Source organism: Calliphora vicina, chromosome 5 (assembly GCF_958450345.1).
Source record: "Calliphora vicina chromosome 5, idCalVici1.1, whole genome shotgun sequence".
NCBI lineage: Eukaryota > Metazoa > Arthropoda > Insecta > Diptera > Calliphoridae > Calliphora > Calliphora vicina.
Window position 1 is genome coordinate 46,575,635 of NC_088784.1, and position 72,089 is coordinate 46,647,723.

A 72,089-nucleotide genomic window follows, 5' to 3' on the forward strand; every position below is an offset into this window, starting at 1 on the left:
CACAAGCAATTTTGTTTTTGGTTTAAGGTCTGAGCTGTCAAAATTGCCTGTTGTTGTTTTTGCTTTTGGGCTTGTTGTATTTTTCGCCACAACAACCACAAGTGAATTGACAGTTCAGACCAAAGTAAAAAAAATAGTCACCTGTTCTACTGAGTCTACTTTATTAATTTACTTTGATACAAGGCGTATCTAATAAGGTGACGTCGAAAAGCCAGCTGACTATTTTTTGCTCGATTTGTTTTTTCACTTCTAGCTGTCAAAGTTTGTTTACATTTCTTTATAAATTTAAATTAACGTTTTTGTTTCTTATAATAAAAAATATAAAATAGTAGAAAAGTGAATAATTGATAATATAAAAGTGAATGGAGTACTTATTGAAAGTAAATTTCACGTATTTATTTATTTTCACCCCTGTTTTTGATTCTGGCAGTCTGCTGTTGTTTAGCTGTTTGACAGCTAGCACATAATTTTACAAAAACAAAGTATATGTTGTTTTTGGTAAAGTTGTATTTGTTGTAGAATTGGGTATACCTGTAAATAAATTTGCCTTGGTTTGATATTCCTCCGGCAGTGAACAACATGAGTTTCACAAGTTAGTTTGATTGGCATTTTTGTCATTTACTTTTAACCTGCAACGCCATATGATAATAAAATGTGTTAACATTGTGGAAGAAGATCCACACATTCTAATATACCCACTCCGGAATTAAAACTGTGTTTCCACATAGAAATTCATTAACTTTTGTTAAAATTTAACAAAATGTCAATAACAATAAATTAATAAAACAAATTATAAAACAGTGATGTTTATTTTATCACAGAATATTCGTCATTCGAATACTTTTAATAATAATTGAAATAAACTATATAAAAAAAAGCTTGTACATTAATACATTTTAGCTTAATATAAATTTACTTGAAACAGATGTACATTTTTTATCTAAAAATTAGTTGTTATCTTCAAAAATGTATTATTACTAAAAACAATCAGTGAAAAAAAGAAAATTAACGAATATTTATCCTAATTGAAAGCAACACTGACAACAAAAAAGGGGAAATAAATGAGAAGCATTGCCAGCTTAGACAAAAATCAGTACATTAGTTATTGTGCCTTTAACAAACGTTTATGAATACAATACTTTTATAAATGATTTTTAAAGCTAAAATGTTCGTTAACAAAATTATGTTTTAAATCTACAATAAGGTTTTTTTATGCATATAGCCGTATAAATATATAAAGATGTTGCACTGCCATACATTGTACTGCCAGTGCCAGTACGGCAGTGTTGCCAAAACTTTAAGACCATATCCCACCAGATTGCATTTAAAATAACGCCAGAAACCACTAAATCTTTAAATAAAACCACTGATTAAAACCGCTAAATTTTTATTAAACGAGTTATCAAGCAAAACTGTTTTAAAACAAAAATATTTAAATATTAAACTAAAATGTGTGCCAAAAAAGTTATATACTAAAATTAATTAAGATTATATTTCTGAGGTACCAACCAAATTTAAAAACTTACATGAGACTTCGTAATTGTAGCAGCGACGAAGGCTATTTTTAATAAAAATTAATTTGATTAAATTAAAATACATATACTAAAATTCCATTAACCATCTGAGATTGCAAAGTTTGATTTTACAATATTAAGCTGACTAAAAACTCGGTCCACTTTCGCATTTGACCATGGCATACAAATAATTTGCAAAGTAAACTCAGCTATTTCATTGAAAATATTATTTTCTGATGAATCCTGAATGTTGACTTAACGTAACACTTTAGTGCAATTATAGAACATTAAAAACGTGTCATATGTTTTTGACATAAACAAACAAATTTAAACAGCTGTTTGAAAGTGTTATCAACACATTTAAATACTGTTCAAGCGATTTTATAATTTTTTTCTGCGATTTTAAAAAAAAAATTATTAAACTTTTTTGGTAATAGTATTAAAAAACCGTATGTTTTTACACATAATGTATTCATCATCATTGTGAAGTGCTTCGAAGTGACTTCATATATGGTTATATTAACCCATTAGGAGACAATAATAAATATTATTATTTATAAATTCACTGATATTTATTGTTGTGGGATATGCTAGTTCCTTTGTCTAAAGATATTATACAAATCAAACTATAGAGTGAATGAGAATTACAGACACTCAAGCTTTATTTGTAAAAATATCAAAGCTTAAACAAAACATCAACAATAAACAGTGAGTTTATCTTTTCTTACATTTTGTTTTTTATTTATGTATTTATATCATGGAAATATTTAAAACATTGAAAATATTGTTAAGCGTTCTGAGCATAAGTATTTTTTATACAAGACTTTTAAAATCAACAAGTTGGCAACACCGTTAGTAAATGTCACGTAGAAACGTAAAGATATTCTGTTTTTAACAGGTTCAGACGTTACAGTTAAGTTACATTTTGTCACTATAACTGCTTTAACTAGTTTACACACAATAGAAAGGATCAGCTGTTCCGTTCCGTTAAGGTTACATTACATTACAGTCGGCTAATCCACCCTTTATTGTACTCAGAGAACTTATTATACTCAGAGAACGTATTATTCCCATCTCTCAGCAATTTATTCTTATATGCGTGTATCAGCGTTGCCGTTTTGGGCTTTTCCTACCAAATTTGGTAGAATTTTTTTCGTTTGGTAGGAAGGTAGTTTAAATTGATTTTTGGTAGGTTGGATCAAAAAGTATTTATTTACAAGATAGATTTATCGCATTATTAGAGATCACTAAGGCAGATGCAGTTTCAATTTTCCAACTTATAACAGATTTTTTTTCGGCACATAACGTTCCTTTAAAAAACTTGATCGGATTGGCAACAGACGGTTCTAACGTTATGGCTGGTGACGTTACTTACTAATGAAACTGACTTGTTTTACATTAAGTGCATATGCCACTCACTCCAACTCTGCTCTAGTTATGCATGTAACTTGTTGCCAAAACATATTGAGCTTCTTTGTGGTAATATATATACTTTTTTCTCTCATATTTTCAGGAATTTCAGGAATACTGTTCTGTGAAATCTCAAAATATTAGGTGTTTGCCAAACAAGATGGTTATCTTTAGAAGGTGTTATTGCAAGAATTATAGAACAATGGGACAGTTTAAAATTGTATTTTATATCACGTTTTTAAGACGTAAATGGTATAAGAGCAGCAGAACTGACCGAAAGTATGTCTAATAAAGTCAAAACTTATTTTTTATTCTTGACATACATATATGTATGTATACATATATATTGCCTATTATTAATAATCTCAATAAAGAATTTCATTCTGAAAGTTCACGTTTGCCATATTTATATACCAGTATAAAACTAACTTTTTACTAATTTTAAGTAATTTTATAAAAAAAGAACTGATTAACAATAATATTGAAATTTATTTCAAAAATAAAAATAATCATATTGAAGTTCAAAAAATTTGTATAGGCATACATAAAAGCAGAAATGTATGTATGTATATTGAAAACAATCTTAGCTCGAATGAAATATTTGAAGTTAATCATAATCATAATTAAAATTTAAACGAATCGAAATGTGTGCATATCTGTAGTTCTAATGAGATATAAAGGACAAAAACTGGTTACAAATTTTAGAGACAAGCCATTAACGTGTTTCAGGCCATTAGAACTAGAAATGTAGGAACAGAATTAACATATTCTGAGAAATATTAAAATAAAAGATATTTTTACTTAAAAGATATCCATATTTACTTTTATTTGAATTTTTGTCTTCGTACGATACCGTTATCCTATTCGCAGGTATGACCCACAAAATTTAATTTTTTTTAACGGCAGTGTCAAATCTCCATTTCAAATTTAAAAAAAACTTTGGTAAGAATTTAGCTGAATTCCCAATTATTGATAAATTCATAATATTTATTGTTGGGGATAAGCTAGTTCCTATGCGCACTTCACTGGTTGCTTAGGCCAGATCAGTGATGTTAACCGTACGGTAATTACCGTATTGTACGGTAATTTAGACCTCCGTACGGTAGGCAGGTAATTTCTACATTTGTACGGTAATTTTAAAAAGTTTAAATTTTTAAAAATTATATCCCAAACGTTATATTTCCATAATGTGTCTATATATAATGTACATATTTATCATTAAAATAATCATAAAACTTTGAGGATGATGATAACCAACTACCACTAGACAAAATATATCTACACGGGAAAGTAATCGCAAGTCTTTCAAGTATTGATATTTCAACATACAAATTAGTATTAAAAACTGATCGTAATAAATCCCCAATTGTTCGATACCAATATTTCTATAATTCCTTTAGTTTTGTATTTCCCAGAAGCTGTTGAAATGGCTGAATTTAAATAAATAGATATGGAATTTATATTATAAGGCAAATAAATGATGTTGATAAAAATGGCATTCTGCTGTTTTACAAACATGGTCCTATATTCAAAACCCACTATCTTTGATATTCACGAAAATTACTTTTAGATAGAAAAAGGTTCAGTAAAACAGCCCTCATCTATGGTGTGATTTTCTTACAACCTATTGTCTTTTGCAGTTTTATTTGTATTTTTGTTATTTCTCTATGTTAAACAATTATTTTTTTCCGAATGCAAAAGCCTCTATCTTTTCAAATAATTTTCAAATATTTTTTTGGAATAATTTCTTCTTGCAATTCATGTTTTCCTACTAATTTTTGAATGCTGAACATGAATTTTACATTTTTCAATCATTTAAAAAAATGAATTATCATGAAATATTTTGTTTTTGGAAAATATATATATTCATCTTATACAAAAGTAATATTTCAATTGATCTTTTGAATCACTTTGTGGAAGTAGAATTTCACCAAATTTTGACCATATATAGAATCAGTTGTGTAGATTCGTATTATGCAATAAAAATAATGCTGTATATCAGTATACACTATTGTTTTATTGAGGGGACGATATGAAATACTTTTTAAATAAAAAAATCATAATTTTCTCCAAAAAAAAAATATGTAGTATATGATTTTAAAAAAATGGTAGGTTTAAAACGGTAGTTTTTTGACAAAAATTTGGTAGGAATAAAATTTGTTCAGTGGCAACGATGGCGTGTATACGTGTGTGCATGTATGTGTATACAGATGTATATTGCCGAAACAAAAACAAACAAACTAAAAGAGGTATTGTTTTCACAAAATTTATGTGCACCTGTGGAAAGATAATGTTACCGTTTGTGTTATTGTAGGGTAAGAATACGTGTTTTATTGTTGTAGAAATAAAACTATATCTATTCGCACCGAATTATAATGTTATTTTTTAGACCATTCAATTATGTATACATATACTTATGTACTTACCATATGTAATTTTATATTTTTGTATAGAATGAAGATGTCGAGCCCTTAGCCCCAAATTATCGTAAGCGACAAAACACACATTTTACAGGAGAAGGTTTTTTCGATTATTTTGAAATTTATACATAGAATTAAAAATGTTATGATGCGATATAATATAATTTCGTTCAAGCTATTCGTCTATTTTTCAAAAATATTTATAACTTTTGACAATTAAAAATTCATGGAATACTTTATTGAAAAATATGACAAAAAATGTTTTTTATTGAATTTTTGTATAGACACAAATTTTTCGAATTGAAATAAAATTGTTATTTATGGATAGTTTTTAATGAAATTTCACAGTTATGTAAAATTTAAACGAATTTTGAAATTTATTACCAGCAATCCCGCAATTCCCAAAAAAGTGTTGAAAAATCCCAAAAATGGAAATTTTTAGTTTTTTGGCTATAATATCCATACCAGGGTCGGAGTTATCGGAACCCTTTACAAAATAATTAAAAGCATATTGGGCCATCTAAAATCGGTTACTATATTTTGATGTCGAATATGCGATTTGAGAATTTTTGCCCTAAAATTTTATTTTACATAAAAAATATATGTTTTTTGAATGGACCTGGTCCCTTCGGTAACAAAAATTTTGATTTTTTTTTCATTCAGAATATTTTATGAAAACTCCTCTTAGAAATTTTTGATGATAATTTAAAAAGAAAAACCGTTCTTTTTTTCCGAAAAAATCGGCTTTTTAAAATTTTTTAAATTCAAATGCATATAACTTTTGAACATTTTAAAGAAATAAAGAGTTGTTACAATTTTCAAACTACTAAATGGCTTTTATTTGCAATCAAAAGTATCCGGTTTATTTAAAGGAAATAAACCAGCGTTTTGAAAAGGTTAAAACGTAACAATTGGTGTCAGAAGTGGAATTGCAAATTAATAAGCATGAAGTTTGAGGAACTAAAAGTTGAACAACTCAAGAAAGAATTGAGTAAGTTGGAGCTACCAACAGCAGCTAACAAGGCAGAATTGCAGAAGAGGCTGATAGACGAATTCAAGCGGTGTGATATTGACATCGGTGCTTACGAATTCGAGTATAAGGAAGAAATGGAAGTTTCTACACTTTCAACAACAAGCAGCATGGATTTAAGCACAATGTTTGCTGCTATAATGGAAAAGTTGAAGGAAGTTGAATTCTAGAGAAGTTCAAGAAACATCTAGAGTCAACAATGAGAAACTTCTTGCCGACAACGAGAAACTTCGTGCTGAGGTTAAAGCTGATGTCAAGGAAACTATCAAACACTTAGCTGAAATGGAAGCGAAACTTCAAGAATCCTCTAGAGCAGGGGTGCCCACAAGTTCCTTATGGAAGTGTAAACACCAATACATTTAAAGAAAATCTACTTTTTATTAAATATTTGTTGTTGCTAAAACCAATTCATACAAAGAAAAAAGAAAAAAAACTCACTTTCAACACACACATTTTTAAATTATCATACGATAAACAAAAACAAAATCTACATGGATGATCGCAGCCGTCAATGTTTACCAGCAAAGCATACGAAAGTGTTGTTGCTTTCAACATGCGTGTATTCAGTGAAGAACGACAAAAAAAATAATAAGACAAAGTTGTTTGTGTATTTTGTATTGCTAGTGCTGAGTATACAAAACACACAGTCTATAGCTAAGAGCAGTTACAAAAACAAAAGAGTACCAAGAGTATAGGGCTTGGGCATGACTGCTCTAGAGCTACAGATGAAAAAATTCAGGAAATGTCTGAGGTCATTAACAGCAGAGTGGATGTCGTTGACAAAAAGGTGTCCGAATTAGAGAGCGGCCTAGAAAAACAATCCCAAGATGTTGATAATAAATTTCTCGATCTGGAAATGAAAATTAATAATCTTCAATGCCAAGACGGACCGGTGCGAATTATTTCAGAAACATCGAGTAGAATAAAGGCTTCTAGTTTTGATGGCAGCACACCATTTAATGTTTTCAAGTTCCAGTTTGATACAGTTGCCAAGAGAAATGTATGGAGTAATGAAGAAAGAGCTATAGAATTGATTTTGGCCTTGAAAGGGAACGCAGCAATAGTTCTTGAAAGCGTACCAGTAAGTAACAGAAATAGCTATGATGACATAATGGATGCTCTACAACGCAAGTATGTTGGAGAACACATGAAAGAAATATACCGAATGGAATTGCGTGGTAGAGTACAAAAACCTAATGAGACGCTACAAGACTTTGCGGCAGAAATCGAACGTTTGATGGACCATTTCAAGATTGAGGCATTTGTGAATGGGCTTCGTGACCCTGATGTAAAACATGCGGTTTATGCCACACGGAAGTCAACATTTGCGGAAACCGTTTCATTCGCGTTGGCACAAGAAACAGCTAAATTAATGTCTAAGCCGCAAATATGCAAGGTACGGAATATCAAGGTTATAGCTGAAAATGAGAGAAATATAGTCAGTGAAATAAAAGAGGCAGTTTTAGAGGCTTTAAATGAGAAGCAAGGTAAAGCTAAAATCAAATGCTATAACTGCGGAAAAACTGGTCATATTCAGCGAAACTGCAAAGCATAGAAAAAACGAGCCAGATCTGTTTCGCCGAGAAACGAGCAGCAGGCGAATCGTAGTTCATCACAAGAGTCACCTTTAAACTAAAATGAGCTAGCGCTATGGGGCAAGAACTACCTCCCACATCTGAGGGCCCCTCAATCTCCATATCCGTAATTCAGCAGAAAAATAGCAACCTTACTGCTTGTGGGTACATAAACGGTCAGAAGCACGTTTTTACTATAGACACTGGGGCATCACAGTCTATCGTCAAGCCCGATTTAGTCAAAAACACAATTGAACGCTTATGTGGGGTAAGTCTGCGCACAGCTACTGGGGAGCCAGCCACTGTCTATGGTAAAGTAAATGTGAAAGTAACCATTGCCAATGTTAGCGTCAATCATGTATTTGTTGTTGCCGATATTGTGGACGAAGTAATCATTGGTGCTGATTTCATGATTAGTCATGGCATTACTTTGGATATGGGACAAAAGGTTATGATTTGGCGAAATGTGGAAATACCCCTTGACGTCGGATATGAAAATAGGACTCAAGTAAGAAAGCTAGTTACCGTCGAGCATCTGAGACTACCACCACAGTCAGAAACTTTTGTATGGGCATGTATGGAGGGAGATTGTGAGGACAACAGTTTATGGATGGTAGAAACAGCAGAAATAAAAAGTGATCATATAACAGCAAAAGCCCTTGTAAAACCCTGCAACAACAAAATAGTTTCTGTAAGAGTGCTTAACCTGTCCAGCTCTGAAAAAGTCGTTAAAGCTGGCCACACACGGATGATTTGTGAGTCCGATTTGTTCGTGTTCGACTTGTTAATGGGGCTGTGCGCGAACAAAATCACAAGTAATTGAAAATTTTCAATCACAAATCAGGCGAACAAATCATTCCGTGTGTGGCCAGCTTAAGCCAAATTCCGAAATAGGTCGATGCACTTCAGCAGAGGCAGTAATCAATTGCGAGAAAAACCCGGAACATGACAATAAATCCACCAAGGAACACGAGCTACTAGCGGAATATGTGGGGAAATGGGTAGGAGGATTAGCGCTGCCCGATAGAAGTAAGGCCAAACAGCTTCTGAAGAAACATACATCGGTCTTCGCCTTAAAAAGTCAAAGCCAAGGTCGAACGGCAATTGTAAAGCATCAAATAAATATAGGCGAAGCGAGGCCCATAAAGCAGGCGCCCAGAAGTATTCCTCTAGCAAAACGAAGTGAGGTGAAGGAGTTGGTTAACGAAATGGAGCGGGATGGAGTAATCGAACCATCTTCAAGTCCTTGGAGCTCGCCTGTAGTGTTAGTTAAAAAGAAAGACGGCAGCACTAGATTTTGCGTCGATTATAGAAAGCTGAACGACGTTACCAAAAAAGACAGCTACCCGCTACCAAGAATTGACGACACCCTGGACACATTAGCTGGAACAAAATAGTTCTCCACATTGGACTTGCAAAGTGGTTATTGGCAGGTAGAGATTGCAGAAAAAGACAAAGAGAAAACTGTGTTTAGTGCCAGTGATGGATTATGGCAGTTTAATGTGATGCCCTTTGGACTCTGCAATGCTCCAGCCACATTCGAGCGTTTAATGGAACATGTGTTGAAAGGACTTCACTGGAAGACATGCTTGGTGTACCTCGATGACATAATTGTCATGGGGAAGTCTTTCGATGAACACTTGAAAAACCTTGAAGAAGTCCTTAAACGAATAGCAGCGGCTGGACTAAAACTTAGCGTAAAGAAATGTGCATTGTTCCAGAAAGAAGTTAAGTATTTAGGGCATCGCGGAACAGCAGACGGCATATCAACAGATGAGGATAAAATAAGAGCCGTAAAGGACTGGCCTCGCCCGAGAAATCTTCACGAATTGCGCAGTTTTCTAGGCCTTTGCACGTACTACCGACGATTTGTACCGAATTTTGCCAGTGTTGCCTCAAGCCTACATGAGCTAATGCAGAATTCGCGAGCGTTCCTGTGGAGTGAATCTCAAGAACAGGCATTCCTTCAGTTAAAGGAATGGTTGTGTACAGCACCAATTTTGGCATATCCCATCCCAGGGGCGAAGTTTGTGCTAGACAGCGATGCGAGTGGATACGGAATAGGCGGTGTGCTTTCGCAGGTGATCAACGGGACGGAAAAGGTCATAGGCTACTACAGCCGAATACTTTCCAAGCCTGAGAGAAATTACTGCGTAACGCGACGTGAACTCTTGGCAGTATTAGAGTGTGTGAAGCATTTCCACAAGTATTTGTATGGTCAGCAATTCCAACTGAGAACCGATCATTCTGCCCTCAGGTGGTTGTTGCAATTTAAACAACCTGAAGGGCAACTGGCTCGTTGGATTGAGCGGCTTCAGAGCTATGACTTTAGCATCGAGCACCGGAAGGGTTTGAAACACGGCAATGCGGACGCGCTCTCAAGACGGCCTTGCAACATGGAATGCAAGCATTGCGCAAAAGCCGAGAGAAATGAATGTGTCATTGACGTTCGACTAATGCATATAGAGTCCAGTGCAGATTGGTCTGTATCGCAGAGAAATGACCCCATACTGTCTAAAATAATATCGGCAAAAGAAGAAGGCAGAAGGCCAGCCCGCAATGATATATCGGCCGAAAGTCTACTGATGAAATCATATTGGGCCCTATGGAATAGTCTACAATTGTTAAATGGCTGCTTATACCACATATGGGAAAGTGCTGACGGTAAAACAGTGACAAATCTAATTGTTGTACCATCCTCTAAAATAAACGAAGTAATGAAAGAGTTTCATGACGGTACCAGTGGTGGTCATCTTGGTGTGACAAAAACCTTAGAGAAGCTAAAACATTGTTTTTATTGGGTGGGTTGTCAGCAAGCAGTAGCCGATTGGGTAGCCAATTGTCCACAATGCATAGCAGCGAAGGGCCCAGTAAGAAGAAGTCGTGGACAACATCAGCAGTATAACTCAGGTGCGCCATTCGAGCGGATTGCGATGGATGTAGCAGGCCCTTTCCCTGTCAGTGATGCTGGAAACCGTTACGTTCTAGTGGTTGTGGATTATTTCAGCAAATGGCCAGAGGTATATGCAATACCCAATCAGGAAGCTAAAACGGTTATAAGCGTATTTGTGAACAACTGGGTGTGTCGCTATGGTGTTCCACTGGAGTTGCACTCGGATCAATGTAGAAATTTTGAATCCGCCGTATTCAAGGAAATGTGCGATTTATACGGAATAAGAAAAACCAGAACAACGCCACTGCATCCTCAATCTGATGGCATGGTCGAAAGATTCAATCGCACCCTGGAGGAATATTTAAGAAAAGTGGTCAGTGCACACCAGAAGGACTGGGATGAACACATACCAAAATTTCTATTGTCATACAGGTCAGCTGTTCATGACTCGACCTCTCGAACCCCTGCAAAAATTGTCTTCGGGACATAACTCAAGTTGCCTGGTGATTTAGAATTCGGTATTAAGCCCTCATCAAATAATGAAAACACTTCCCAAGAGCAAGATGACCTTAACGAACTTCACGAATTCGTACGCAGACGAATAAAAATGACCAGCGACAAAATGAAAGCCAGATACGATCGAGCAGCGAATTCTGAGGGATTTAATGAAGGCCAACTTGTACTGCTGTATAACCCACAACGCAAGAAAGGACTGTCTCCCAAACTACAAACCCATTGGGATGGACCATACAAGGTGATTAAGAAATTAAACGATGTGGTGTACAGAATACAGAAAGAAAAGAGCCCGAGATCTAAAATGAAGGTCGTACATCTAGAACGACCAGCCGCCTATGGGAGAAGTGAATCTATGCCTATTCGGGACGAACAGGCTTAAGCGGGGGGCAGTGTTACGAAATTGTACTTGAATTCAAATATAACGATTTTAACGGCTGATTTAAAAGTAGCATAATGCTTTCAAATAACAGTGCCGTAAAACTGTAACATATCTGTGGGCATTATTAAATAAAAGCTTTCAGTTGATTTGATCGTAAGTTGGCAACGCTGTATTCGATTTCGAATATTCAGTTAAAGAACATTGTAGAAAGTACACCACAGATGGCGTATGTATTAGAAACCTCTAGACAGTTAAAGAGAAATCTAGAGTGCAGATGGCAGTGTTATAAATAGTAGCAGAGGTTGCAGTCGTTAGTGAGTTTATCAGAGAAGCTTTTCGAATAAACATCAACTAAGTGCCTTAACCCTTTGACGACAATGGGAAACATTTATCCCATATATTTAATTAGTAATTAAAACATGTTTTAAATAATTGGCATACATTTTTTTGCTTTAATAATGTAAAATAAAGTAGATTTTTATTATGTAAGATGTTAAAGTTGAAAATGTTGAATAAATTAAGTGCCAAATCATTGACGGGAAATCCCAAAATTTTTTTGCGCTGAGTGCTTTATTGTTTTCGTTAATTGTATTGCTATTTTATTATTTTTTTCTGATTTTGGCGGTTGATACATATTATTTGGTGAGTATAGAAGTGTAGAAAGGCATTAGAAAATTTTAAAAGTTAAAAATATACTTTGGAATTGCCAATGAATACCATGGGAAATATTTTTCCCTATTGACCACAAGTGAAATTTTTAGTGTTACTATTACTTTTTAGATGATGAGAAGATGAACTACTTTTGGATGAAGAGGATCAACAATTCATTGAAGAGGATATTGAAAACGATGCCGATGTGGTGGAAATCGACAATAATCATCAAAAAATTGAAAATAATGTACCTTTGGATACACGTCAGGACGCTACTATTCAATGAAAGCGAATATGAAGTCGGTCGCATAAACACTTTTTGTGACCGTCGTGATTTGTTGATCCCAATGGAGATATTTTTGGATGTTGGAAGCTGGATATGCTAATAAGTGATAAGTAATACCAGAGCAGGTACGCGGAGCAGCACGGAAGTTCTTTTATTATTGAACACAATGAAATGAAAGCGTTTTTAGGAATGAATTTTGCAATGAGTTTCCAATCAGGGTCTGCTCAAAAAATAAACGTGACATGTCCTGAAATGTTAATAAAGTATTATAATAAGGGCCGGCGTTGACCTTATGGATCAGCGAAAAGTATTTTATGAGTTCGAGTCACTAGGTATTCTATCATGTCATAATGTTCTAATATCTCAGAATGGTTTGAAAATTTTGTTATTGCTAAGAGCAAGGTCTACTGTAAAGGAAGGGGTCAAAAGGAAAATTGGAATGAAACGCAATTTGCCAGCACAAAACATGCACAGGCCGCTACAATGAAGATATGTGTAAAATGCGTATAAAGAACTGAACACACAACTTTTGTGCAACGTGCATCTCTGCTTCACAAGGAAGATAAACTGTTTTCGGTACGTTGAAATAGCTCCCAAATGAAATAACTTTCAATGAAATAACTCCCAATGAAATAACTCCCATCAAAAATGAAATAATTCCCAAACCTGAAAAATAAAATAACTACCAAAGGGTAAAATGAAATTACTCCCAATAATCGGCGGTTTCATAATTTTAAATATATTAGTCCCAAAAAAGCGAAATAACTCCCAATGAAATAAATTCCAATAGAAATTAAATAATTACCAATCCGAAGCAATTTATTTATGTATGTAATCTAACCCAATGAAATAAAGAACTACAAAAGTGAAATTATTCTTCGCTTACCAAACATTTTTTGGATTGCGGGCCTATGGCGTATCGCATAGTTTTCCTGCTCTGGGGTGTATCAAAAACTGGCTTCGCTCAGATTTCTTTCATTGCAGAAAGGTTTTATAATATTTCAGCAAGCCTGTTAAAAACTCATTAAAAATTCAATAAATATTAGCCATTTATTCAAAACCGTTAGTATTACTTTTATTACCTTTATGGTCCATAGGGAAAAATATTTCCCATAAAATTCCAAAAAATCTGTGATTTTGGATTTTTTTTTAATTTTTCTTTATTTTAATCTAAAATCATTTAAAAAACCCCACTGAATACTAATATTTTCTCATAGTTTCGTTATGGTCGTGAAAGGGTTAAAGTGTGTTGTGTTTTTCAAGTAAATTCGTGTACAGGCAAATCCCGGTATAACGAACGATATGTTGTCAGGCCCATTCGTTAAATTGAAAAATTCTTTATATCGAGATGTTTTTTTTTTTAATTTTGGACAACTTTTTCTGTATTGGAATTTAACTAAACGTTTTGATCAATAGGTTGGATGAGCGGTGTGACATTAGGAGACACGAATAGCGTCCGAATTTGTATGTCTTTAGTAGTTTTTACTAATTGGAGGATGGCTTGGTGCAGTATCCACGATTAATAAAGCCTTCACTGTAAGGGATTTCGATTCTGAAAATGATTCAACCTGTAGAAAATTAAACTCAAGAACAGACATTTAAAAAAAGAGATTTTGAAGATTCCAGATTCCACTTAATTTGTGTGAAGATAATTTACAGGAAACGCTTAGTCACGATAAAATTTTTATGTTTATTTTCTTCAAAATACATGTTGAGAATTTTGTTATTCCATATTTCATTCATTCATCTAAATTTTTTAGTTTTTCTTTTTATGAAATTCTTCTACGATTTCCCATATTAAATTCACGTGAACACTTGCAAACTTATAGCCTGTTTCACAATATCGAATGAAAGATTTCATTCGCATTCTAAGCGAAAGAAAGCAGATTTTGGATTCCCTAACTTCATGTTTATGTGAACGAATTAGTTTATTTTCGCTTAGAATGCGAACGAAATCTTTCATTCGATATTGTGAAAAAAAACTATTAAAACCAATATAGAAAAAACAAGTAAAAGTGCTATATTCGGCTATGCCGAATCTTATATACCCTTCACCTTTGTTGTGGATGCATTATTATTTTTTATAATTAGTATATGTATGTACATTGCCCACTTTCAGCGTACAGCATCCTAAATTTATCAAGAACACAAAAAACAACAACAACGCCAAACGAAACAAAACACCAAAAGAAAAAACAAAATACACAAGCCAATGAAACCAACACACATCCAAACATACGTTTAATTGTATAAAAAACAACAACGCCAAAAGAAACAAAACACAAAAGAAAAACAAAATACGCATCGCATGCACATCCAAACATACGATTTGTTGCTTTTTTGTAAAAAAAACCAACACACAACCAAACCAACGTTTAGTTGTATAAAAAACAACAACAACGCCAAAAGAAGCAAAACACAAAAAAAAAAACAAAATACACAAAACTTGCACATCCAAACATACGTTTTGTTGTTTTTTTGTCAAAGCATGCAATACATTGTGTTTTTTGATGAAATTTTCAGAGGTTGTCTCGGATTTTTGCTCATATCTCCGTTATTTATGGACGGATTTTGCTGATTTTAAATAGCAAAATTCTCGAAAGTATGTCTGACAGAATTGTTGAAGATTTGGATCCCGGAGATATCTGGGGCCTTCAGAAAATTGATTTCAACAGACAGACAGACAGACAGACGGACAGACAGACAGACGGACATGGCTTAATCGACTCCGCTATCTATAAGGATCCAGAATATATATACTTTATAGGGTCGGAAATGAAAAATGTAGAAATTACAAACGGAATGACAAACTTATATATACCCTTCTCACGAAGCTGAAGGGTATAATTACAGCAACTATTATTATCGGGATTTGCCTGTACATTATAAATTGTGTCTGTATTTCTGAGAATTTATAAACGTGTATAAAAAACATTGAGTGGCTATTTAATTCTGTTGTTGTTGTACATTTTAAAGAAATAGAGAGTTGTTACAATTTTCAAACTACTAAACGGCTTTGCAATCAAAAGTATCCGGTTTATTTAAAGGAAATAAACCAGCGTTTTGAAAAGGTTAAAACGTAACAATATGTTGTTAGTCCAATGAAGGAAAACTGGAGAAAATGAAAAAAATATTTGGATAGGGTGTTATCAAAAAACTGAAGTTGGGTAAAAATGTTGAAAATTTAATTTTCAAATGCGAATATCTCCTAAGCTATAAGAGGTAATTGATAGCTACGACTAGCGCTCGGTGAAAGGATATATGTGTAATTTTTTTGAAATCCGAACACAAACGAAGAAACAGGATCGTTTTAAAAATGTAATATACCCGAGGTGTCCTACTTTGAGGACCTTTGGTCGCGCCCCTGGTGGGCCCATGGGGTCCACATTCAGAACTTAAACTCGACAGCACTTCTTCTTTGCGCATGTGAAATTTCATTCAAACCAATCAAACCATTTAGAAGTTACAGATTTATTTCCTTCTTTTTTATCTATACCACTATGTGTCGCTTACGATAAAATTCGTTTACTGTAAAATGTAAACATTGACTTACGATAAAATCTTACCCCCTATAATTTTGAAGTTATTAACAAATTTGATATTCTGAGAACGCTAAAACATCAGTCGGTCCATAAAATTTAAATTTTTGCAATAAAAAAAATTAGAAAATGTCGCTTACGATAATTTGGCGCTAGGGGCTCGATGTGATAACACGATTTTTGTTTGCTTAGTATTTATTAAATTTATTTAGCAGTTTAATGTTTCAAAATTTTAACTTTTTCTGTACTGGATAATTTGTATTTGTATGTTTCCCATGTGGAATGCTTCCGTAGTAAAATAAGAACTAGTAAATTAAGCATCTCCATTCTGTGTTTATAACATTCGTTATTCTCATCAAACCAAAAGGAATAAATTGGATTTTTTGGAGCAACTTACGCATTGCTCAACAACAAATGTTTTTATGTTTTTTATAGATTTATTTTTTAAAAATATTTTTTCGAAGACTTTTATATGAATTTTACAAACTTCAAAAAATAAGTCAGAAGGAGCGCACAAACTTCCAAAGTCGGAATCTTTTGTATAATTTTTTGCATGAACAAACATTTCTGAAGGATATGACAAAATTTGCGCTGGTTTAATTATATCAACACGACATTTAACGCAACATATCCGTTGAGCTATGTAACCAACAAAATATCGACTTGATGTTAATTCTATTGACACATTGTTGGAGGTAAAACAATCGGTGCGAATCGATATATACTACGTTTATACGCACGGCTTATTCGCAAATAAAAATTTTGCAATAAGAAAAATTTGCCGCATAAACAGTGAATTAATTTTTTATTTGCGAATAGCTAACTTACGAAAACAATTCCTGATTAACGACACTATTTGCAAATAAGATATTAAGCATTGCCATATGTTTTAACGCTTTTAGTTTATTAAGACGTTTTTTAAATATTTCATTGCGTTTTTGAATTAATTGGATTGCAAGACAAATATGAATTTTAGATTCTATAATTTTTACATTTAAAAAAATAAATGTATCATATTTTATTCAATAAAAGAGCTACCAAATAATTACATTTTACCATCCGGCATCTCATAAAAACAAGAATTTTCCGTAACTAATGTGAAATATAAACAGTGAGTTAGTTAATTGCAAATAATTTTTATTTGCTAAGTGGTTTATCTAGCTGCAAAATATTTTCAGTTGGTGGTTTTTAGCTCTTTTTATATCTTGTATTTACTAAAGCTAAACTAAAATAATAAAATTTTACAAAATTTTTTTAAGTGTATGCCGATTTTTCTTTGTGTTGTTTTTATGGTTTATCGATAAATAGTTTTTTTGACTTAACAGAAAGACGGTTCCAAATCGAATTTTTTTGAAAATTACATTAACCCCCAGTAACACGAAGGCTGATTATGTGTTAACTAATAGTTACACTGACAGTTTTCATACAAAAATAATTTTAACCGACAGTATAACTATTACTTAAAGCATAACCCGGCTTCGTGTTAATGGGGGTAAGCCTAATAGTTCTTTAGGTTATCAGTTTGAAACTGAAATACGAAAATACAAATGCAATGGAAATATGTCTGAAAAGGTATCAAAAATAAGACAACGATGGGTTGTACATTTTTGAATATCGCTGTTGAATCAATTGATTCTAAGGTATTTTTTTTTTACTTTTAGCTTCTAAAAACCAAGAAATTTTTCAGTAACATCTACATTATTAGTCGGACGAATCTTTCAAATAACACATCGTTTTGGTTTAAGCTTTTGAAGTATCAGGATTCCTCAGAAAATAATATTTTCAATGAACTAGCTGATTTTACTTTGCAAATTATTTGTATGCCATGGTCAAATGCGAAAGTGGACCGAGTTTTTAGTCAGCTTAATATTGTAAAATCAAACTTTGCAATCTCAGATGGTTAATGGAATTTTAGTATATGTATTTTAATTTAATCAAATTAATTTTTATTAAAAATAGCCTTCGTCGCTGCTACAATTACGAAGTCTCATGTAAGTTTTTAAATTTGGTTGGTACCTCAGAAATATACTCAAAATGATGATTTCTAATGGATTGATCTTAATTAATTTTAGTATATAACTTTTTTGGCACACATTTTAGTTTAATATTTAAATATTTTTGTTTTAAAACAGTTTTGCTTGATAACTCGTTTAATAAAAATTTAGCGGTTTTAATCAGTGGTTTTATTTAAAGATTTAGTGGTTTCTGGCGTTATTTTAAATGCAATCTGGTGGGATATGGTCTTAAAGTTTTGGCAGCACTGCCGTACTGGCACTGGCAGTACAATGTATGGCAGTGCAACATCTTTATATATTTATACGGCTATATGCATAAAAAAACCTTATTGTAGATTTAAAACACAATTTTGTTAACGAACACTTTAGCTTTAAAAATCATTTATAAAAGTATTGTATTCATAAACGTTTGTTAAAGGCACAATAACTAATGTACTGATTTTTGTCTAAGCTGGCAATGCTTCTCATTTATTTCCCCTTTTTTGTTGTTAGTGTTGCTTTCAATTAGGATAAAATATTCGTTAATTTTCTTTTTTTCACTGATTGTTTTTAGTAATAATACATTTTTGAAGATAACAACTTATTTTTAGATAAAAAATGTACATCTGTTTCTAGTAAATTTATATTAAGCTAAAATGTATTAATGTACAAGCTTTTTTTATATAGTTTATTTCAATTATTATTAAAAGTATTCGAATGACGAATATTCTGTGATAAAATAAACATCACTGTTTTATAATTTGTTTTATTAATTTATTGTTATTGATATTTTGTTAAATTTTAACAAAAGTTAATGAATTTCTATGTGGAAACACAGTTTTAATTCCGGAGTGGGTATATTAGAATGTGTGGATCTTCTTCCACAATGTTAACACATTTTATTATCATATGGCGTTGCAGGTTAAAAGTAAATGACAAAAATGCCAATCAAACTAACTTGTGAAACTCATGTTGTTCACTGCCAGAGGAATATCAAACAAAATCATATACTTTTAAAATGGAACTTAATCGCCAGTGGAGTAGAAATTGTGTTTAGCAATTGCACTAATATAGTATATTATTCCAAATTTATCTTTAAAATTCTCCTAATTCCTTAAAGTAGGTTTATAGTAGGGTGGAACCTACTTTAAAATTTGTACATTTAAAAATTGTTTATCAAAGGTATTTTAAGCTGTCAATCGTTTATGAATACAACTTTATGAAAATTTTCCTATAATTGGTTTATAAAACTTTTTTAAATTTTTATGCATATGGCTGATAGTCTTTGGTTCAACCCTACTTTAAACCTATTTTAAAGAATTCTTTTTACTTTTTATCTTAAAAAAGAGGATTTTAAAGATTTTTTTTAACGCTTTATTGATTTATTTAATCTGTCTATTTTGACCTTACAATAAGTGTTTAAATCTTATAATTAAAATTAAAACTATTTGCTATTCAACAAGATAGCTATAATGGTAAACAGTCACTCATCTTAGCGGGGTGGTAGATCTGCTCTACGGAGCCTGGATCGGGTTTGGGTCTGCACAAGTTGTCTTGCAAGCGTATTGGGATGGTTTCGCAGCTTCACAATATATTTCTCACGGACTTTCTTGAACTCTTCCTTTACCAATGTCACTTCTAAGTCTCTGTGGATGTTTTCATTTCTTATGTACCATGGTGCTCCCGCTGTATAAGATCAATACTGGTGTTGCTAGCCATTCCCCATAATTGAATTCCATATGTCCAAATTGGTTTTAAAACGGTCTTATACAGGATGACTATATTCAAGGCTTAATTTTGATTGGTCACTGATTAACCAATGAAAGCTAGAGGCTTTTAACTTCATGTGAAGTCTCTTGGTTTCTATGTGTCGGCGCCAAGTAAACCGTCTATCTAGATGAATACCAAGGTAGGTGACATAATCAGACTGCGGTATATTAACGTTGTTGAGTGTGACAGGTGGGCAATTTCCTCTCCTTAGAGCGAATGTAACATTTCTACTTTTCAGCCCATACGTACGAGGTAATTCTGTAGTTGACTAGATGCCATGAGTGGGTTTTCGTCTGAGCTAATAATGGCGGTATCATCAGCAAATGTTGAAATTGTTAGTTTATCGCACGTAGGGAGGTCGGAGGTGTAAATAAAATATAGCGTAGGTGCTAGTACACTTCCCTGTGGAACGCCAGCTCCAATCTTGTATTCTCTCGTCACATAATCATTGTACTTAACTCTGAAAAGTCTATTCGATAAATAAGACTCCAGCAATTTATGAGTACATAGTGGTAGTAAACATTTGATTTTATGTACTAGACCCTTATGCCATACCTTGTCAAAAGCCTGAGCAACGTCTAAAAAGACGGCAGAACAATATTTCTTTAATTCAAAAGATTTTCTAATATCTTCAGTTAAACTATTGACCTGTTCAATGGTGTCATGATGTTCACGGAAACCAAATTGGTGTACTGGGATAATGTTTCCATCATTCAAAAAAGGTATTATCTTTTCCTTGTCAAAAGCCTGAGCAACGTCTAAAAAGACGGCAGAACAATATTTCTTTAATTCAAAAGATTTTCTAATATCTCCAGTTAAACGATTGACCTGTTCAATGGTGCCATGATGTTCACGGAAACCAAATTGGTGTACTGGGATAATGTTTCTATCATTCAAAAAAGGTATTATCTTTTCCTGGAATATTTTCTCGAATAGCTTCGACAAACAAGGGAGTATGCTAATTGGTCTATAAGAAGATGGCAGGGTTAAATTTTTACCCGGTTTAGGTATCATTATTATTTGAGAAATTTTCCAATTTTTTGGATAAATTCATAGTTTCAAGATCACATTAAACAATATAGATAGCACAATTATTGCCACATTTGGTAGGTTCTTAATCATTGATGGCGTTATTAAATCATATCCCGGTGATTTTTTCAAGTCTGATTTATTTTTAATTACTCTATTGACATCCTCAGGACTAATATCGAATTGGGCTGCATTAGCCATTGTTGAAGCTGGCAGTTCTTCTAGTTCAAACTCATTTGCCGTGGAGTTGGGTTGAAATACTTCACGTAAATGTTCAGCAAATACTGAGGCTTTTTCTATAGCACTTCGTGCCCAGGTTCCGTCAGCTTTTCTTAAAGCGCTTTGTGCCTCTACCGGTGGCTTAATGTTCCTCGTTGCCTTCCAAAGAGAGAAATTTGTGTATTTTGTACTCGTCAAACTTTTACTATAATTTTCGTTTATGCGATCCTCTTCTAAATGAAGGGCTCTTTTCAGTTTTCGTACTGCTGCGGACAGCCTCTGCTTTGCAACAGGTGATCTATTATGTTGCCATTCTCTTCTGAGTCTTCTCTTTTCGAGAAGAAGTCTTTCCATATCCGAACTTGAAATAGGCGTATTAGTTTTTGGAGGGATCTGGCACCTAGAGTGTTCCAGAGCCGAAACAATCAATGACGTGAAGTCATTGACGGTCCTATCTATGTCTTCCTCACACTGTAAATTAGGATTTGTGTGGATATGACTGCTGATATATTTCCTATATTTTAGCCAATTTGTGTTAAAATACAAAGAGTCCTTAGGAAATCTTGGGATGTTGGGTCTCTCCCAATAATTAATAATTACAGGAGAGTGGTCAGAAGACAGATCATAGGATATTTCTGTGGATATTGCATTCCGAATAATACCTCTGCATATGGCGAAGTCTATTAGATCAGGAATTTTTCTAGGATCAGTTGGCCAATAAGTTGGGTGTCCAGGAGACACAAAATCTAAGCAATTTTTGCGATCAACTAGAGCTTTATACAGCTGTCTACCTCTGGGATTTATACAGCTGTCTACCTCTGGGATTTATACAGCTGTCTACCTCTGGGATTTCAAGGCGAATAGATGTTGCTTGCATATAATCCTTTGAAAACGCATCTAGGGCATAGTGTCTCAATCGGTTTCTAATTATGATACCGCTACCGCCATGTGCCTTACCATCCGGATGGTTTGTGTAATAAAATGAGTATCCTGATATATTAAAGTTATATCTATTTGTAAGATGTGTCTCCGAAATTAACATCACATCGATGCTTTTATTTTTTAACATAAAATGGGAAATTTCCGATTTGTGCTGGTTTAAACCATTTGCATTCCAGAAACATATCTTCAAAAAATTCATTTTCTTGTTAATAGAATTTGAATCATTTGGTTCTGTGCTCTCAGAAGCTCTTGCTCATATTTTGATTAAGAGAGGAAATATTCTCAGTAAGTGTTTGCATAAGGTTTTCCAACCCTCCCATATTTTGGGGGACTTTTGGCTTTTGATAACCCGTTTTTAAATACTGGCATATGAGCTGGCTCCAGCATTTATTGTAGCTCCCTGGCCATTTTCCTGTGATACTGGATGAGCCGCATTTATTTTATCATTTGAAAAATCTACTCCAGAGCTTAGTGGTCTAGATGTAGATACCGAATTTGTAGGTGTTGATTCAACTATTTCACCTCTCAACAGCTTTTGCCTCTCTCTTAATCTTTTTAGTAACTCCTTGTAGACCGGGCATCCGCGATAATTAGCGGAATGATTTCCACAGCAGTTACCAGTTTTCCTACTGAGACCATTCTCAACTATATCACATTGTGACGAAGAGTGCAGGCCTCCGCATGCAACACATACTGTGCGTAGGGTACAATAATTACGTGTATGTCCAAATTCCTGACAATTACTACACTGAACGACTACGACTACGCTTAAGAGGCTCCTCTATATTTACTCTACGATTCAACAAATATCTTAGAGTGTATATAGGGTGAGTTTCATTATTTTTTAATTTCCCATCATCAGGCTCTAACTCAACCCTAAACATTGGCTGAGGAACCTTGTCTCTATTAAAGATATTGACTACATTCTTTGTCTGATAGCCCAATTCTTCCAGGGCCTCCTTGATTTCGTTTGTATCTACACTGGACTCTATACCTTTTATGACTACTATCAAGCCCTTGCAACTCTTAAGTTGATATGTATAAAAGTTTTTCTTACTGTCATTTAGGTGTTGAGAGATTTTTCTATAACAATCCTCAGTGTATACAACTATTTTTGTCTCTTGCACACCTCCTTTTTTTATTGGAACAATATGAAAATTATTTTTGCAACGAGTTCAATAAATGATTTCACTAAGCTATTAGAGCTAGTTTCACGAAGGAATATTGGTGGTGGTTTTAACGGTTTACGGATAGATTTATCATCATTTTTTGATGATTAGAATCTTCCTCACTCAAGAGAGCAAAACGGTTACTTTTCAAGGGGTTATCAGTAATTTTTTGCTTTTTCTCAGAAGGCAGACTTTTCTGGGGACTTAAATTTCGCTTATTAATTCTTATATATCTAAGCATACCTGTTTGAACTGGAGATTTAGTTTTACTTATCTTATTTCCAACCTTAGGTATAGCACCCCTTGATGTACCATTATCTTCCATCACGGTATTTTCAGTGTTAAATACATTAAAACTCTCACTAGGTGTTGTTAGTGGATTATCATAAGCTTGTGTATTTATCATTGTCGACTCTGTTATATCTACTGCAGTATTTGTTGTTGTACCAGAACACTTTTTATTTTCTTTTATGCTTTGTTCTAAACAAGCATTACTAGGTGATGATGTGTGTGCACTATTGTTCTCATGTATTTGTATCACGGGGGAACAAGAGCGCGCTCTCTCAATCGGTTTGGCGGTTAAATAATTTTTGTAAAAGTCTGGATCTCTTATATTTTTGTTAGCACTTCTATTTTCACCCTCCCCGTATAAAGATAAATTTGGAATAACAGACTATACTATTGCAATTGCTAAATACAATTTCCACTCCGCTGGCGAATAAGTTACATTTTAATAGTATATGATTTTGTTTGATATTCCTCCGGCAGTGAACTATCTTCAAAAATTTATTATTACTAAAAACAATCAATGAAAAAAAGAAAATTAACGAATATTTTATCCTAATTGAAAGCAACACTAACAACGAAAAAGGGTAAATAAATGAGAAGCATTGCCAGCTTAGATAAAAATCAGTACATTAGTTATTGTTCCTTTAACAAACGTTTTTGGATACAATACTTTTATAAATGGGTTTTAAAGCTAAAGTGTTCGTTAACAAAATTGTGTTTTATATCTACAATAAGGTTTTTTTTGCATAAGACTGTGAATCTTCATGTCCTAAGGTTTTCACCAATACCAACTTCTTATACAAAAAGCTTATATTTATTTATCAGGAGCTTCACAAACCTTGCTCCCTTTTGAAAAATTTTAGATTTTTTTATGTATTCGATGCAAAATGTGTTGTGGAGAAAATGTAAAATATACGGTCTTTTTTACATTTTCCTCCTTTTAATTTGTTTTGATTTTATTCAAATATAGCCGATATTTTTAAATAAATTTCGAGACTTCGAGCGGAATTAAAAATAATAAATAAATCTAAATATCTTTTGAACCAAAAGAGATAAATTACATATCGTAGTCCCGAAGTTATCTTCACGTATATCACAAAATCAAAAAAATCGATCTGTTCAATCGACAGGTTTATATCTCTTATAATTTCAGAGATATTGTGGAGCAATTTTGTTGTATGTCCATTTTTGCTAAAAATTTAATGTGTTATGATACCGTATGTGCGATTTTACTGGATATACAATAAAAAGTGTATGAAGTTTTGTAAATATAAAAATCTTGTTATTTTCACGTTTGTGATACAAATATTTAACAAGTTTTTAAAAAAGAAAAAATTATTTTAATTATAATAGGCATTTCAAATTCGTTCTATATTCGTGAATTTTACAGCATACTATCTATAACGGTTATTTTATATACAGGGTGTCTCAGTAAGAATGCAATTTTTGATTTTAAAATAAAACTTCATATATTTCCGGACGATGCTACCAGATACGTTTTTTATTCAATTTTTATAATTTAAAAGTCAGCCGGAATGCTGTAAATAGGTTTTATATTTTGGGTAAAACAAATTGTCCAAAATATAACGACTTGTTTATTATTTCCGGCTACAATTCCAATTGGTTAAATTACATAGGGTTGTATATCCAATTGGACATCGGCGTATGTGTTGTATTTAGTGTCAAAGTGATTGTGGTTTAAAGTGTTTCAATGATTTTATTTTGTGTAAGTGTTACAAAGATAACTCGGACGGACGGAACATAACTTTACCAACAGACACCTTTGACGAATTGAAGCTGTTTTTTGGAATGTGAATGTGACAAAAATTACATGGACGGACGAAAACTTTTCCAACAGACTGACTGATTCACCTTTGACAACTTGAAAGTGTTTTTGGAATTTTAATATTATAATAGAGTGCTCCATTGAATTATGTATTGTTTTAAATGATATTCATATTTAGAGAAAATAATAACAATAATAGTGGTTTAAATTTGTTTATATACATATAAACAAGGGAATTTAAGAACCTTAATAATTCTGGTCGAACACTAGTTATAAAACGACAATTAAGATTTATATATGTCAATCGGGGTTCTCATAGAAACCAATCATTGCCGGAATCGGTTTTGATAACGAAAAGGTACATTTGACTTATGAAATCCAATGTAATTTTTTGTTTAATCGATAAGAATTTAATTGTAAATCGAATATAAAACCAAAAACATACCAAAATTATATCAGCAATCCAAAGTTTTTATAAACTATTTTTCTTTTCCACTGTGCCGTGATGAACTAGACTAAAGCACAATGTAATAACAATATTTGTAATTTCGATTCAGATATACAATGAATTTTTACTCAATATGTATTTATACAAAAATTTCATAAACAAATATTTATAAAGTAAAATTGTTTATTTTAATATAGGTAACATGCTCTGTCCTTGATGATTCCCGGAAGATTTGGTCTATTTCTTGCTGTTTCCAAAGGTCAGTATCCTTGACCATTCAACAAAATATTGTGCAATTTGAAAACATAAAAAAAACATAAAATTATTAAAATTTTCAAAAAATTGTTTGTTATTTATCTTTTCAGCTAGTTGAAGATACTCATCATTGATTCCCGGAAGATTTGGTCCATTTCTTGCTGTTTCCAAAGGTCAGTATCCTTGACCATTCAACAAAATATTGTGCAATTTGAAAACCTAAAAAAGAACGTAAAATTATTAAAATTTTCAAAAAATTTTTTGTTTTTTTTCTTTTCAGCTAGTTGGAGATAATCACCATTGATTCCCAGAAGATTTGGTCCATTTCTTTCTGTTTCCAAAGGTCAGCATCCTTGACCATTCAACAAAATATTGGCCAATATTAAAACCTAAAAAAACATAAAATTGTTAAAATTTTCAAATAATTGTTTGTTTTTTATCTTTTCAGTTAGTTCAGTTAGTTGATTCCCGGAAGATTTGGTAAAATATTCGTTGGTTTCAATAGCCACTTTTAGAGGTTGCACAGGTCAGTGTTATTTGGCATTTACAAACATCAACCTCAAAGAATTTTCCTACAAAATAAATAAAATATTAATAATTTATATTAATTACATATTTAAGAGCTTACCCTGTATCCCTAGAAGATTTGGCCCATCCTTTTTGTTGATGTTTTGGACAACTGGGAACCATCGTCAGTCAATGGCCAAGATATTCCTTGTAAGTAAACAAAACAAGCAAAATACAAATAAAAACAACATTGAAACACTTTTTTATTGTACAAAAACATACTTACCACACAAATGTATCCATTATTTTTTCTTTCTTCCGTTTTTTTCAAAATTAAAAAGAAAATATGTAAATATTTTTTGTTATTTTTTTAAATAAAATGTTTGTTTTATTTATTTTGTATTAATATGAGGTAGTGTATGGGCAAGAATTATGAACTAAAGATTACGCCTTGCGCATGATTTACCGTTTGATGACGTAGTTGTTCTCTTTTAAGGGTTGACATATTTTTTTTGTATATAAAAAATACTATTTCTAGTGAAAAATGTATGTATTAAGTGAGAGTTGGCAACCTTGCATTAAAAAATACATTGACAGTTTTCAAAAACTATTGTAACAGATTTCGAAAAATATAACGAATTTTGTTTTAATTTTAATGCAAAACTTCTTAAAAAAAAATAATATTGCTAATATATTAAGTGAAGTAATCTAAGAAAGCCCCAATATCAAGAAAACCAAAAAGGAATATTTCATAAAGAATATAAACATGAAGTGTGCAGTGGGCAAGTGCAAGCAAAATAATAACAAAAAAACATGTGAGAAATTGTCAAAAAATTAAAATTAATTAAATGTTTAAAACTTTTTGTATATAAAGCTGTATCCTTTTACAATTTCCCGGAGGATGTAATACAAAGAAAGTCTTGGGTAAAATTTTGTAATCGTTTTAAACCCGCACAAGAAAAAAATTGTGCCTTAAGGTACGGTCAGACACAGCTAATATTTGACGTTTATCGTCAAATATTTCATTGCCTGAATCTGACCACAAATAAAATTTAGAGCAAACAAAAAAACTGACTATTTTAGTCAAACAAAATTATTTGTCGGCACACAAAATATTTTCTTAATGTGAACAAAGTGTGACCACTAGCTATATAAATACCTAAAAAATATATAATTTGATCTTGCAAATATTTTTAAGGTTAAAGCACTTATTTGGAAATCGAAAGCAATTATTTTATTAAAGTTTTAATGAATTTTATTATCATATTGTTGGTTTACGTGGTAGTTCACTACGTGCGAACAATCAAGTAGAGTCGAAGGGACCCCGTTTTGATGAGACCACACCACTCGTCAGATGTATTGTCGTTTACATCGCAATGTAACTAAAAAGTGCTAGCTAGACCCAACCTGTAGCTGTGAGATATCTTAGTAGGTCATTGAGTTTAGACCCGGCTACTTCACCAAGGTTGGTCAATGTATAGTTGCCCATGAATTTATGTCTCTTGACACTCAGAGCTGGGCATTCGCAGAGAAGGTGGAAAGTCGTTTCCTCCTTTTCCCTATCCTTACAACTGCGGCAATGGTCGTGGTCCCTGTGCGCAGGTACCCAAACCAAAGTAATGTCAGATAGACGACCTAACCTTGACAGAGAGTTCTTACATTGCCTAACTAGTGAAGATGAATTTGTGTAGGCATTCAGCGAGAGAAGTGCCGCCTGACTGTCGACAAAAATACCTATACTGCCGCGGGTGTTATGATCAAGTAGTGTATTGCAAGCTGCCATGATTGCAAAAATTTCCGCCTGGAAAACACTACACTCATTCGGAAGACGATACGAGATACCTATCTCGGGTTCGTCACAGAACCAACACCACAGCTCATTTTCGAACCGTCTGTATATATCCTAGTGTCATATTTGTACACGAGATTACCCATACCCCACTCACTCCTGGAGGGGATTAAGACCTTGAATACCCTATTAAAATCTGTAGATGGAGTAATATAGTCAGATGGTTGGAGAACGATCGAAGGCAACTGGCTCAAAATCCCCGCGTGCCCATATGTTCTCGATCTCCAACAGCCAGATGCTCGAAGCCTCACTGCGCTACAGGCAGAGGTGGCCATTATGTGAAGGTCTATTGGCACAAGGTGCAATACAGTGTTCAGTGCCTCTGAAGGACTAGTTCTTAGTGCGCCGGTTATACCAATGCATGCTGATCTCTGGACTTTGTATAGTTGGTCTACGACATACTTCCTTTTAGTTGCAGTCCACCATACAAGAGATCCGTAAGTAAGAATTGGACGTACTATAGCCGTATACATCCATTTAACTATGCTGGGACTAAGTCCCCATTTTCTACCAAACATCTTACGACAGGTATAATAGGCCACCGTAGCCTTTTTTACCCTATGTTGAGTATTTAGCTTCCATGACAATTTAGAGTCCAGTATAATACCTAGATATTTTGCATTATTTGAAAGGGGGATTTCGCAGTTTTTCAACCGTGGAAGTTTGAAGCTTGGAATCTTGGTCTTTGTTGTGAAAAGTACGAGTTCCGTTTTGCTTGGATTCACCCCAAGACCACTTGCCGTGGCCCAGTTATCGAGCAACCCTAAAGCAGTGGACATAATATCACTGATCACGTCCGGAAACAGACCTGATACGAGTATCACCACATCGTCCGCATAAGCGACAACTTTTATCCCTTTTCTGTCTAGATCAATGAGAATCGAGTTAATAACGATAAGCCACAGTAGTGGAGAGATCACCCCACCCTGTGGTGTGCCTCTGCCAACTTGCTTAGACTTGACGCTATTACCAAGATTTGCTGTAACTATTCTTGATTTCAGCATGTTTACTAACCAGTTATTGATATATTCTTCAACGTCTAGGTCAGTAAGAGCTTGCTGAATTGCAAGAGTGGTAACATTATTGAAAGCACCCTCTATATTCAGAAAGGCTGCCATTGTATATTGTTTAAATTCGAGAGATCTCTCTACAACTCTTACGACCTCGTGCAGAGCTGTCTCTGTAGAGCGGCCCTTAAGGTAGGCATGCTGACTATTAGAGAGCCGTGTCGTACCCTCTAGGCGATGCCTAATGTGAGCATCAATGAGTCTTTCCAACGTTTTAAGCTGGAAAGATGAAAGACTAATTGGACGAAAGTCCTTCGCCTTCTCATGACTTCTTTTTCCAATTTTGGGAATAAAAACGACCTTAACTCTCCTCCAGTTAACCGGAACGTGATTGAGGGAGAGACAGAGCGTAAAAATTCTATGAAGCCAGGGAATGATATGCCTTTTTGCACTTTGTAGCATCTTTGGCAATATACCATCCGGCGAGGGTGACTTGAAAGTTGCGAAACTGTCAATCGCCCATGATATCCTGTCATAGGAGATGATATAACTATCGATATTGAATAGAGTCCTACCTTCCCTCTCAATATCCGTAGCAACATCCTTACAGCCTGGGAAATGAGTATTCAGTAGGATGTCAAGTGACTCTGCTGAGGATTCAGACCAGGAGTCATCCTTCCTTTTGATATAAGTAGGATTGGATTGCCCCTTGGCTAGAATTCTACTAAGTCTTGCAGAGTCTTTTGTATTATCTATAGATTCACAGAAGCTTCACCATGAGTTTCTTTTTGCGACTACTATAGCTTTCTTGAAGGCTTTCAATTGATCACGATATGGTTGCCATGATTTACTATTGTAGCTAATGTTAAAGGCCCTACGAGTTTCCCTACGTAGTTTAGATAGCTCAGAATTCCACCATGGAGGGAAGCTTTTCTTAGCCTTAGTGACTGGACAGGAAACTTCGAAAGCCTTGACTAAAGTTTTACTAAAGTTTTCCTCTATTTTCTCAAGACCAGTTATCGAATCTTCTACAACTGGCATATTCTTAAGTTTGTGTTTAAGGATCCCATTAAATTTGAACCAATCTGTCCTTCTTGGGTTCCTAAATTGTATTTTCTCTGTCGAGTTCTGAAGTCTAATATTGAAGAGAATCCAGTTATGGTCAGAGAACGACCTTTTTTTGGATACCCTTCACCTATCTACTGATACCTTAGACCTATCATTTATGAGTGTAATATCTAATACTTCCTCCCATCCATTATAGTTGTCCGAACTTGGAAACATGAATGTTGGCGTATTACCAGAATTACATATACTTAGTTTATTGGAATTAATGAAATTAAGTAAAGACTCACCCCTTTCATTTATTTCGCTGCTACCCCAGATTGAATGCCTGGCGTTGGCATCACAGCCCAGGATGATGTCGTCAGATGCCCCAACAGAGGACAGTAGAGCACTCACTTCAACTGGAGGAGCTGTCTTCTCATGTGCCATGTAGCTTGAGGCAATCATGAAGCTTCTGTTGCACGGTAGCTCGACCTTAGCTACTGTAAGGTCTTCTGAACTAAGCTGCCAAGTCAGAAGCCCAGGGTTCTTGCACCAGCCCAATGTCCAGGTCCTCTTCGGCTAAGAGTACCCGAAGGTTATCTGTTGCACATTTCGAGTGCTGCAGATTTATCTGCACTATTTTAAGCGCCATTGTTGGTTTTTGGGGGGGGTTCGGAGAGCTTCATTTCTGTGAGCAGAGAGTTTGCAGCTTCAATCTCATCCGCTTCACCGCTACCCGTACCTGTAGGCCTGAACACCTTTACCTTGGCGTCCCTCACTCCGAAGAACAGCTTAAAGCCCGCCTTCTCAAGCTCGACAGAGCCCGATTCGGTGATGGCGAGGATTAAGCATGTGTGGCCATCGCCTTCCTCGGTGCGGATGATGGACCAGTCATGTGGATGTCGGGGTTCTGTAGCTTCAGACACTCCACCAACTTATGCGCATCGGTTGCCATCTTCGGTAACCAAATACGTGCACGCGGTCTCATTGGAATTTCTTGAGCAGGGATCAGTTTAAGGCTTAAACCTACCCATGCACCACTAATATTTGCGATGCACTTGCTAAGAAAGTCCTTTGAGAACTCGTCCATGCATTTGATCACCCTGTAGCCCCGGTGAATCTCACCAGAGTCAAAACGAGGTGCTGTACCAGTCCTATTAGCGAACACGTGTTCCATTACGAGTTCAGTTAATTCGGACTCGATAGCACCCCATTCTGTTACCACAGGATTGATGGTGCCGTCTTTCTCGGTCGCCAGAGCCATTAGAAGATGGTCCTTAACCAACTCGTTGAAGGGCCGTCTGGCGGATGTAGTCGTGGTTGATGTGGGTCCCGGAGTGGATTTTTTCTCGACAACCTTTCTCCGTTTAGGCGACTTCTCTCCCTCTGTCTGAGAGCGATTGCGCTTGGACCTCTCTGTTTCTTCGGCTGCTGCCTTTGATGTACTGGGTACGGAATCCAAAAACTTTTGGTACTCATCTACCACAGCCTGGTATTTAGCGCGATCTTCTTCATCACGCTCATGGGGGGCACCGCTGGCAGCATTCTTGTCAATCTTGTCAAGAATGAATATCGCCTTGGCGTAACGGGATTTGAGGATGTCTTTCTGACTCTTCCTCTTTTTTATTTTCTTCTTCAATTGGTCGCCAGTCTTGGCATCCGATTGAAGAGGTGCATTCGTCAAGTTTTTGGAGGGCAGTAGAGTGCTGTGACGGTCACCCAAGCTGCCTGACATTGCGACCAGAGTCTCTTGACTAGAGGCTAGTAGGTCGTCTTCTGAAGAAGATCCGAGATCATCGGTTTTCTTCAGGGGGTTGTTGTTGTTGATGTTGTTTGTGTTCATTTTTGGTCCCACGAGTAGGCACGTAAGGGGATGGACCATCCATGCAGTGACGGTGTACATAGACTAGACAGAGATTACAACCGGCCCGTGTCATAAGCACCGGAGGGGAGCTGTTATCGATTAATCTTCTTTAACCACTAATTAGCCATTCAGGTTCTCGGCACTGCTACCAACCACGTTAACCTTACAAGTGGGGGAAAAGAAAGAGAGAGAGAAAAGACAGAGGGAAAGAACAGAGAGAGGAAAGAACAGAACAGTTTTGGTCCGCGGGTAGTAAAACAAGAAAGATAAATAGAGCACTATCGCTAGGCGACCATTTGATCTAAAATGTATCGCCAGTTATAGCATTACCCTAGCACCAATTATATCCTACTGTGACCATTTGTTAAAAATGTGTCACAATATTATATAGTTGGCTATCACAACCCGTTTTACGAAACCTAGCCATATCAATAAGTTTAGACCATTCGTTAGAAAAAGTGTCTCAAGATATTGACATTGCTCGAGCATTTGTCAGGGCTAATGACATGTTGTAGGAAACAGTATCATTAGACTAGGCAATTGCTCCCCCTATCCGCCACCTGGGACTCGTCCGATAGGAGACTGATAACTCCACACGGATTATTATCATATAGTGAATTTAATTTTTCACTTTTTGTTTGACCAAACTGCTACGAAAAAGAATCAGTAAATTTATTTGCCGTGTGGTCACACTATATCAAATACTTTCATGAAATAATTGCTTGATCAAATAGAGAAAAACAGAAAATTATTTGCTCAGTATGACGGAAAAATAAGAGGAGTTTATTCAAATATTTTTGGTACTAAATTAAAGACACAAATTCACTATTTTTTTAACATAAATATATATTCAATATTTCTTATTTAAATTATTTTCACTAAATAATTGCATCAATAAATGAAGTCTTCTTCTTCACATAAAAGTCATTCAGCATAGGATGGCATACTGGGAGAAAAACTAATTGAAGACATGAAGTCTATGTTGCGATTTTTGCTATTTTATGCGATTTATATTTTTATACGTTTAACATAGTCTGATGTTTGATTATTTTTTATTTATACATGGAGTTTGTCTATTTTCAAAATTTAAAATTGTTCATATGTACATATGGAATATTAACTGAAATTTTATACAGATTGAATTTAAAATCAAAGAAAATTTTTTATACATACATAAATAGTATGAATTGATTGTAATTAAAAAATTCTTAAACAGTATGATCTGTTTAATTTTTTTTACTGCAGAAGAAGAATATGTCTAATAGCATTTTTGACTTTTCTAATTTTTGTATCATACAAAAATTTTTATTATAAATTTTTAGATAATGCGATTGAATTGGAATTAATTAAAAATTTATGTAAAAGATTTCCGTAAAATTTAACAATATTTGTGAACATGTTCTTATTCTTAGGCCCTAATTTTGTAAATCACTTGCGTTAAACGCTTCGCCAACGCTGTTGTGAACGCGTAACAAAAAATATCAAATTTTATTAATCACTACGTCATTGCGTTTAGTCAACGCCGAAATATTACGATGTCACTTCTATTGTCAAATCTCTACGTAGCCGTGGTTGCCATTGTATAAGTTGATACTAAAATTTAAAATAAAAACATACAAAAAGGTGTACTTATATAGTGTTGGCAATGCTGTAAGCCAAACAGCTGTGTGGCGTTTATTTACTTTTTAATCCATAAAAAATTTGTAACAAAATAAATGTTAAAAACATAAAAGTAAAGTAAGCAAGTGATATAAATATGTTCGCGCTAATGGATATGTCGTCTTCTTCGGATGATGAAGACTCTTTGAGCATCCTAGACATGTCTGTTAAAAAAAACGAGCTTCGTTCTAACATCAACATTATCAATATGCCAAATAATGAGTAAGTAAAATAACATAAATATTAAAAACGTAACTAATTTTTAAATTTACTTTTTAAAGATTTCTGAAGAATTTTCGAATGAACAAGGAGACATTTTTATATATTTTAGGCGAGATAACACCCTATCTAAAAGAAACTTACCGTGTGACAGCTATAACAAAAGAAGCAAAACTGGCTACAACAATACGGTTTTTTTCAACTGGAAGTTATCAAAAAGGGATTGGGAACGAGATTATAGCATCTCTTTCACAGTCCAAGGTTAGTGAAGTAATCACTGAATGTTTAGCCGCTATGGAAAAATCGCTTTGTCCAAACTGGATAAAGTTCAATCTTACGGCCGAAGAGGAGATGAACAGCAAAATTCAATTTCTTGAAAAATTTGATTTTCCGGGTGTAATTGGCTGCGTCGATGGGACGCATGTTAGAATAAAACCTCCAAAAGAAGATGTGAAACATCTTTATTACAATAGGAAAGGCTTTTATAGTTTGAATGTTATGTTGGTATGAACATGTAAGGTTTGTTTAAGCATTTGCAATTTTATTTAATTTTGTTTTTTTAGGTGTGTGATTCTAACCAAATTATTACATTTGTGGACTCTCGACATCCAGGTGCCAATCATGACGCATTTATTTGGTCTTCTAGTGTAGTAGATGAGTATTTGAAAACCTCATATTTGAATGGTAAATCCAACACATGGCTTCTAGGTATGTATTAAACGTTTATATTCTAAAGTAAATATATATAACGAATAAACTATTATTACTGCTTTCGTATGTATGTTATGGCAGTGTTGAATTCAATTCCAGCAATATTTATGTACGCATATTTATACAATAAATTTTAATTCGTAAAAATGACCTTTTAGGAGATGGTGGTTATCGGTGCTTGCCCTATTTGTTAACACCCTACAGAAATCCATCATTTGAAAGTCAAATAAATTTTAACACCAAGCTAACAAAAGTCCGAAACACTATAGAGAGGTGCATTGGAGTCTTAAAAAATAGATTTAGGTGCATAATAGGAGAAAGGGGTTTACACTACGGAGAAGAAAAGGCCAAAATAATGGTAAACGTATGTTGTGCTTTGCATAACATTTGCATATATTACAAAAACGATTGGCCGCCAATGGACGTGCCTGAAGAAATCAACAATAATATAAACGATGACCTTCAAAGTGATAATACGATTTCTTCAGTTGCGCAAAGAATAAGAGACAGGGTAGCAAGTAATTTATTATAAAAAACTTTGTGTTTATAAGTATACTTTTTATATTTAAAAAAATTAGCAGCCTTAAGCTTCGTTCACAATGGCAGCAACATTTTCACTTGGTGTTCACAATAAAGCAAACGTTTTTATTTTCGCAACTACACACATTTTCAATTATGAAAACGTTAAAATTTTGCCCACAACAATATCGCGTATATATTATTATTTGTTAAAAGATTTTGTTAAAATTTTCATTCAAAACTAAATACATAAAATTATTATAATTTCATACAAATTATTTCTGAAATGTAACTAAGGTGTTTTTGAAAAAGTTGAGCCTGATTTGCATGCAACTGTAAATGACGTTTATAATAATTTTATGTAGTTTTGAATGAAAATTTTAACAAAATCTTTTAACAAATAATAATATATACGCGATATTGTTGTGGGCAAAATTTTAACGTTTTCATAATTGAAAATGTGTGTAGTTGCGAAAATAAAAACGTTTGCTTTATTGTGAACACCAAGTGAAAATGTTGCTGCCATTGTTAACGAAGCTTTATAATAGTACTTTCATAGTTTTATATGGAAGAATAATTAAAAAGTTAACATAAACGTAAAATAAATAATAAAATAATAATAAAAAAAGAAGAATTCAGTATTCACAGAAAAAACTATATTTCAATTCAAATATTAATCACATATTGAACAGGTTTCAATGATTTTATAATTGAATGAAGTATTCATGTGATCAAAAACAAATTTCTCTGATATTTTCTACTGAATTTTGAGTTTTGAATTTGATAATTTGGATAATTGAATATACGATTTTCGTTATTGGTTGAACTTTAATAAAAAAAAATTATTGAATATACAATTTTCGTAATTCAAAACACATTTTTGTTATTTTTTGTGTTTTCAATTACGAAATTGTATATTCAATAATTTTTTTTTATTATAGTTTTTTTCTTTTTGTTTTAGTAATAAATATTAATTAGTAATTAAAATTAAAAATAAGATTCCATTTTTTTTTAAATAAAGAAATTGTAATGAATTTGAAAATACTGTTAATTTTTTTCTTGAAGCAGTCTATTTTGTATTTCTATCGCTGTAGTTAATTTTTCCAAAGCTGCCGTCTGTCTGGTAATAGCTTCGGTATGCTCTTGAGTTAACTTTATCAGCTTTTTCCTTTCGTCATCTTTTGCCATTTGTCTTCGTTTTTTCAAACTGAAAGTTTGCTTGTGTGTAGAACATTGTGGCTGAGGAGGTGTTTCAATAATATTTAAAATGTTTTCCTCTACTGTAGGTGCGTTTTCTGCTGGGGGAGAGCACGATACATCTGGAAGCTCAGGGCAGTCATTTGATGGTATAACTGATGGTGGCGACGAAGCGAGTACAGTGTTATGTGGTTCGTTTGCAATCTTTACACCGTAGAAAGTGCCAGATGGATTAGCAGCCACATTAATACTAACAATACTATCAACTGCTAATTCAATTGGTGTTAATTCACTAACCTCCGACGGTCCACCACCAGTTTGTCGAATACTTTTTTTATTATTCGAAAGCTTTTTTTTTAGTCTGCCCCTGTAGTCAGTCCAAACCTAAAGTAGATACATATGTTTATTTCAAAAACAATTATATTTAAAAAAATGTTTTCAACCCACCTTCCTCCATTTCGCGGATGTTCTAATTGGTGGGCCAATTGCATTCAGCAGTTTTGAAGTGGCCTCCCAAACATTTTCAACACTTGCCTTTGAACTGCCAAAATTAGGCATTCCGCGTGCCACTTCTGGATGCTTCTCCATTTCTGACACTAGCAACTCAAATTGGGCTGCCGTTGTTGCCTCTTTTTTTGCCGTAAGAAAATTATAATAGTATTTAATACTTTATATATACTTTATTACAAATGGTTATATTTACTTACATAGTTATGTTAAACAATTCGTTTAAATATTTTTTTTTTTATTTATTTAACAATATTTTACCACTTTTTAAACTAACGCCAAGAAAATTGAAGCGTTAAATTTGACAATCAAAGTGACAAAAAAAAACCAGCGTTGCGTTTTATAAAATGTACAATTTCAAACAATTGTATTCACAATAACGTAAGAATCAGCTGTTACAACGCGAGCAGTCACTTGCTGGAACGCAGTGATTTGCAAACTGCAATTTAATGCAACGCAACGAAAATTGAGGCGTTGCGTTTTATAAAATTAGGGCCTTAATGAAAAAAGTTTGGAAAAATTCGTGTTCGATTAATAATATGTATTAAAAAACCAATAAGCATTTTTACTGGAATTCAAGTTGATACAAAGTGTAATTCAAGCCTTGAATTATAGTCAAGCAATTGAATTACAGTTGTATTACACTTTATTTCAATAGCATTCTCTAGTAAAAGGAAACAAAAACTTTTCTTACAAATAAGCCGAAAAATAAGCGGAATTTGACGATTCAACTACTTATTTTTCTACTGTAAGAAGTCATTATTTTTGTTCGCGATGTCCCAAAAGTAATCCTTTATATTTTGGCCAGAAATAAGTTGTTTTGTTAGTAGAGTTATTTATAGAATTTTTATTTACACAAAAAAATAAAAATAAAAAAAATAAGTCGCAGACCCGATTCGAACCTGCAACCTTCTGTTTGGTAGTCTGCCGTTGTGCTCACTACACCACTGCTTAGTTATTTCATTGTGCATCAAATAATGGTTTTCACACTGTAATGCAATATTCTTTTCTGTTTTTCTAAAAATAAACATGCAATAAAAAAATGGGCAAATTGAAAAAAAGTAACAGTTTTTTTGTTTATTTTGTTTTTTTAGACTTTACTACTTAAAAAGTATGTTATTAAAAAACACATTATTAAAAAGACATTGTAGCCTTTGTAAGCGAAGTTTTTGCTGGGCTGTTCATCATCTGTGGTATATACTTTGAATATCTTTCATTTTATATTGAGAAATATTTATTCATGTGCATGAATAAAATTGCCAAAACTCTTTTTCTAGCTCGTATTTTAAAACTTGATGATGGAAATTCTTCACTTATAGATGTTTTATAGAGTAGAGAAAATAAATTGAATTTATTATATTTTATTACTTTAATTTTGGTAAATAGAACTTCTTTAAAATTATATTGGCTTTCAAATCGGTCGGAAGCATTTCCATAATTTTTAAAATTAACTTTTTGGATTTATTTTGTTATCGAATCTAAAGGACTAAGGACTTCTTTTAATTTTAGGAATCGGTCTATCACACTATGTATGTACAGAGTAAATCTCTTGAATTTGAGAATGTCCCGGCTTTGAACATTTTTGAACAATTGTTTTCAAGTTACTTTTCTTTTATACAAAATGTCAAGGAAAGTAGACGATACTATTTTATTTCTATTTTGTGGTACACATGAGTCGCTCCAAAGAATCATATGCTCAATACAGTAATTTTGACTTACCTGCACAACCAACTTTGCACGATATTTTGTGCATGTAAGTTAAAAATGCAGTTAATCTTAATGCACTTACCTGCTCATTGATGCTGGTAAGTGCATTTACAGTTTACTGCCCAAAAAAGCAGCTAACGACAAATAATTCATGTTAAGCTTTGTGATTTTAATAATAAAGTGTTTTTTTAAGGCCGCCAGAACTGGATTAACTGTCTAATGAACTGTCCCACTGTTCTCACTTTTTGACATTTAGGATCAGTATACTCTGGCAAATCATTATAAATAGATTGATGCTTGAACAACGCTACCAAATTATCCAAATATACTTTGAAAATCAGTTATTGATTCACGCAACTTATTGTCGACTGTTTTATCGCAAAATTACATTTAGCGATGAGGCTCAAGTTTACCTTAACGGGTCTGTTAATAAACAAAATTGACTTCTTTACATCCAGAAAAATTCACCGTTTGGTGCGGTTTACATGCTGGAGGCATCATTGGATCCTATTGCTTCAGAAATGAAGCCGGAGCTTGCGTTGCGAGATCGTTACAGAACCATGATCAATAATTTTTTTTAAAATATGGATTACATTTAGCCGGGCGATATGTGGTTTCAACAGGAGGCGCTACGTGCCATACGGTGACCGCAACCATCGATTTATTGAAATGGACCTGTCTTTGCGATTTGACATTTTCGATTATTACCTCTAGGTCCACGTGAAGTCACTGGTTTATGCTGATAAACCAGCAACAATTCAAACCATCAATTCAATTCCAAAGTGGTCCAAAATTGGACTCCATAATGCGCTTCATCAAAAACAGCCATGATGGCATATTCCCGAAATCATTTCCAATTTGGAACTAAAAATGCCAATAACTTCAAAAATAAATTCAATTTATTTTCTCAACTCTATAAAATATCTATAAGTGAAGACGAATTTCAATCATCAAGTTTTAAAATAAAGGTAGTTTAGACAAATTCAGAAACAATTTTTTCAAAAATTTTCAAAAAAGAACATGCACAAGAATAATATTTTTATTTTAAAATCGTCAATTTCAGTTCTAGTTCAGTTAGGACGTGTTTATTTTTACTCCGAGTTAACTCGTTATTTTAATGTATCTATCGGAAAATAAATATAAATATCACCTGTATATTATTTACGCGAAAGGACGCTTTTATTTTAATAATATTATTAAATAAAAAAATCAAAACAACAACTAAAAGACAAATAAGTAAAAAAAATTTTATATTTTTTTTCTTTTTTTGAACCTTTTTTGTGCATTGACTATTAAATAAAGATCAAGAGTGTTAACGAAAGTAATTACAAATACTCTTAAATGAGTCTCTTCAACGAAAACAGTGAGCGAAGGTTAAGTGTAAACGGCAGAAATGCATACGTTACAGTTAATGAAGACGAAAAAAATATAAACAAAACAAACAGAAGAATAGATGACAACTTGTTTTTAACCGCCAAACCTGTTAACCGCGCTCGTTCTTGTTCCCCCGCATTGACAACAACTAATGATTGTCAAACAAAAGAAAATTCAATTCAATCAGAAAATAAAAATATTTTATCTATGCCTGAAAGTATGCTAGCTATATCAGCTTCAGATACGAAATCCACCACACTAACTACAAATAAAATTAACCCATTAAGCGGCGCTATACCCAAGATTAGTCAACCATTGAATAATGATAATAAATCCCAAATACAGGTTGGAATGGACCGGTATTACAGTATTAAAACGGGCACGAAGTCCCAAGTCCTCGAAAGCGGCACCCTTGGCCAAATTATATAAGGATAGTGAACCTGATAGACTAAACAATGAAAATCGTTTTTCTATTCTGGAATGTGAAACTAATGAACCAGTAAATAAAATCAATTCTACAAAACCACCCCCCATTTACTTGAGAGAAAATAATTCGAATCCACTGGTTCAGATCCTTATCTCATTAATAGGAGAGAACTCTTTTTACGTAATCCCAATCAAGAAAGGTACGATTTATGAAACTAAAATACAGGTCAATAGTGAAAACGATTATAGAAAGGTTGTAACATATTTTGAAACTCAAAAGAAAAGTTTTTACACTTATCAGCTGAAAGGAAGCAAGGGTCTACAAGTTGTAATAAAGGGTATTGACTGTAATGTTGAACCACTCGAAATAAAGCAAAGCTTAGAAGATAAAGGCTATAAGACAAAAAATGTGATAAATATTAGAAATCGCGAAAAAATACCCAACCACTCTTCCGTGTTGAACTTGAACCCGGTGACATAAACCTGAAAAAAAATGAAACACATCCCATATATAACTTGAAGTACTTATTGCATCGTAAAATTACGGTAGAAGAACCACACAAACGATTTGGCCCCGTCCAATGTATGAATTGCCAAGAATATGGACACACCAAGGCATATTGCAAATTGCCACCAGTATGTGTCATTTGCGGGGAGTTACATAACACATCCCAATGTAACAAATCTAAAGATGATCCTAAAATAAAAAATGCAGCAATTGCGGAGGTGACCACACAGTAAACTACAGGGGTTGTCCTGTCTAGTCAATTGTTAAAAAATCACAAAGCCAGAAACCAAAGATTTTCCCCGCTCAGCCATTAAATAACATCAATTTGAACTAACCCCCGTTGCAACAGACATATGACAACAAAGTAACATATGCAAATGTACTTAGAAACAACCAAACTCAGTCGCAAGTCTGTCAACTCCAAAACGAAAATATGAACCGAGAGGTAAGAGAGCAAACGACTAGAATCTACAATAGAAACTCTTGTGCAGTCGGTAAATAACTTTACAAACTCAATGAGTAACATGATGCAAGAAATGATATGATAAGGACCGCCTCCTGTAGTTATTATCGATTGGTGGTTTTCCAACAATTTTTTTTTTGTTCTTGATTTGAGTTCTGCCCAAACCTAAACGAAACAAGTAATAGTATTATTTTATATATCAAAAAGGTTTTTGATTTTTCAAAAAAAAGTAAAAAATTGTATGTCTTGTTACAAAACATTTTTTTTATAGATATCCCACTCGCATCCCACTAAGCGACAAAAAGGATGTTAAAGGAAAACACATAAGCTTTCTTCTGAGCAAAAAAAAAAATTAAAAAATGGGTCCATTTTTTCAAAAAAAGTCAACACAGTTTTTGATTTTGCAAAAAAATTCAAAAATTTTAAATCTTGAGTTACAAAATATTTTTTTTGATAGATATTCCACTCGCATCCCACTAAGCGACCATATAGGTCGCTTAGGAAAAGACCTAAGCTTTCTTAAAAAAAATAAAAAAAAGAAATAAAAAGGGCCCATTTTGAAAAAAAAGTCAAAAATATTTTTGATTTAAAAAAAAAAATCAAAAATATTTTATTAAATTTTTTTAATTTTTTTTTTTCGAAAGATTGCATAAATAGCTATCTAAACTATTTGGGACACATTTTGCTAAGAACAATAGGTAATAAGTTATATGGATACAAAAAAAAACACCTGTTTGGCCAAAATGTCAAATTTTGACATTTTCTTGACCGATCTTATTGAAAAATGGTGTCCGAATTACTATCCAATAGAACTAACATTGGTGCAAATTCGCGATCGGAAGACATCGATTTCAAAAGTTGGTTCACTTGACGTGAAATGCCCCATATACTAACCATCAAAACATGAGTCGTAAATTTAATGTGGTTTTCGGAATTTAGTACCACGATTAACTAATTTATTAAATTTAGCACTATTTATATTATGAGTATCCTTAAACATGTTTAAAAAATTGTTTACAAATTTATATTGCTACATACCTTTTTCCATTCTGCTACTTCTCTTTGAGGCGGCCCCAAACCATTTAATTTGTTTGTAATATCTGCCCATATACCCTCAATCTTTGCCTTATTTGCTCCAAACACGGGTTTGTTTAATGCAATTTCCGGATATTTCTTCATTTCCTTACAAAGAAATTCAAATTGCTCTGTTGTTGTTATCTTTAATCTTTAAAGTATATAAAGATAAATATAAATTAGAATGAAAAACAACCAATTGTATACTTACATTCTTTTTTTGGTAGAATCTTCCATTTTTTGTCGGCAGTATAATTTTTTATTAATTAATAATTTTTTGGAATTTTCACAAAACAAAATTGTTGCCAAATGATTAAAGTGTATAAATTTAAAACAAAAAGTAGAACAAAAATGTATAAATTTAAAAAAAAAATATCTTGGCAGTAATACCCTGACAATAACGTAAATCATAGACACAAACCACGTAAGACAGACGAAAAAAATATATTGTCTTACTGAATCGTAATTTCGACTACTTTTCTTCCTCAGACAAGACGAAACAATCGTCGAACAGAATTGGGGTATTAAAAAGCTCTTGGAATTTCGAAAAATGGAATCATTGAATAAATATTTAGAAAGCCTGGACGCAACCCCGCAATCGGATTACTCATTATGGCGAGCAACAAAAAATCTTAAAAGACCCGTTATATGTAAGTCCCCCTTGCGAAATTCAAGTGGTGGTTGGACAAGAAATGATACTGAAAAAGGGAATCTGCTTGTTAATCATTTAAAAAAAGTATTTACACCGAACACATCAAACGAAGCAATTGAGTTGCCACCTGTTGCACCCTATTTTGGAGCAGCCGTACCCCTACGTTTTGAGATTCGAGAGATCGAAAATGCTATTGCTGATTTAAATCCCAAGAAAGCGCCTGGTATGGACAAGATCAGCAACAAGATGCTTATGGAGCTACCCCGGATAGCAATAAAAATTATTCTTTTTATTTTTAATGCTATATTACGACTTGAATATTATCCTCCAGAATGGAAGGTTTCACTGTTTACCATGATACCCAAGCCGGGAAAAGATCACACAAAAGTAGAATCATACAGACCCATCAGCCTATTGTCTAATATATCAAAACTATTTGAGAAGATACTTATGAACAAGTTGTACCCGATGTTAACTGAAAACAATTGTATTCCGAATCATCAATTTGGATTTAGAAGAAAACACAGTACTATCGAACAAACCCATAGACTTGTAAATATGGTGAGAAAAGCGTTTGAAGAAAAGAAATACTGTTCTGCACTCTTCATCGACATCTCTCAAGCGTTTGATAAGGTATGGCATGCTGGATTAATATACAAATTGAGTCAAAATTTACCGGCAAACACACATAAGCTGTTGAAAAGCTATTTAACTGGTCGAACATTTAAGGTTAAAGAGGGAAACTTTTTAAGTACTGCACAACTCATTGAAGCTGGAGTCCCCCAAGGCAGTATCCTGGGACCTTTTTTATATTTTATGTATTCGTCTGATATGCCAACTAACAATCGCACTCATACATCAACATTTGCTGATGATACTGCTATTCCAAGCATTCATGAAAACCCTCAATGTTATTGCAGGCTGTGCTTAACAGACCATGAACTGCCTAAGAATATGTTTTTGGAATGCAAACGGCATACGCCAACACAAAAACGAACTCGAATATTTTTTAAGAAACCAACAAATTGATGTAATGCTGGTTTCTGAAACTCATTTGACGTCCAGAAGTTCCTTTCGAATAAATGGATATGTAATATATGTCACCAAAGATCCCAGAGGTAGAGCATGCGGAGGCTATGCAATTTTAATAAAAGCTCGAATAAAACACTACTTAATGTGTGATTTTTGCGAAGATTATCTTCAAGCTACTACAATCTGTCTTGAAGATTTTCATCGAAACTTAGTGATTTCATCGATATACTCACCCCCAAGATTCTCAATTACAGAAAGTCAATATAATAGATTTTTTAAATCACTAGGCCCCCGTTTCCTGGCTGCTGGCGATTATAATGCTAAGCACACATTCTGGGGATCACGACTGATTACCCCTAAAGGTCGTGTTTTGTTCGACTCAATTTTTAAAATGGGTTTGCATGTGCTTTCGAGCGGCCAACCTACTTACTGGCCTACTGACCCACGAAAAATACCGGATGTTATTGATTTTAGCGTGATGAAAAATATCACTAGAGAAATGATTCAAATTGAATCCTCGCTGGAACTATCTTCAGATCACTCACCCACTATTATTACTTTATTGAGCCCCCTAGCAATTGTATCCCCGACTGGTAATTTAGAGATGGCAGGCACAAGAATAAATTGGCTCAAATATAAAAAATACCTCAATACACATTTCTCGGAAAACATACCGCTAAGAACACCAGAAAACATCGATCACTCTCTTATCAAATTCGATAAAAATCTCAAACTGGCTGCTCAACATGCTACCCAAACCCCCCCGAGAATTCAGATATAATAGAATTAATTCTGCAGATGTCGAACGGCTCTTAAATGAAAAAAGAAGATTTCGAATAGAGTGGCAATTGCACAGATCCCCCCAACTAAAATCGAAGCTTTAAGATTGTATAAAAAGACTTATGCCCCAATTCTGTTAGACGATTTAGGACGAATTTTCTTCTTTTCATATTTGAGTTATTAGTTTTGAATTCTATAAAACAATAATGGTTGTTGTCTAGGATAATGGCACTTAATAACGTAAAATATTTGATTCAGTAAAATTATTATGGACGTTTTTAAATATCAAACAGACGATAAGAATTTCGTAGTCGTCTTGAATATTTTGAAAATGTTTTCTTTTGTTGGATATGTTTCAACAACGAAAATTCTTCGAGTTGAAAGAAAAAAATTGCGCGATAGAACTAATCCGTTGGAACTACCAAATGCAGAGTAAGTAAATAATAAATCTAAAACTAAATATGCTAATGCTATTATGTTTAGGTTTCAGAGAAATTTTAGATTGACCAAGGAAGTGTTCCAAAATGTATTGTTCTTGGTAACCCCTCATATGCAAAAAACCTACAGGCAGACTTCAATACACCCAACTCTAAAAGTAGCGATATTTTTGAAGTTTTTAGCGACAGGTAGTTACCAAAGGCCGGTTGGAAACGACTTTCTTGGATGCGTTTCTCAGACGAGCATGTGCCGTATTTTGGATGAATGCTTAACGGTTTTTGAATGCCACTATTGCCCAAAGCTGATTCAACTAAAAATGTCACAGGAAGAAGAACAATCTACCAAATTCAGGATTAATCAGAAATTTAATTTTCCCGGGGTTTTAGGCTTTGTGGATGGCACACATGTACGCATAAAATGTCCACAAGCAAATCCGGAATTCTATTATAATAGAAAGGGATACCACAGCATAAACGCCATGATAGTAAGTATGATGTTTTTTAACGTAATTTGTCTTTAAATATATTTTAATTACAGATTTGTGATGATGAGCTTTTAATCCGCTTTATAGATGCTAGGCATCCTGGAAGTAACCATGATTCCTTCATTTGGAGAGGAAGTCAAGCAAACCAATTTTTCAATAGCTTATATAGTGGTGGGAAAAGAAATTTTTGGCTGTTAGGTGTGTATAAATATTTATAGAGCATACATTATTATTATTTTCTACTTTCTTTTTTATTCATTTGTTATTCTAGGTGACTCCGGATATCCGTTTTTACCCTATTTAATGACTCCGCTGAGAAATTGCACAACGGCACAGGAGGAAATGTACCAGAAAAATCACATAAAAGCCAGGAATTGTGTGGAACGTTGCATAGGCGTTCTCAAAAGCAGGTTTAGATGTATACTGGGGGAAAGAGGACTGCATTATGAACCTGAGAAAGTTACCAAAATTATAAATGTGTGCTGTGCACTGCACAATGCATGTGTAAAATACAGCAGTGAAATAGATCTTCCAGAAGCACCCATTATTGATGATATTGCAGATGATGTTGTGCATGAGACCAGTAACGTTGCAAATGATATTCGCAGGCGTATTATAATTAATTTCAATACTTAAATAGAATTTCATACGATGTATCTATCTATCTATCTATCTATCTATCTATCTATCTATCTATCTATCTATCTATCTATCTATCTATCTATCTATCTATCTATCTATCTATCTATCTATCTATCTATCTATCTATCTATCTATCTATCTAAAAAAATACAATTTATATAGTTAAAAACACAAATGTCTTTTATTCATCAGATGTCATGTAATTAAAAAACTTTTCTGCAATGTTTGCCAACTTTTCAGTAGAATCTGCGATTCTTTTTTGAGTCGCAGTTAGCTCCTCTATATCTTGGTTAAGTTTTTTTTGTTGATTCACTTGTTCCCTCAGCAAATCATTTGTAGAATTAGATGCCCTTTTTGAGGTTGATTGGTGAAAATCATTTTTTTGGCTGGAGGTTGTACAAATATTTTCTTCTAGTCCAATTTTTTTTCCAGGTGGCAGTGCCGCTGATCTTATATTTAGGCTTCGTCTACCATTTCTTCCAGTGGAGACAATGAATCGTGATGATAAGGACCGCCTCCTGTAGTTATTATAGATTGGTGGTTTTCCAACAATTTTTTTTTTGTTCTTGATTTGAGTTCTGCCCAAACCTAAACGAAACAAGTAATAGTATTATTTTATATATCAAAAAGGTTTTTGATTTTTCAAAAAAAAGTAAAAAATTGTATGTCTTGTTACAAAACATTTTTTTATAGATATCCCAATCGCATCCCACTAAGCGACAAAAAGGATGTTAAAGGAAAACACATAAGCTTTCTTCTGAGCAAAAAAAAAAATTAAAAAATGGGTCCATTTTTTTAAAAAAAGTCAACAAAGTTTTTGATTTTGCAAAAAAATTCAAAAATTTTAAATCTTGAGTTACAAAATATTTTTTTTGATAGATATCCCACTCGCATCCCACTAAGCGACCATATAGGTCGCTTAGGAAAAGACCTAAGCTTTCTTAAAAAAAATAAAAAAAAAATAAAAAGGGCCCATTTTGAAAAAAAAAAGTCAAAAATATTTTTGATTTAAAAAAAAAAATCAAAAATATTTTATTAAATTTTTTTAATTTTTTTTTTCGAAAGATTGCATAAATAGCTATCTAAACTATTTGGGACACATTTTGCTAAGAACAATAGGTAATAAGTTATATGGATAAAAAAAAACACCTGTTTGGCCAAAATGTCAAATTTTGACCTCCTATAACTCAGAGAGTTCTTGACCGATCTTATTGAAAAATGGTGTCCGAATTACTATCCAATAGAACTAACATTGGTGCAAATTTCATCGAGATCGGAAGACATCGATTTCAAAAGTTGGTTCACTTGACGTGAAATGCCCCATATACTAACCATCAAAACATGAGTCGTAAATTTAATGTGGTTTTCGGAATTTAGTACCACGATTAACTAATTTATTAAATTTAGCACTATTTATATTATGAGTATCCTTAAACATGTTTAAAAAATTGTTTACAAATTTATATTGCTACATACCTTTTTCCATTCTGCTACTTCTCTTTGAGGCGGCCCCAAACCATTTAATTTGTTTGTAATATCTGCCCATATACCCTCAATCTTTGCCTTATTTGCTCCAAACACGGGTTTGTTTAATGCAATTTCCGGATATTTCTTTATTTCCTTACAAAGAAATTCAAATTGCTCTGTTGTTGTTATCTTTAATCTTTAAAGTATATAAAGATAAATATAAATTAGAATGAAAAACAACCAATTGTATACTTACATTCTTTTTTTGGTAGAATCTTCCATTTTTTGTCGGCAGTATAATTTTTTATTAATTAATAATTTTTTGGAATTTTCACAAAACAAAATTGTTGCCAAATGATTAAAGTGAATAAATTTAAAACAAAAAGTAGAACAAAAATGTATAAATTTAAAAAAAAAATATCTTGGCAGTAATACCCTGACAATAACGTAAATCATAGACACAAACCACGTAAGACAGACGAAAAAAATATATTGTCTTACTGAATCGTAATTTCGACTACTTTTCTTCCTCAGACAAGACGAAACAATCGTCGAACAGAATTGGGGTATTAAAAAGCTCTTGGAATTTCGAAAAATGGAATCATTGAATAAATATTTAGAAAGCCTGGACGCAACCCCGCAATCGGATTACTCATTATGGCGAGCAACAAAAAATCTTAAAAGACCCGTTATATGTAAGTCCCCCTTGCGAAATTCAAGTGGTGGTTGGACAAGAAATGATACTGAAAAAGGGAATCTGCTTGTTAATCATTTAAAAAAAGTATTTACACCGAACACATCAAACGAAGCAATTGAGTTGCCACCTGTTGCACCCTATTTTGGAGCAGCCGTACCCCTACGTTTTGAGATTCGAGAGATCGAAAATGCTATTGCTGATTTAAATCCCAAGAAAGTGCCTGGTATGGACAAGATCAGCAACAAGATGCTTATGGAGCTACCCCGGATAGCAATAAAAATTATTCTTTTTATTTTTAATGCTATATTACGACTTGAATATTATCCTCCAGAATGGAAGGTTTCACTGTTTACCATGATACCCAAGCCGGGAAAAGATCACACAAAAGTAGAATCATACAGACCCATCAGCCTATTGTCTAATATATCAAAGCTATTTGAGAAGATACTTATGAACAAGTTGTACCCGATGTTAACTGAAAACAATTGTATTCCGAATCATCAATTTGGATTTAGAAGAAAACACAGTACTATCGAACAAACCCATAGACTTGTAAATATGGTGAGAAAAGCGTTTGAAGAAAAGAAATACTGTTCTGCACTCTTCATCGACATCTCTCAAGCGTTTGATAAGGTATGGCATGCTGGATTAATATACAAATTGAGTCAAAATTTACCGGCAAACACACATAAGCTGTTGGAAAGCTATTTAACTGGTCGAACATTTAAGGTTAAAGAGGGAAACTTTTTAAGTACTGCACAACTCATTGAAGCTGGAGTCCCCCAAGGCAGTATCCTGGGACCTTTTTTATATTTGATGTATTCGTCTGATATGCCAACTAACAATCGCACTCATACATCAACATTTGCTGATGATACTGCTATTCCAAGCATTCATGAAAACCCTCAAGAAGCGTCTCGTTACTTACAAAACCACATATTTCAATTAGAAAAATGGTTAAAACAATGGAAAATTAAAGTCAACGAGCAAAAATGTACACACATTACATTTACATTGCGTAGAGAATCATGCCCCCCTATTCATTTCAATAACCAAACAATAATTCAACAATCGGAAGTGAAATACCTCGGAATTCATCTCGATCGTCGCCTTACATGGAAAAGTCATATAGATGCAAAGTTGACTCAAATGAAATTGAAATCAATTCAAATTAATTGGCTTATTGGCAGAAACTCCACGCTTAGTTTAGATTGTAAACTTCTACTTTATAACATGATCATAAAACCGATATGGAGTTATGGCATACAGTTATGGGGCACGGCCTCAGCGTCAAATGTAGAAATGATCCAAAGACGCCAAAACAAGTTTCTAAGAATGATCACAGTTGCCCCCTGGTATATCAAAAACGCGAATATACACAAAGATCTAAACGTGCCCACTGTAAAAACTGAAATCTCGAAAAACGTACAAAAATATTTAAAAAAACTTGAAGATCACCCAACCCCGCTGGCCCGCAACATATTAGATAACCGTGGCCACACTCGATTAAGAAGGAGGGACACAGCAGACCTAATCTAGAAGGAAGAATTCCAATTTAACCAAAACAACCATGAACACAAAATTTTTTCGTCCGGCACTGGCTGGACTAATTAAATAATAATATTAGATATAAGATTTGAACCACTTATTTTTAGTTCATTAAATAATGAAGATACAATAAATAAAAAAATATAAAAAAAAAAAAATTTAAAATCAAAAATTACATTCTTCCTGAGACACCCTATCTTACTGAGACACTCTGTATATAAAAATAACCGTTGTAGATTGTATACTGTAATATTCTTGAATATAGAACGAATTCGAAATGCCTATTATAATAAAAATAAAATATTTTTTTATTTTTTAAAACCTTGTTAAATATTTGTGTCACATACTTGAAGATAACACAAGTTTTTTATATTTACAACATTTAATACACAGTTTATTCTATATCCACAAAAATGGCACATACGGTACTATAACACATTAAATTTTTAGCAAAAATGGATATACAACAAAATTCCTCCACAATATCTCAGATATTATAAGAGATATAGACCTGGCGATCGAACAGATCGATAGATTTAAGTATTTTACCCCAGAAAATGGTCTTAACTCATTTGTTTTTGATTTTGTGATATACGTGAAGATAACTTCGGGACGACGATATGTTTGTATAGCTCAAAAATAATTTAGAACAAATTTGTTTGACGTGTTTACTCTTACAAGTGTTTTGTAAGATCAAACAGCATCAAATAAAATAAAACTATTTTTTTTGTTTTGAATCAACCTAAGTAAAATAAGTTTTTCAAATAAAAGAATTAAAATGTATTTTATTTAGTGGTTACGTCTTTTTCGTCAAATATTTGTCATGTGTGACCCACCTTAAGAATTGCAGGCAGTACTCAATGAAGATTGTTGTTAAACTCAACAAGAACTTACAAAATCATTGGGAGCTACTAAATCAATTTCAAAACGTTTGCAGTCAACAGGGTTCATCCAAAAGCAGGGAAATTGGGTACCATACGAATTGAAGCTGAGAGACCTTCAAAGACGATTTTTTATGTCTGAAATGCTATTTCAACGCTATAATAGTGCATTTACACTTGTAATTTTTAAACTAGTTTATGATCATAAGCTACTTTCATAAACAATACCGTTTACATCAGCATTTTAGACAATTAAGTGGTTTATTTTTGACAAGTCATAAAACAGCTGACTTCAATATAAACAAGTAAGAGTGCTATATTCGGCTATGCCGAATCTTATATACCCTTCACCTTTGTTGTGGATGCATTATTATTTTTTATAATTAGTATATAAGTTATTTAAAATGAAACAACTTTGAGTACTTTACTGCAACTGAAGTTGCGATCAAAAAGATCTTTATTTATAATCACAAAATAAAAAAGTCAATAAAATAAAACAAAGAATTAATTATGCAGACATATCGTCAGCATTTATAAAAATATTAAATTATGCAGACATACCGTCAGCATTTACAAAAAATATTAAATTCTTATTAAAATAACATAAGTAAAATAAACAAGTGTAGCATAAACCATATGTCAACTATACCGACAGAATATTGAAATGCAAAAGAATTAATATCATATTACAGAAACGACAAAACAGTAAACACTTTGTGTGTTGTACTAATCGTTACTTAATTTTTATGTGATTCTTGCGTTCAATGTTCTGTCCAACTGCTACATTCTCCACTTTAGGTTAAAATGCAATGTAAGCATTAATTTAGTATATAATCAATAAAATTTTAATAAATGGACACACTTTGCATTACCAACTCTGAGCTGTAATTTAGCTCGAGCAAAGTGGTATAAAAATAAAACAACTTTTGATTTTCTTCTCTTATATGGCGATCCTGCCAGCCTTTTGGAGTGCTTGAAAAATAAAAAGCACCCAAAAGAGTATTAAAAAAAAAGTCCTTTAGAGTGCATTTTCAAAAAGAAAGCACCTAAAGTAATCTTTTATTTACACCAGTCTTTTGGAGTGCTTAGCAAACAAAAAAGAGCACCCAAAAGAAATCTTGTGGTTCCTGGCGGACAGCCAAGTCTCCGCCAGAAGTCTGTACGGCCAAAAGTACAGAATGGGAACGCCTGGACCAAAGGCAATTACGCTTGAGGAGTATATGAAAAGAAAAACACCAGCCCAGCCAACCAAAGATCTTGCCAAATTTCCAGTAACCACAAAACCCAAACGCAGGGGTGGTTTTAAAGCCAGACTGAGAAGGGAGAAGGCGATCCTAATCCGATTGCTGAACCAGGGTCCTCCACCTCCATGGGACCAAGCGTCCTCAATGTGGATAAAGATCGAGAGGATTGATCTCCTTTTAAAAAGTAAAGTTTAAGAAAATAACTGTGCATTCAGCTGCACGTTTAGGTCAGTAGGCGTTAACCGCCATTTGACAAAAATTTAACAACAAAATATAAAAAAAAATAAAATATATATATGGGGCATTTCACGTCAAGTGAACCAACTTTTGAAATCGATGTCTTCCGATGTCCGCGATGAAATTTGCACCAATGTTAGTTCTATTGGTAATTCGGACACCATTTTTCAACAAGATCGGTCAAGAACTCTCTGAGTTATAGGAGGTCAAAATTTGACATTTTGGCCAAACAGGTGTTTTTTTTTATCCATATAACTTATTACCTATTGTTCTTAGCAAAATGTGTCCCAAATAGTTTAGATAGCTATTTATGCAATCTTTCGAAAAAAAAAATTAAAAAAATTTAATAAAATATTATTGATTTTTTTTTTTAAATCAAAAATATTTTTGACTTTTTTTTCAAAATGGGCCCTTTTTATTTTTTTTTATTTTTTTTAAGAAAGCTTAGGTCTTTTGCTAAGCGACCTATATGGTCGCTTAGTGGGATGCGAGTGGGATATCTATCAAAAAAATATTTTGTAACTCAAGATTTAAAATTTTTGAATTTTTTTGCAAAATCAAAAACTTTGTTGACTTTTTTTAAAAAAATGGACCCATTTTTTAATTTTTTTTTTGCTCAGAAGAAAGCTTATGTGTTTTCCTTTAACACCCACCCTTTTTGTCGCTTAGTGGGATGCGAGTGGGATATCTATAAAAACAATGTTTTGTAACTCATACAATTTTTTACTTTTTTTTTGAAAAATCAAAAACCTTTTTGACTTTTTTTTCCAAAATGGACTCTTTTTTTATTAATTTTTTTTTCTCAAAAGAAAGCTTAGGTCTTTTCCTTTAAAACCTTTTTGGTCGCTTAGTGGGATGCGAGAGGGATATCTATCAAAATAAATGTTTTGTAACTCAAGACAAATGTTTTTAAATTGATTTTTTTCATATTTGTGTGTAAGTGTTTCTAAAACCTTAAAAATAAAAACCACAACAACTGACCGATAATAGCCACTGGAGGGGTGCAATATGAGGCCGACCGCTATTAATTTTCCACCCCCAAAATTTGTCTGAGTTTTGTATCTTGCGGCTTTTTTAGGCAATCCTAGAGGTAGTTTTCAGCGCACGTGATTTTCATTGTTAAAATATCAGGTGCCCCAGAAACAAATTTTTGGAATCAAGTGGAAATATTTTATGGCCCTTCTCCGAAGTACCAGTTTATTTATTATTTTATGATATTTGACTTTAAGAAGTGGGTGGAGAGGTAGAAGTTGACTGGTAGGTTATTTATATGGTGGTTTATTTTTATTTATTTATTTATTTATTTATTTATTTATTTATTTATTTATTTATTTATTTATTTATTTATTTATTTATTTATTTATTTATTTATTTATTTATTTATTTATTTATTTATTTATTTATTTATTTATTTATTTATTTATTTATTTATTTATTTATTTATTTATTTATTTATTTATTTATTTATTTATTTATTTATTTATTTATTTATTTATTTATTTATTTATTTATTTATTTATTTATTTATTTATTTATTTATTTATTTATTTATTTATTTATTTATTTATTTATTTATTTATTTATTTATTTATTTATTTATTTATTTATTTATTTATTTATTTATTTATTTATTTATTTATTTATTTATTTATTTATTTATTTATTTATTTATTTATTTATTTATTTATTTATTTATTTATTTATTTATTTATTTATTTATTTATTTATTTATTTATTTATTTATTTATTTATTTATTTATTTATTTATTTATTTATTTATTTATTTATTTATTTATTTATTTATTTATTTATTTATTTATTTATTTATTTATTTATTTATTTATTTATTTATTTATTTATTTATTTATTTATTTATTTATTTATTTATTTATTTATTTATTTATTTATTTATTTATTTATTTATTTATTTATTTATTTATTTATTTATTTATTTATTTATTTATTTATTTATTTATTTATTTATTTATTTATTTATTTATTTATTTATTTATTTATTTATTTATTTATTTATTTATTTATTTATTTATTTATTTATTTATTTATTTATTTATTTATTTATTTATTTATTTATTTATTTATTTATTTATTTATTTATTTATTTATTTATTTATTTATTTATTTATTTATTTATTTATTTATTTATTTATTTATTTATTTATTTATTTATTTATTTATTTATTTATTTATTTATTTATTTATTTATTTATTTATTTATTTATTTATTTATTTATTTATTTATTTATTTATTTATTTATTTATTTATTTATTTATTTATTTATTTATTTATTTATTTATTTATTTATTTATTTATTTATTTATTTATTTATTTATTTATTTATTTATTTATTTATTTATTTATTTATTTATTTATTTATTTATTTATTTATTTATTTATTTATTTATTTATTTATTTATTTATTTATTTATTTATTTATTTATTTATTTATTTATTTATTTATTTATTTATTTATTTATTTATTTATTTATTTATTTATTTATTTATTTATTTATTTATTTATTTATTTATTTATTTATTTATTTATTTATTTATTTATTTATTTATTTATTTATTTATTTATTTATTTATTTATTTATTTATTTATTTATTTATTTATTTATTTATTTATTTATTTATTTATTTATTTATTTATTTATTTATTTATTTATTTATTTATTTATTTATTTATTTATTTATTTATTTATTTATTTATTTATTTATTTATTTATTTATTTATTTATTTATTTATTTATTTATTTATTTATTTATTTATTTATTTATTTATTTATTTATTTATTTATTTATTTATTTATTTATTTATTTATTTATTTATTTATTTATTTATTTATTTATTTATTTATTTATTTATTTATTTATTTATTTATTTATTTATTTATTTATTTATTTATTTATTTATTTATTTATTTATTTATTTATTTATTTATTTATTTATTTATTTATTTATTTATTTATTTATTTATTTATTTATTTATTTATTTATTTATTTATTTATTTATTTATTTATTTATTTATTTATTTATTTATTTATTTATTTATTTATTTATTTATTTATTTATTTATTTATTTATTTATTTATTTATTTATTTATTTATTTATTTATTTATTTATTTATTTATTTATTTATTTATTTATTTATTTATTTATTTATTTATTTATTTATTTATTTATTTATTTATTTATTTATTTATTTATTTATTTATTTATTTATTTATTTATTTATTTATTTATTTATTTATTTATTTATTTATTTATTTATTTATTTATTTATTTATTTATTTATTTATTTATTTATTTATTTATTTATTTATTTATTTATTTATTTATTTATTTATTTATTTATTTATTTATTTATTTATTTATTTATTTATTTATTTATTTATTTATTTATTTATTTATTTATTTATTTATTTATTTATTTATTTATTTATTTATTTATTTATTTATTTATTTATTTATTTATTTATTTATTTATTTATTTATTTATTTATTTATTTATTTATTTATTTATTTATTTATTTATTTATTTATTTATTTATTTATTTATTTATTTATTTATTTATTTATTTATTTATTTATTTATTTATTTATTTATTTATTTATTTATTTATTTATTTATTTATTTATTTATTTATTTATTTATTTATTTATTTATTTATTTATTTATTTATTTATTTATTTATTTATTTATTTATTTATTTATTTATTTATTTATTTATTTATTTATTTATTTATTTATTTATTTATTTATTTATTTATTTATTTATTTATTTATTTATTTATTTATTTATTTATTTATTTATTTATTTATTTATTTATTTATTTATTTATTTATTTATTTATTTATTTATTTATTTATTTATTTATTTATTTATTTATTTATTTATTTATTTATTTATTTATTTATTTATTTATTTATTTATTTATTTATTTATTTATTTATTTATTTATTTATTTATTTATTTATTTATTTATTTATTTATTTATTTATTTATTTATTTATTTATTTATTTATTTATTTATTTATTTATTTATTTATTTATTTATTTATTTATTTATTTATTTATTTATTTATTTATTTATTTATTTATTTATTTATTTATTTATTTATTTATTTATTTATTTATTTATTTATTTATTTATTTATTTATTTATTTATTTATTTATTTATTTATTTATTTATTTATTTATTTATTTATTTATTTATTTATTTATTTATTTATTTATTTATTTATTTATTTATTTATTTATTTATTTATTTATTTATTTATTTATTTATTTATTTATTTATTTATTTATTTATTTATTTATTTATTTATTTATTTATTTATTTATTTATTTATTTATTTATTTATTTATTTATTTATTTATTTATTTATTTATTTATTTATTTATTTATTTATTTATTTATTTATTTATTTATTTATTTATTTATTTATTTATTTATTTATTTATTTATTTATTTATTTATTTATTTATTTATTTATTTATTTATTTATTTATTTATTTATTTATTTATTTATTTATTTATTTATTTATTTATTTATTTATTTATTTATTTATTTATTTATTTATTTATTTATTTATTTATTTATTTATTTATTTATTTATTTATTTATTTATTTATTTATTTATTTATTTATTTATTTATTTATTTATTTATTTATTTATTTATTTATTTATTTATTTATTTATTTATTTAAAAACTTAATAATAATTAATTACTATAAAGTTAGAGTTAGAGCACTAGCTACCTAGGCCATCAGCTCTTGATTAATAAAAGTGATATTATTTATACATACATATATATTTGTTTTAACTACTATTTTGTCTTAATACAGTTGTAGATGTTTAATAATTTTAAAAGTTTAATAAGGTTGTTAATATTATTTTTTGTTATATCTAACAATAAATTTTTGAAAATGTAATTGTTGTTGTTACATATTGTTTTAACATAGGTACATTCATCAATTATGTGATTTAATGACATAAGTGAGCAGTTGCAGAATCTGCATTGTGGTGGAGTTTTCTTCTCCATCAGGTGTCGGTGAGTTAGTCGACAGTGTCCAAGTCTTATTCTTATGTATTTTTGTAGATGAGATCTTGATATATCAGCTGGGAAAACGGGCGCTGTACCATTAGGGTTAAATTGTTTATAAATGTGGGAGTACATATTCCAGCATTGTTTTTGTTTCTTGGAAATGTGATTTCGAATAGCTGTATATATTAAGAACTTATTTTGTGTGCTTTCCATTATCAGTGGTAATTTTAAGGCTTCTTTTGCTGCTTGGTCAGCTCTTTCATTGCCAACAATATAAGAGTGACCTGGTATCCACATTAATTTAATTTTGTTTGTGAATCTAATAAGATTATCTCTAATCTCGCTGATCGTATCGACTTTATTTGATAAGTTTAGTATTGATGTAATACAGGACTTAGAGTCGGAGCAAATAATGTGTTTTGCTGGATGTTTTTTTGCCCATTTAATGGCATTTAAAATGGCTAAAGCCTCCGCAATAAATATTGGGTTGTTTACATCAATCAAAGCTTGTTGAACGGTGTGCAAGTTATTGTCAATTATGGCGTAGGAAACTCCATTATCCGATTTCGAACCATCTGTATAACAAAATAACCATCCATTTTCTGTGTATTCAGCCTTTTTCTGATGAAATAAAGATATATAAGTTTCATGTGATGTGAACTGTTTAGGGTAGGACAAAATAGATGAATCAATGGAATTATTCGGAAGTAGCCAGGATGGTCTTAAACAATTGAATTGTCTCTTTGGTGTTGAGTTAATATCTAGCAATGTAATTAGTTCTGAGATGCGTTGAACAGTTGATTTTAGTTTTTTGTTGCATTTTAATTTGGGATTATATTGAAGTGTTTGGATTTCCATTGGTATGAGTAATTTTGTTGCTAACTTTGCAGTATTTAGTTCTATAAGTTGATCAAATGTTAGTAATCCGCATTCTGTTAAAATATTGAGAATAGGTGTGGATTTAAAAGCACCAATGGCAAATCGAGCAGCCGCGTGGTAAGTTGTTTGTATTTTTCTTAATTCGCATTTTGCAGCGTAACCAAAAAGCGGAAGACCATCCTCAATTTTTGATATAAACAGAGATTTTATAATATTTATTAAGGTATTTTGGTGAGAATTGCCATTAAGGCTGGAAATGCATTTAATTAAATTTAATCTTTTTACTAAGGTTTTTTTTAGGTATGTAATATGTTCTTTCCAGAGGTATTTGGAGTCAAATATTAACCCTAATATCTTCATTTGTTTCACTATTTCAACAGTGTGCATTTGTAAAGATAAAGGTGGTTGTGAACAATTCCGTTTGCGGCAAAAGTGAATAGCTTTGGTTTTATCAAATGAGATTTTAGCTCCATACGAATCGCACCAATTAATTATGTCGGTAATAATATTGGTAATTTTTTGTTGAATTATTGACTGTTGCTGTTTATTTGATTTTATTACGATATAAAGATCATCTGCGTACATGCAGTGGTTAAAATTGGGGTGTTTTAGAATAATAGTGTTAAGTTACTCATAAGCTATTTGAAATAAGACCACTGATATTGGTGAGCCCTGTGGTATGCCGTTATTTAGAGGGAAAATGGTGGAGTAGGAGTTATTTATTTTCACTCTAAACTTTCTGTTGGTTTTTTTTAGAGTTTTAAATCCTATGCGCCATTCTTTTAGTTGTGTAATTATGGCATGTATTCTTATTTTATCGAAAGCTTTTTCAAAGTCCATCGATAAAATTGTAAGGTGGTTGCCGCTATTTAAAGATTTGGTGATTTGTTGATCCAGATAAAGTAAAACATCACATGTACCTTTTCGTGGTTTAAACGCCATTTGTTTTGGGTGGATGAGTTTGTTTTTTTGAAGAAACCAAGTGACCCTTTTGGCTACAATTTTTTCAAGTAGTTTACTTATACATGGAAGTAGAGAAATTGGTCTATAGCTGTTTAAATTGTTTTTTTTCTTTATCAGGTTTTATGAGAGGTATAATAGTTGAGGTTTTCCAATCTTGGGGAATAATACCCCAATAATATTATTTAGTAATTTTACGATGATTTTTTTGCATGTAGTAGATGAGTTTTTAAGCATGGGGTAGTTTATCTTGTCAAATCCAGCAGTTTTCCCATTAAGAGAATTAAGAGCTGAGTTAACTTCTATTAAAGTTATTTCAGATTCAATGAATTGTGTAGATGTGTGGGGAGTGTAGTCATATCTGATGTTTGTGAGATTTTTGTGGTTTAAAAAGGTTTGGGTAAAGTTTGAATCACTAGCTTGGGATGACCATTCATTACCAAAGAGTGTAGCTATAGTTTCTGGTTGGGTATAATTAGCATTTAGATGTTTTATATTTTGAATTCGATGCGAAATAGTTTTTCCATACAGTTTGTTTATGTTATGCCAAATAGTTTGAATAGATGAAGTTGGATTTATTTCAGATGTAAATTTATAGAAAGATTCTTTTTTTGAAATTTTTGCCTGCTTTTTAAATAATGCATTAGCTTTTCGGTATTCTATTTTATTTTCTATTGTAGGGTTTCTTCTGAAATTGTGCCAACTGGTTTGCTTAATATTGCGTAAGAGGGATAAATTTTTGTTCCACCAATGTACATTTCTAAATTTTGTTTTATTGTTATTTCTTGGGATTGATTCGTTAGCTGAAGAAATTAATATTTTCTTAAATTTTGAAGCATCTTTATTATTGTTATTCGAGAATTTAAAATTAAGTAATTTTGAGTTAAGTATGTTATTATATTTAGGCCAATTAGCAAAGTCTGTTTTAAATTTAGTGTGTTTTATAATATTTGCATTAGAGATGGTATTGTTCTTATTAAAAGTAATGTATATAGGGAAATGATCGCTTCCGTGTAAATTATTATCTATTTGCCATGTGAGGAACGGATACAAAGCAGATGATGCCATTGAAATATCAACATGGGTAAATGTAGAATGAGTTGAGTAATGTGTAGGTGATCCATTATTTAAGATAATTAAGTTGGAATGTTGATAGAATTCTTCGATCAATTTACCACGTTGATCAGAGGATAGTGAACCCCAAATTGTATTGTGGGCATTTAAATCAGCGAGTATAATAGTACCGGCATCGATAAAATTATTTATAATATCTAAGTCTTCCTTAGAAATAGATCTTGAAGGTGGTGCATATAATGATAGAATATTTATATGAATGTCAGACTCAATTTTTACTCCAACGGCATAAAAGTTTACACTAGGTATGTAAAATTTATGTTGAATTGATTTTTTTATAAATAACGCTGTACCACCCAAGGCTCTAGTGCTGCAAGTGTTATTTAAGCAATAGTCATAGTTGTTAAGTTTTATAGATTTAGATTTAAGGTGTGATTCTTGTATGGCGATAACGTCAGGTGATTAGACTTGCCAACCGTCCCGTTTTCGACGGGACAGACCAGTTTTAGAGTCGAATGTCCCGTGTCCCGGCGATACTCTGAACGGGACGCCATTTGTCCCGTTTAAAAAAAAAAATAACTTTTTCATTAATTACCACAAAAAATATAAAAAAATAAAAAATTGGAAATACCGATAGACAAGGATGCTTTATTTTCTGAAATATAGTATTTTCTAAAAACTGAATATCACTATTTAACAATATACATAGGTACTTAGTGCATTAACTTCTATGAGTTTCAATAAACTCATTAGTAAACATTATTAAACTTTTATGAAAAATAAATGGCACGATACTCGCTCTAGGATGCTTGTACCTTTAGTTAAAGGTGAGTTGTTGGTCCATTGAAATGGACTGAGTTTGTTGAATTTATTACTTCAAATAATAATAAAAAAGCTGATAAAAGCGATTAAAAATATAAATTTTAAATTATGGACTGAAATAGGTAAACTTTATTAAATAACCCGCTGCTTTATTAAATAACTCGTTACTCCTACGTAGTAAAATAAAACAATTTTAAAGATTTTATAAACTATTTTTTTAATGAGGAGAAACAAATTAGGTAAAATTATAAAAAATAAATTTTCAGACAAAGTTTGAAGAATCTCGCAATTTTAATTATCCAGATATTCAAAATTTACTATGTACTTTGAATGGAAAGTTTCAGTGATAAGAATTTGATTCATACAAAGTTTAAATACATTACAATTATAGTACTCCAGATAATCGAAATTAACTATATACTTTGTATGGGAGGTGTCACTCCCACTAATCCAATCCCGACCATTTTACAGCCAAACTATGTAAAATGATAAGTGAGCTATCGGACAAGTTGGAGGAATCTCGCAATTATAGTTCTGAAAATATTTATTTTCCTTTGTGTGGTAGGTGACTTAAACCTTGTTCCGATTCTTCCCAATTTGGTTAAACTTCATGTCGTGATATGAAATTGATTCATATAAAGTTTGAAGAATTTCACAATTATAGTACTCCAGATATTTGAAAATAACTATTTACTTTAAAAAATTCAGTCTCGCCCATTTTCAGCCAATCTCCGTATAATGACAAGAATTTGATTCATACAAAGTTTAAATACTTTACAATTATAGTACTCCAGATATTCGAAATTAACTATTTACTTTGTATGAGAGATGTCACGCCCACTAACACAATAACATTTTCACCCCAAAAATGTAGAATAGTAAAGGTGATATTAGGGCAAAATTTTAAGACTTCCACAATTATAGTTCTCCAGATATTCGAAAATTACTATTTACTCCTGTATAAAGTTCGAAGACTTTCACAGTAATAGTTCTCCAGATTTTACACAATTAAAATTAATGTGTTATTGTTGATTTTATTAAATAAAATAGGATAATAACACTGCTTCAAAATAACACTTTTTGTCAGAACTTGAAAAGCGTCCTAATGGAGGTTGTATGCCTAGGTGAGGACATGCTAAAACCGTTTTCAAAGATTTTGAACACCCTCAAAATTTTGAGTTATTTTGAAACAAGTGTTTTAGGCTAGGTAGTACTTCAATATCTCTAACTCAGACATTTTAAAACCGATTTCAAAATTTTAAAAAATAATCTAAGAAATTGTTTAAGTTATTAAAAAAGTTAAATTTTTTTTTTATTTTTTTCGTAATTTTTCAAATTCAACAATAGTTATTTTAATTATTTTCTATGAAAACCTACTTTTTTTTGCACAGTGCTTTAAAGGCAATTTTATATAGACAAAAAGGAGATATTACTTATTAAAATCGGTTTATATTTGCAAAAGTTATTAAACTTTTTCGAAAAAAGTTCGAAAATATTTACCCTTTTTTTTTTACATTTATATGCGCTGGGGGAGAAAATACTCAAAAAGGTATTAATGAAAAGTTGAATAACTTTTACAGTTTTCATCCGATTTGAAAAATTAAAACCATGTTTTATTAAGAACTTTTCTTTAGACATTGATATAAATTTTTATAAGCTTTCATATCAAAATAAGCAATAAAAAGCGACTCAAATCAAAAAAGATCGTAACAAAAACAATACTTATAACTTACAAATGTATCAATAAATGCATGTCATTTTGAAGCGTAATAAGATTTATTTCCCAACACGTTAAAAAAAATAAAAATTGAACAAAAACTGACTGAGTTACAGATCGATAAGTTGAAAAACATCACTGTAAACGGTTTTTTCAGAATAACTTCTGAATTTGAAAGTGTTTCTGAAATTTTTTGACACAATTTGTAATGTACTCAGCTAGTCCTATAACCCACGCTAGCTCATTTTCCATGTTTTTTTCCATCGTTCTCTGATCATTTAGTGGTGTCCCGTTTTGGAAATTTCAAAAGGTGGCAAGTCTACAGGTGATATATCATTTATAATAAGTTGTAGTTCGTGTAAATTGTTGAAGTATCCGTTCATATTCCACTGTAGAATATTTAGGAACATTGATATAAAAAGTGAAATTTACACCAGTGAGACATACTTAGGTATGTTTCCTGGTGAGATTTTAGACGATAAGATGAGTATATCACCAGTGATATATGGATTATATCCAAGAGATATACTATATGGTATCCATATTGTTTGCTGGATTGATATTATCGTCTTTTTCATTGTTTGAATTGTTGTATTTATTCTCTGCAGGTTGATTATTATGAGTGTATTTTTTTAAAGTTTCTTTTGTTACTTGTTTAAGAGAGTTTGTTCGTTCTAAGAGCGAGCTTGTTGATTTATTGTTGTTTAATGTTTTGTTATTTACATTTGAATTTGGTTGCTTTGTTTCTACTGTTTTATTGTTGCTTAATGTTTTGTTATTTAAGTTTGAATTTTGTTGTATTGTTTCTATAGAAACAGGTTCGTTTGATAGCTTCTTTAGTTGGTTTATTCTTTTATTACGTATTTCAATTGCTTCATCTAGAGATTCTTTTGGTATTTCTGTTGATGTTGTTATATTTTTATTTTCATTTGCTTTTTGATTTGCTTCTGCAAATGTACAGTTATTTGTTATTTTGATTTTAAGAATTGTTTGTCTTTTTAAAATTGTTGGGCAGTTTTTGTTTAGTGCTCGGTGTTCATGCTTGCAATTTATACATTCTACTTTAGAGCATGGTGTTGGGTCATGAATGCTGGAGGCACAAACTTCACATTTTGCTTCAGATTTGCAATATTTTTTGGTGTGACCTAATTTAAAGCAGTTTTTGCATTGCAGAGGTTGAGGAATATAGGGATTTATTTTCACAACAAGAAAACCGATTTTAATCTCAGCTGGGACTGCGTATCGATCAAAAGAAAGAATGTGCAGGCAAGAGTTTGTAAGTTGATTATCTATATATTTTTTTATTTTATAGCACTCTACTACTCCTTGGTCTTTTAGACCTTCGGTAATTTCAACTTCTGACAAATTTTTTAAAGAGGGAGCAAAAACAACTCCTTTTGTGGTGTTTAGGGTAGGGTGTAATAACACAGTTACTGGACAAACTCCAATAAGTTCTTTTGTTTTTAAAAATTTATTAGTTTGGATGATATTTTTTGTAAGTATTAACAGATCGCCGTCACGAGTAAATGTTGTTTTTACAAGTTTTTCAGTTGAGACTGCCTCTAAAGCTTTTGACACTAAGAATATATTAAAGTCTTTTAATGTCTTTTCTTTGATGTTGCTTTTAATTAATATGTATTTAGGATTGTAGTTTTTAGATTTTTGGTTTGTATGCAAGTTGGGAAAATCATTCACATTGTTAATATCCATATTTGTTAGTCGAATTGGGTCCGGATCTGGGTCCAGGGAGGCATAATAGTTGCCCCCATGATTGGGGTACATTTTAAAAATATTAAAGTTCTATTTGCTAAAATTTTAATTTTAGTAACAAGAGAAAGTGTAGAGTAATTTGTTATTTTTTATTAATAACACTGATCAATTAAGAAAACCGGTTGTGAGCACGAATTGTAACAAGTATGTCTTTATACAATGAGCGAACGTTGTAAACTGTGGTTTATTTTTATTATTATTTGTAACATTTGGTTAAACTAGGTACTTTAGTATGTAAGCCCTTCTTGACCCTAATAATAGATTTTAGACTCATTCATTAAAACGTACTACCTATATGATCTTAAAAAACTATTTATTGTCATTCTGAAGACATACGGAAATCAGTTTTTTAGAAACAGCGTTAAAGTTAAGACGTGTGTTATTTACATAAATACTTACAAAATTCAAAATGTCTACGACTTCTAAAAAGGCTAAGGTTGAAAATGAAATTTATTCGTCTTTTTGTTTTAATCCCTTTAACAAAATGAAGCACAGATCATCAGATATGCGAAATATTTCCGACGGCTTATTAAAAAAATTCCCTACGCTGTCAAAACGATTGAAAATTTGTAATGAGCCTTGCGTTGAAGTTATTCCAGATGAAGACAAAAGTAATTCCGAGAATGAAGACAGAACTGTTGATGATGATGGTTATTCTAACTTTTCAAATTCAACGAATGAGTGTCGAAACCAATACCATAAGGATGCAGTAGAAGTTCTTGAACAAATAAAAGAGAAATACAAAACGTCACAGAGTGAAGCTGAAAGAATTCAACTTCTCACGCTTGCTCCAAGAACATGTAGTTCTGCAAAAACAATGACTGAGTTTGGAACGTCTCAACGAAAAGCAAGAATTGCTAAACAATTGGTTGCTGAGCATGGGATTCTCACACTCCCAAACAAAAAGAAGGGAAAAACTTTGGAGTGCGATACTAAATCTCTAATAACTCAGTTTTATCAGCGACATGATATGAGTCGCCTGATGCCAGGGATGAAAGACTGGATGTCTGTACGAATCGATGGCAAGAAAGTTCAAATGCAGAAGAGAATGGTTCTCTGTAACCTGAATGAATTATTCGCAACATTTCAATCTGAATACGAGGATGTCAAAAACCATAATTTTAAATGTGGATAATTTTGTGGAAGAACTGTGAAGAGGATTGCTAAATTTGAGAACCCATGACTTTTTAGTCAAAGAGCAGTGGTCATTCTTCAAGGACTTGAAAACACATTTGAAGTCTGGTGAATTCATTATTTCATTTGATTTCGCAGAGAACTATAAATATGTTCTTCAGGATTCCATACAAGCATTCCACTTCAATAACGACCAAGCAACTATATTCACAGTAGTTATTTACTACATGAAAGAAGAAAACCTGGAACACAAAAGTATGGCAATCATATCCGACGATTTAAAACATGTCACCGTTGCAGTTTATGAGTACCAGAAGATAATACTAAATTATCTAAAATCAAAATTTACAGTAGAAAAGGTATACTACGTTTCGGACGGAGCTCGTCAACATTTTAAAAACAAAAGTAGCTTCGCAAATCTTACAGCTCATGAAAAAGATTTTGGAATGCCAGCTGAGTGGCATTTTCATCCTACTGCTCATGGTAAAGGAGAATGTGATGGTATTGGAGCAAACCTCAAAAGAAATGCAGCGAAGTATAGCCTCCAGTGCTCTCATCAAGATCGCATCTTAGATACGACTGCTTTATTCCATTGGGCAAAGAATTATTGTAAAGAAATTATTGAGGAAACATTGAAAACACTAAAGAGCAGATTCGATGCTGCGGTAACAATCGATGGCACTGCTCAGTACCATGCTTTCATACCGCTTGTCGATGGAAGACTCAAATTAAAAAAGTTTTCTGCATCTACTCAATGCGATTTCTTTCCAAAGCCAAAAAAGAAGCCAGCAGCGAAATCAGTAGCTGAATCTAATAACGCCAAGAAAGGATTGACAAAAAAAAAGCAGCTAATAAAGGTGACAAATAAGGAGGATAAAAGTATGGATATTTGAAAATTTAAAAACTTCATAAATTAAGTGTAAAAATAGATAGAAGATAATACTAAATTATCTAAAATCAAAATTTACAGTAGAAAAGGTATACTACGTTTCGGACGGAGCTCGTCAACATTTTAAAAACAAAAGTAGCTTCGCAAATCTTACAGCTCATGAAAAAGATTTTGGAATGCCAGCTGAGTGGCATTTTCATCCTACTGCTCATGGTAAAGGAGCATGTGATGGTATTGGAGCAAACCTCAAAAGAAATGCAGCGAAGTATAGCCTCCAGTGCTCTCATCAAGATCGCATCTTAGATACGACTGCTTTATTCCATTGGGCAAAGAATTATTGTAAAGAAATTATTGAGGAAACATTGAAAACACTAAAGAGCAGATTCGATGCTGCGGTAACAATCGATGGCACTGCTCAATACCATGCTTTCATACCGCTTGTCGATGGAAGACTCAAATTAAAAAAGTTTTCTGCATCTACTCAATGCGATTTCTTTCCAAAGCCAAAAAAGAAGCCAGCAGCGAAATCAGTAGCTGAATCTAATAACGCCAAGAAAGGATTGACAAAAAAAAAGCAGCTAATAAAGGTGACAAATAAGGAGGATAAAAGTATGGATATTTGAAAATTTAAAATCTTCATAAATTAAGTGTAAAAATAGTTATATAAATTGATCTATTGTGATTAAGATTAAATTTTACTAAATTATTCATCTTTTTATTATTATTATTATTATTATATGTATATTAAATTAATTATTATTACAAATAAATAACAAAATTAAATTATTCAACATTTCCATAGAAAAAAAGTGATTTTTATTCCTGAGGTTAACATATTATGGGTATTACAGTATCGAGGCTATGAAATTTTAGTTGGGTATGTTACATACCATCGGAAAGGCTAATGTGTCTAGTTTCTCTGCGTAAGTTTAATTTTTAAGGTTTACACACAAATATGAAAAAAAATAAAATAGTGCAAATTTAAAATTTGCAAAACATTTATTTTGATAGATATCCCACTCGCATCCCACTAAGCGACCAAAAAGGTTTTAAAGGAAAAGACCTAAGCTTTCTTTTGAGAAAAAAAATTAATAAAAAAAGAGTCCATTTTGGAAAAAAAAAAGTCAAAAAGATTTTTGATTTTTAAAAAAAAGTAAAAAATTGTATGTCTTGAGTTACAAAACATTTTTTTTATAGATATCCCACTCGCATCCCACTAAGCGACAAAAAGGGTGTTAAAGGAAAACACATAAGCTTTCTTCTGAGCAAAAAAAAAATTAAAAAATGGGTCCATTTTTTTAAAAAATTTTAAATCTTGAGTTACAAAATATTTTTTTTGATAGATATCCCACTTAGCGACCATATAGGTCGCTTAGGAAAAGACCTAAGCTTTCTTAAAAAAAATTAAAAATAAAAAGGGCCCATTTTGAAAAAAAAGTCAAAAAAATTTTTGATTTAAAAAAAAAAATCAAAAATATTTTATTAAATTTTTTTAATTTTTTTTTTTCGAAAGATTGCATAGCTATTTATGCAATCTATTCGAAAAACTATTTGGGACACATTTTGCTAAGAACAATAGGTAATAAGTTATATGGATAAAAAAAAACACCTGTTTGGCCAAAATGTCAAATTTTGACCTCCTATAACTCAGAGAGTTCTTGACCGATCTTGTTGAAAAATGGTGTCCGAATTACTATCCAATAGAACTAACATCGCGATCGGAAGACATCGATTTCAAAAGTTGGTTCACTTGATGTGAAATGCCCCATATATGTATAAAAAAAAAAAAAATTTAATTATAATAAATAATTTTTATGAAATAGAAATTAATTAGTTCTAATTAAGTAAAAAATTTTAAGGTCCTTTGAAATAGAGTAGAAAGTATAAAAACATTATTATTGCAGATTTTATTAATCAGGAAATTCGAAAATTAAAATGGGAAAACCTCAATCAAAAATAGAAAATCCTTCAGCCAACGTGGTCAATGAGGTAGAAGTAGTACAGGGAAACGTAAATTTAGAATTAATTGAATTTTGCTTAATAATAATAACACTTTTGATAGGTTTAAATTCGGTCTTGCGTGTTAACGCATTACACAATAAAAGATTAAAAAAGAAATACAAGAGTAGAGCAAATGATTTAGACAGAGTATAGCTGGAGTGGCAAGATATAGTGAACAAGGTTAGATTAATTAGAGAAGAATTTCACCGCTCATATAAGTGTCTAAATGTTGACAGACCAACTAAGGAAGAAACAGTAGACAAACATTTTAACATTCTTTTGCATTGTTTGGAGGAAATAAGAATAGTACTAAACGTAAATTATGAACGATTAACAGCTGCACATAAAATTGCAGCAGAGGCATTTTTTCATGATGTCAAGAATAGAATAACAACATTAGCAGCCAAAAAGAAAATTGAAATTGAACATCCAGACACTATACATGAAAAGATAAAAATCGAAACTATATTTTCAAATAAAGATTTCAAAAAACATTTTAAAATGACCCAAACAGTAGTAGAGTTTCTTAATACAGCTTCAAAGCTTATTAATGACTTTGATGGAAAGTCTGAAAACCTACGTTCTTTCATTGACTCATTGCAACTTGTTGATTCAATTAAGGGCGAACACGAAGCAGTTATTAAAACAAAATTAAAAGGAACAGCAAGAAATTATATTGAAAATGAAAACACAATAATTGCAATTATAAATAAGCTAAATAATAGCATTAAAGGTGAATCAGTCGAGGTACTGACTGCCAAAATCATGAACATTAAACAAAACAATAAATTGAAAATTTGACAAAATCGCTAGAAAGTGCTTACATAAATGACGGCTTAAAAACAGAGTTAGCAAGCAAATACAAAACTCAAGTAGCTGTAAAAGCACTAACTAAAAATTGTACCATAGATAAGGAAAAAATTATCATGGAAGCAGGTCAATTCAATACTATGAATGACGCAATAAGCAAATTCGTAAATAGTTGTACAGAAGCAACTGGACAACAGAATGCAATACTTCATTATAGGCAAAACTCCAACAAATATCGTGGAGGATATAATAGATTTCGTGGAAGAAATAACTATCCACGAAACAATGACAAGAATATCAATCAAAACAATAACAACAATAACAGAAATAATTACAACTACAGAAACAGACAAAATTATAATAATAATAACCTTAGGAATAGAAACTACGTTAACGCAATCGAAAATGAAAGCGATTCGGAAAACCCGAATCTTCCCCTAGGATCAACTCAGTAAAAAGAAAAGTATACAAACTTAACCTTAGCTTTTGTTTCTTTATAAATGTTCACATTACCGAAACTAAAACACCAATTACTCTACTTGTAGACACAGGCGCAAATATTTCTTTAATTAAAATTACATTTTTTAAACAAAATGAAATAAATAGAAATAAAATAACAACACTAAGTGGAATAGGAAAAGGAAAAATTAGCTCATTGGGTACTAAATTCTTCGAATTAAAATATCAAAATTTTCTGATACCTCATGTTTTTCATGTGGTACCTGATGATTTCCCAATACCATGCGATGGAATCATTGGCATGGATTTCATTAAAAAATTCAATTGTTTATTGGATTTTAATGACGATAACGATTACCTTATCCTTAGACCTTCTAATATTTCGCAAGTTATAAAAATACCACTAACAAACAATGACATTGTCTTGCCAGCTAGATCAGAAACGATACGAAAAGTAAATCTTCCCACTTCCGAAAAAGAGTTATTAATACCAAATCAGGAAATAATGCCAGGTGTATTCATAGCAAATACTCTGGTAAAATCTGACAATGCATATATTCGTATTCTAAATACTAATGATAATATTTCAATAGTAAATAAAGAAAATTTAAGGACGGAGAAGATTGCAGATTATGATATAGTAACAGAGAAATCTGGCAATGGCGAAGATAGGAAGTCATTGATATTACAAAAATTACAGAAAAATTTTCCACAACAATTCGATAAAATTTTAACAAAAATCTGTTCTGAATATAGTGACATTTTTGGTTTGGAAACAGAAACTATAACTGTTAATAATTTCTATGAACAAAGGTTAAGAATAAAAGATTCAACTCCAGTATACATAAAAAATTACAGAATACCTCATACACACAAGGAAGAAATAGATAAACAAGTCAAAAAACTTATAAATGACAAAATAGTTGAACCTTCTAATTCTGAGTATAATAGTCCAATCTTATTGGTACCAAAGAAATCATTACCAAATTCTGAAAACGAGAGGTGGAGACTTGTGATCGATTATAGGCAAATAAATAAAAAACTAATAGCAGACAAATTCCCTTTGCCTAGAATATACGATATTTTAGATCAACTTGGTAGAGCAAAATATTTTTCTTGTTTGGATTTCACCAGATTGGTTTAGAAAAAGAATCAAGAAATTTAACATAATTTTCAACCAATAATGGTTCATACCAATTTACAAGATTACCTTATGGTCTGAAGGTAGCTCCTAACTCCTTTCAAAGAATGATGACTCTCGCTTTTAGTGGATTAAAACCAGATCAAGCCTTCCTGTATATGGATGACTTGGTTGTATTAGGTTGTTCAGAGAAACATATGCTTTCTAATTTAAAAGATGTTTTTGAACTATGCAGAAAACACAATCTGAAATTGCATCCAGAAAAATGCTCATTCTTTATGAGAGAAGTAACCTATCTTGGTCATAAATGTACTGATAAAGGAATACTTCCAGATGATAGTAAATATTCCATAATAAAAAATTATCCAACACCATTGGATGCAGATAGTGCGAAAAAATTTGTCGCTTTTTGCAACTATTATAGAAGATTTATAAAAATTTTTTCAGAATATTCGAGACACTTAACAAAATTATCCAAGAAGGGTGCAAAGTTCGAATGGACA

At 31.1% G+C, this 72,089-nt stretch overlaps 5 protein-coding genes across 5 annotated transcripts; 2 read left to right on the plus strand and 3 right to left on the minus strand.

Annotated features, from left to right (window-relative positions):
• Nucleotides 1-31,366: 31,366 nt before the first annotated feature.
• On the minus strand, nucleotides 31,367-32,365 carry LOC135961213 (uncharacterized). The gene has a single exon (XM_065512708.1). The coding sequence runs from the start codon at nucleotides 32,363-32,365 to the stop codon at nucleotides 31,367-31,369; it is 999 nt and encodes a 332-aa protein (XP_065368780.1).
• Nucleotides 32,366-34,142: 1,777 nt separating this feature from the next.
• On the plus strand, nucleotides 34,143-34,983 carry LOC135961215 (putative nuclease HARBI1). The gene is made up of 3 exons (XM_065512709.1): nucleotides 34,143-34,267; nucleotides 34,327-34,768; nucleotides 34,828-34,983. Exons 1-3 carry the CDS (start codon nucleotides 34,143-34,145, stop codon nucleotides 34,981-34,983), a joined length of 723 nt encoding a protein of 240 aa, XP_065368781.1.
• A 1,558-nt stretch (nucleotides 34,984-36,541) lies between these two features.
• On the minus strand, nucleotides 36,542-38,951 carry LOC135961216 (uncharacterized). The gene is made up of 3 exons (XM_065512710.1): nucleotides 38,918-38,951; nucleotides 37,139-37,320; nucleotides 36,542-37,075 (listed from the first exon to the last, which is right to left on the minus strand). Exons 1-3 carry the CDS (start codon nucleotides 38,949-38,951, stop codon nucleotides 36,542-36,544), a joined length of 750 nt encoding a protein of 249 aa, XP_065368782.1.
• A 7,017-nt stretch (nucleotides 38,952-45,968) lies between these two features.
• Nucleotides 45,969-46,772, plus strand: LOC135961217 (putative nuclease HARBI1). Its single transcript, XM_065512711.1, has 3 exons — nucleotides 45,969-46,136; nucleotides 46,190-46,334; nucleotides 46,408-46,772. Exons 1-3 carry the CDS (start codon nucleotides 45,969-45,971, stop codon nucleotides 46,770-46,772), a joined length of 678 nt encoding a protein of 225 aa, XP_065368783.1.
• Nucleotides 46,773-47,234: 462 nt separating this feature from the next.
• On the minus strand, nucleotides 47,235-48,527 carry LOC135961218 (uncharacterized). Its single transcript, XM_065512713.1, has 3 exons — nucleotides 48,502-48,527; nucleotides 48,255-48,441; nucleotides 47,235-47,366 (listed from the first exon to the last, which is right to left on the minus strand). Exons 1-3 carry the CDS (start codon nucleotides 48,525-48,527, stop codon nucleotides 47,235-47,237), a joined length of 345 nt encoding a protein of 114 aa, XP_065368785.1.
• Nucleotides 48,528-72,089: the final 23,562 nt, after the last annotated feature.

Excerpts from the sequence above, each read along its gene's own strand:
- LOC135961217 (XM_065512711.1), top strand. The coding sequence starts at position 45,969 with ATGTCACAGGAAGAAGAACAATCTACCAAATTCAGGATTAATCAGAAA. Across the intron at positions 46,137-46,189 it reads ACAGCATAAACGCCATGATA|ATTTGTGATGATGAGCTTTT; the intron begins GTAAGTATGATG and ends TTTTAATTACAG. Across the intron at positions 46,335-46,407 it reads AAGAAATTTTTGGCTGTTAG|GTGACTCCGGATATCCGTTT; the intron begins GTGTGTATAAAT and ends TTGTTATTCTAG.
- LOC135961215 (XM_065512709.1), top strand. The coding sequence starts at position 34,143 with ATGTTCGCGCTAATGGATATGTCGTCTTCTTCGGATGATGAAGACTCT. Across the intron at positions 34,268-34,326 it reads ATCAATATGCCAAATAATGA|ATTTCTGAAGAATTTTCGAA; the intron begins GTAAGTAAAATA and ends TACTTTTTAAAG. Across the intron at positions 34,769-34,827 it reads ATAGTTTGAATGTTATGTTG|GTGTGTGATTCTAACCAAAT; the intron begins GTATGAACATGT and ends TTGTTTTTTTAG.
- LOC135961213 (XM_065512708.1), bottom strand. The coding sequence starts at position 32,365 with ATGAACACAAACAACATCAACAACAACAACCCCCTGAAGAAAACCGAT.
- LOC135961216 (XM_065512710.1), bottom strand. The coding sequence starts at position 38,951 with ATGCACAAAATATCGTGCAAAGTTGGTTGTGCAG. Across the intron at positions 37,321-38,917 it reads GTGCAAAGTTGGTTGTGCAG|AGGCAACAACGGCAGCCCAA; the intron begins GTAAGTCAAAAT and ends CGGCAAAAAAAG. Across the intron at positions 37,076-37,138 it reads CATCCGCGAAATGGAGGAAG|GTTTGGACTGACTACAGGGG; the intron begins GTGGGTTGAAAA and ends TATCTACTTTAG.
- LOC135961218 (XM_065512713.1), bottom strand. The coding sequence starts at position 48,527 with ATGGAAGATTCTACCAAAAAAAGAAT. Across the intron at positions 48,442-48,501 it reads GATTCTACCAAAAAAAGAAT|ATTAAAGATAACAACAACAG; the intron begins GTAAGTATACAA and ends TATACTTTAAAG. Across the intron at positions 47,367-48,254 it reads AAGTAGCAGAATGGAAAAAG|GTTTGGGCAGAACTCAAATC; the intron begins GTATGTAGCAAT and ends TGTTTCGTTTAG.